The sequence below is a fragment of the Pezoporus wallicus genome, unplaced genomic scaffold (genome assembly GCF_028554395.1).
Source record: "Pezoporus wallicus isolate ANWC-B61680 ecotype Strahan unplaced genomic scaffold, APGP_CSIRO_Pwel_v1 contig_7071, whole genome shotgun sequence".
NCBI lineage: Eukaryota > Metazoa > Chordata > Aves > Psittaciformes > Psittacidae > Pezoporus > Pezoporus wallicus.
In genome coordinates this window covers 76,921-149,009 of record NW_026640445.1, presented here as the reverse complement: position 1 = coordinate 149,009, position 72,089 = coordinate 76,921, and the positions used below count along the sequence as shown (strand labels likewise).

The 72,089-nt window shown below is 40.4% G+C and overlaps 2 protein-coding genes across 2 annotated transcripts; one reads left to right on the top strand and one right to left on the bottom strand.

Moving 5' to 3' along the window:
* Window positions 1-24,400: 24,400 nt before the first annotated feature.
* On the top strand, window positions 24,401-33,394 carry ATF7IP2 (activating transcription factor 7 interacting protein 2). Its single transcript, XM_057418949.1, has 6 exons — window positions 24,401-24,445; window positions 24,570-24,653; window positions 28,925-28,986; window positions 30,116-30,168; window positions 31,559-31,663; window positions 33,020-33,394. The coding sequence occupies exons 4-6, from the start codon at window positions 30,133-30,135 to the stop codon at window positions 33,392-33,394; spliced, it is 516 nt and encodes a 171-aa protein (XP_057274932.1). The 5' UTR covers window positions 24,401-24,445; window positions 24,570-24,653; window positions 28,925-28,986; window positions 30,116-30,132.
* Window positions 33,395-34,587: 1,193 nt separating this feature from the next.
* On the bottom strand, window positions 34,588-58,258 carry EMP2 (epithelial membrane protein 2). The gene is made up of 5 exons (XM_057418956.1): window positions 58,211-58,258; window positions 42,125-42,236; window positions 39,451-39,544; window positions 37,878-38,024; window positions 34,588-37,303 (listed from the first exon to the last, which is right to left on the bottom strand). Exons 2-5 carry the CDS (start codon window positions 42,200-42,202, stop codon window positions 37,119-37,121), a joined length of 504 nt encoding a protein of 167 aa, XP_057274939.1. The 5' UTR covers window positions 42,203-42,236; window positions 58,211-58,258; the 3' UTR covers window positions 34,588-37,118.
* Window positions 58,259-72,089: the final 13,831 nt, after the last annotated feature.

The window sequence follows — 72,089 nt, the reverse complement described above, 5'->3', positions numbered from 1 at the left end:
TCAGGAGAGGGAGCCAAGCACAGCCACAGGGCAAGGGCCTTGCCAGCCAAAGCCAGCACCGAAGCAAGGGAGCAGGGCAGGTTCTGCCAAGAGCACACATCAGCAGGCAAATTCAGGATGACAACACAGGTCTAAGCTCAAAACAGTAAGTCAGTCTGCACATCTGGATCAGTGACAGCCAGGTCCCCAGAGTCAGGCCCCAGGTAAGGCTGGTCAAGGCCCTCAAAGCCTGGTAGTGGTCTCAGGGCCCTGACAGCAACAGTCAAAGCAGCAATTCTAAAACCTGCGTTTTCCTCTTTTCTGATTTATTTGTTTCTGTTTAAGGACTGCCTGCCTTCTAAAATAAGGCAAAGACAGGAATCTCATTTTGCCTTTGATACTGCAGCTATGGCATGTTCTGCTGTGCCAGGTGTTCTGACTCATCTACATTTAAGTTTGTCCTGGATACTGTTTGCTTGCTCCATTTTACACTTTATTTTCCTATAATTTACTAAATCGTCATCTATCAAAATCTGTTAGCCTTTTCTTATCTTCCACTTATAATTTCCTCTACTTAGGTATTTTTGTCTATTGCTGTTGTTGCCTATATCTATACTCAAGAATTTTCTGTCTTAAACATTTCCAGCCATGATCTATCTCTTCTTACCCTATCCTCTCTAATAATACACATGCTGAATAGGAATATGAAGTTCTTAATACAAAGGTGAAATACACTTGGTTTTGCCTCTTAAAAACAGCCTTTTTCAGGGACACTCTTAATTATACCCCAGAGCTCAACCTGCACCACTGGTTCTTAGTTGTGAATACCAACTCATGCTAACTGATGCAGCAGGTGGAATATTTTTCTCACCATTTAAAATAACCAATTGCTAACTCACTTAGTTTCTCTCACTTCCAAGTCTGAGGTATATTATACTTTATTTCAAGAAATTAAAGATGTTGCTAAATAGTAACTGAGAGAACTCACATTTCACCTTTCCTTAAACTTAATTCTTCTAGCAGTTTTGAAAGCTCCAATGCTATTCCAGTCTGTATAATTCAACAGACATAATTTGGCAACTATCTTATGTAATAGCATCCTAGTTTGAATGGGTTGAAATGATACCTGAGGAGGCTCTACAGCTTTGCATGTTTTCCCAGGAACATGAATCTTCTTTACAAACATGACAGTCATATATACTAGCCTTTGTATTTTCTTTCTCTTCTGAGTGCTCAAATGTCAATCACTGAACACAGAAACCACTAACATGAAAACGTACTGTGCTGTGGTAATTTATCTGAGGCAATCAAAAAGGCTTTTCTCCCCGAGTCATTAGAAACAGCTCAGTGATCAGAAGTTAAGATCTCTGTTCCCAGACTCCTGCTTGGCCCATCAGCCAGTGTGCTTCCATGTCTTTGACAACTCAGAAGAGTGGCTTGAAACTGAAGACAGACAAATATGATCTCAGCCACATATCCATTCTCTTGATTGTTCCATAGTATCTCCTAAGAAAGCTTGATGTGAGACACCATATACAAGTGCTTGCCTTAGCCCACAGCAGTAACATCCCCCAGTGGCTTTGACGGCCACTTGACTGGGAGACGCTGAGTCTCTTGTAGGAAGGATTACAGCATAGACCCTTTGAGTTTCGCAGCTAAAGAAGGACATACACTCTCAAAAGCCAGCAGCTCTGATCCCTTCCCTGGCAAGCATACCAAACTGATTCAAGGATATCTTTCTTGTGAAACTTGCTTGGCATTCTTCTAGTAAAAAATCAAAGCTTTTTGATGTAGGTGTTAGTGGGAGATAAGAATTTTCATCAGACAGTCATGGTACTTTCTTAATCTTTAAAAAGAGGCATAAATTCTTCTGTCAAAGTTTTGAGTTGAGTACTACCTTTGATCAACAATTTAGACAAAACCATCCCATCCTTTTTTACTTCAACACACCACAACTTTTGAAGGTAGAACTTTTCAAAAAAAGCAGTTAAAATACTTGTACTGTTTAGTGTCCTTGGAAGAGATTGGGAAATATCTATAAATCAAAAAGCAATCAATCAAGAGCATTGCTCCACTGTACAAAATAATATGCAAATCAGCATAAGACCTAGAAGTCATGCCCATAATGTCTTCCCTGCTTTCCCAGAGCTGAAACACATGAACTGCACCAGTACAACAGTATCCTTATTAACATTTATCTTAAGACAAATCATAGACACACAAAGTGAATCCAATTTGCTGATGAAGCCTACACAGGGCAAGATGGACTGGCAACCCTACATCCTGCAACTTCTGGCACAAATGTCTAGTCAAGAGGAAAACATGCAGGATGAATGGGACACCCCAGATGTAATAAACAGGTAGAATACAATTCTGAACCTACCTGAACACACAGTATAATACGCCAAGTTGCCTGTTCTAGAATCCCACACAGCCTTTCCTCCATCATGCAAGTCCTGGCCTTCAGATGCCAGAAATTAATTACCTACCAAATTGCAGAAGTTCAAAGCAAATAAGGCAAAGAGGAAAAAGCAGGTGCCTAAATCACATTTGTTCTCCAAAGGCCAGAGTGAATTTTTGGAGCAGCAAGTAGTCCCATCTAATAATGATGTGTGATACTATTGCCTTGAGATTTGACTTCACAGTAACTCATGGGTTTTGCTCACGTTGCTTAACAGACCTTTTCACCTGCTTTGAGACTTGATCTGAACTGTTCTGTAACGCCACAGGCCAAAGTCATTGATCTGACCAGCGGCACTCAGCTCAGATATATTTCTTAACTGCACTTTATCTACTAGTTCACTCTCCTTCAGAGGTACAATCCTGTTACCTCCTTTTCTTCCTCCCTTTTTGTACTGCCTCTGGAGCTAATATGAATGTATGGTAAACCATGTCACCCTCCTAATACAGAGCAACCTACTCAGGTTATTTTTCTGTCTTGTTAGCAAACCACACCATCAGACCAACTCCAGAACTGACAATGAAAGCAGGGAGGGAATACAGGCAAGATTTTGTCTAGTTGGAGGTCAGGGGAGGAGAACCTCCTTCCTTCCTCCCAGCAGCAGCAAGCTATTAGATCAGCTTAGCTATTCATGCATTTCCAAAACAGCTATGATAATGTAACCACAGCCTGAATTACCAGTCTGTCCATCTCATGGATGCTGGCTCTACACTGACCCAAAAAAGCTGACCTGGGGAAAAAAAAAAAGCACAATGCACATCCTGTGAGTCTGTTCTGCATGGATGATAGAGGTGCCCTGTAAAGAGACTCTGAGACTGTGTCATGTGGAAGGAAGGTGAAAGGTGGAACTGCAGCAGTGTTGCCCTGAGTTAGTTTAAACTGTTGTATAACTACTTATTTACCAGCTTAAAGTGATTAGAAAATAAAGACTTGAATGAATTGGATTCTGTCAGACTGGATGCATACACAGAAATGGCATAGACAATCTCAATGCACACTTAGGCTTGATGTTCATTGTTGTCTAACAGTATTAAGGACAAGCTACACTGTGATTTCTAGATGAGTGTCCTGGGTTTAGCAGTAGCAGTCAGTTTTTCTCCTTCTTGGTAGCTGGTGCAGTGCTGTGTTTTGACTTTCAGCCTGGGAACAGTGCTGATAACACCGATGTTTTTAGTTGTTGTTAAGTAATGTTTACCCTGACCAAGGACTTGGTGAGTCTCATGCTCTGCCAGGGAGGAGGGGAAGCCGGGAGGAAGCAGAGACAGGACACCTGACCCAAGCTAGCCAAAGAGGTATTCCATACCACAGCACGTCATGCTGAGGGGGGTAACTGGGAGTTATGTAGAAGGACACAGGGTCTTCTGGGTCGTACTCGTTTTTCGGCGGGTGGTATCAGATTCCCTTCCCTTATCCTTTCTCTTATCATTGTTGTCATTGGTGGTAGCAGTGGTGATTTGTGCTGTACATTGGTTGCTGGAATGTTCTTGTCTCAACCCGTGGGAGTTGCATTCTTTCCATTCTCCTCCCCATCCCTCCGGAAGCAGTGAAGGGGGGGGGGGGGGGGGGGGGGGGGAAGGAAAGAAAGAGGGAGGAAAAAGGAGGGGAGTGAGTGAACGAGCTCTCTGGCTGGGTTTAAACCACAACAATGAGACACAAGGGTTTCAGTTGAAGCCTTTATTTCAAAGAAAAGTATATCATTCAATGCTATTTCACAAGCCAGAAGCCCCTAATTTTTAAATGGCTATGAGATATTATTGCCAGAGGAATCAGGTTAATGACTGAAAGATTAGATGACCCAAAGGAAACAGCTACAGCAATAAATCAAAGATCTGAAAATCTGACAAGATGATGAAAGGGTCATGAGAAGTTCTTCAGCCTTGGGTACATGGGGTAGCGCTAGGCTTCCCGGAGGAAGGTAGCCATTAAACCTAGGGCACAGACCATGAGACTTAAATTCTTATTGTGACCATGTAAGTCTAACAACCTGAAGACTTGCAAGGACCTCAAAAGCTAGTGCCCTCTCCCAGTCGGCCGACGTCTCATGACCCGACATGTTTAAGCAAGACCCTGGATTTGAGGAACAGTGCCAATTGCTCTCCATAATACAGCCACATCCCAATGGCTATTTCTCACCTCTACTGCATAAAGATAGAATACCTTGCCTCCAACTGACTGTGGCCAAACACCCCCAGACTTCATAATTTAAGACTTTCACTGATAATTCTCTAATGTAGATGGAGAAGGTACAATCATTTTCAAATTTATGCACCTGAGTAGCATGCGTCTTTATCACAGTTTACTGGTACTTGCAAAACAAAGATAAATATACTTGCATTTGCTTCTATCACAACACTAACAGATGCTGCAAGAAGACAAAACAAACAAAACATATGGAAAAGCTTGGAAGCTGGTCCCTAGAAGAATGACAGAACTGTAGAGTCATGTATATCTTGGAGCATGCCAGCAGCCACTACTGATGTAACAACAGCTCTCAGGACTTCCTCTGGGGAGAAGTAAGAAAAGTGATGTAAGTGTACGTACACAGATGAGGAAAATGACTTTTGATACCATAGGCTAGGAGTGCCCAAATACAACATGAAAGGGTCAGAATTCTACAGACAGAATATAACATTTTTTTTAAGTCGACATGATAGCATCAAGAGGTACTTGTACCAGTTTTCGTTAGTATTCTCTGTAGACATTCAGTCTTAGCACAATGCAGTTCAGGCAAAGCCACAGCATCAACAAACCAACACAATGAACTCTCAGTTATTTTTATACCAGGATTCCAAGATTGTGATCCAGCCAGTGCTGATTCCAAGGCACAGTTAATTCTGGCTATGCAATAGTGCAGCTCCAAAGTCTACCTTCTGTAACATTTTGACTCCTATTTAAAACAAACATGCATGCACTTTGACTGGAATAGGTCAGAAAAGGTATTTTTGTTTCTCTTTCCTAAGCCAAAAAGAATGAAAGTTGCCTGCAGTATGTTGTGATGCAGGAATCCAGTACAATGCCTTTCCTTCAAGAAAATGTGGCCAATTAATCTGATTGTAGAGGTCACAATGATGTTACTGACTTCACAAGAAAATTCTAATCCTTAGGGATGATGTGAATGTTCTGTGTGCTATCCTGTGTGCATTTAAGTGTAAACTAAGATGAACAGCTACAATTTGGGTTAAGTTTTGCTGAACTTCTTTCCCTCCTTGTACATATACTTGAGCTGTAACTTCTTCAAGTTTGGGATTTCCTGTATGAAGTAAGTTTGGGTATTTTTGCTTCATCAGTGAACTGGTCTTTAAATGCAAAGAGTCACTTTGCATTTAAATTTACAATGCAAATCTACTGTAATAACTACTGATGTCCATTTAGTTAGGTCTGACTGCTGTCTGCAGCTACCACAGTGGAAAAAGCAGCATATTAACACAGCACTTCCAGAGTAGATTCAAGTTTGCACATGAGATCTGATTACTTCTTGAAGTACATTTCATATAAGAAGTTCGTATTTTAGCATGGTAATATCACACTTAACATTCATGACAGGGAGGATGACAAATACTAAGTCATTAAGGACTTAAATGTGCCAAACCAGTTAACATGCACCACAGAACATCTATAGGAAATGCTGGAAAGTTCCAGGAATAACTTATATTCATTTTGAAATCATGAGAAAGCTAGGGAAGCTCCAGATTATTTCCATAAGGAAAGTGGAGGGAAACTTAATGTTCTGTTTTTATGAAAGACAATAAATGGGACCTTCTAGGAAATCACAAGTCATTTGGCCTGAAAGTGCTGTTAAAAACAAGTCATGAAATGATGGAAGGTAATAAAAAACAAAAAAATAAAACAATTCAGCTAAATTATGTTATTTGCTACAATTCTAAGGCAGGTTATTTAATAGCACCACTAACTGACTGATGCAAGAAGTTTTCCAATAAATATTGGAAATTATTGGATAATTTCCAAATTGGATATTTGAAATAAATATCCATACCCTAGAAATTTATGTATTTATTTAGCATGACTTTCACTTTTGAAAATGGCTAATCAATATAGGTGGTTTTCAACTAGTTCTCCCTTAATCTCATGCTATTCCAGACCTGTATTAAGAATTTAGACAAAAAAGTCAAGAGTTGGTAGCTAACAGTTAAATTATTTATCAGCTGCACCTTTGCCTTATTTCCCTTTCCTTTCCCATCTCTCATCTTACTGTATGACACTTAACTGCTTGTTAAAAACCAACAGCACTCATTCTGAGACAATGGATAGGTAAAAGCTTTGTGTAAAGATCTGTACTAGGCTACTGTACAATTCAAGTTCTACTCTTCTAATTAACAGTTAAAGTTGACTTTTTCCTCTTCCTCCCCTTAAAAAGTAAGGACTAAAAATCAAACACGTTTTCTTATCAAAGATTCACAATACACTGAACTGGACTTTTGCAGTTAGTACAATTTGTCACAGTTGAGGAGAATAGCTGGGTATTTTCTTTTCAGTAATACTTCATATGTCTCCTGATTTTACAACAAAACTATATTCCCAAATAAACATTTGTCTTACATCTGCCAGCTCTTTATCTGGAAACTATATTTTTACAGTTTGTGTAGATTATTATTCATATTTAAATTATTACTGATATTTAAGCATCCACTTTTGCCCTTACATATAGATGCTGGCAGCCATAAAGACTCTTCCTACAGACACTACACAGTAAAGTGCTAACAAATACACACCATACCATGTGTACGGATATGGTCCATCTGGATATGGTCAATCTGATTTGTCTTCTCCACTCTTGTGCAGCTCCTGTGGTAGTGCTCAGAATGAATGGCTGATCACCCCCCCTACTACTATACCAAAGTCATGACAGTTAAAATCAGGAGTGCATATCACACCCTTTCTTGGGGATGTGGAGTTGAGGGGAAGAAGGGCTCGCATATTTGCTGCAGGAAAGGCTTTTATTTTCCCCTCATTGTTTACTGCCCTGTGCTGTAAGGAAACAAGTTCTCTTCTAGCTATTAGAAATATTTTACTTAGCTCCATGGGTTATTAAAATCTACTGGACAATGGCAAACGTCAGCATAACGCGCCTCTGAGAATGTCTTAAGGATAATTTTGAAAAAAGTCTCACATGATGCTAGGTCTCTTTTTTAAATAAAAGCTACAGAAAATTACTACTGCTATATAAAACTATTCCATTACTGTTTTATCCTTTTCCTCCCACACAAGAATATACCTCAGTACTTTTAATTTCAGCACAAGAATTGAGAAAAGTAAGATATAAAGGTTCACCAGAATGACTGTAGTTCTGTCAGGATGCCGAATGCTGTCTTCAGTCCTGATATAGAGTACTTACTAGGACCTTCAATCTTTGGACAATTCTGCTAGCTCATTCTTGACTGCTGAGATTATCATTTGCGGTAAATACTGTTTCAGAGCTAGTGCTCCCTATATGAGAGATTAAATTTCCTTTATTCATTGCAGGGAGGCATTTCTTTTGAGCTGTTTTTCAGTAAAATAAGAGGATGACTCCTTTTACTCCCTGCTCCCAGCCTTTGAAGAAAAATCCTCTATCCAGCCCATGCAGCAATTGCACCACCTGATGGAGCTATCGGTGGAATTCCAATTATCTTGCGGATTTTTCCCAGCAGCAGGTCAGAATTTACCTCCAATTATTAGCCTGGCTAAATATGGCTTCAGAACATTTTTGAGCCAACCTCAATTTAAGAATAGAAGTGTACGTGCAGAATAGCATGTAGTTAATACTGCTTATATTCTTGGTGGCCTGCTTGTCATGACAGTTGGTAATTAATCAACATGAAGTACAGCACATTTGTTCTGCCAAATGAAATGAAGCAGTATGGAAGCTCTGTGGACTAAGGCGCGCCCAGTACAACACAATACCTCAACCTGCATTTAAAACATAAAAGTCAAGAACGCACATTCTATATCCTGATTTGTTAATATATGGTTCATGTGATTTTAAACCATTTTTTCCACATCTGTGTGCAAATATCACATCACATCACCACTCCATATATCCATACAGCATTTATTTGCTCTTCCCTGGTGCAAACCAAGTCTGGTTTAGTCTGGAAAAAGATTGAAAAGCCATATAACTGAAGCCACAGCAGACAATACTCCTGGCTAGCTGGTTACTGCTGTTCAAAAAGCATTAGCATTTTGAAGTACTATGGACCTAAGCATATCTTGCTTGCCTATTCCCACAATAAATTAAGAAATATTTAATGAGGTCCTCAGGCTGCAACTTTACCACAAACTAAGAATTAAATCAACTATACGTCAGCAGTACTGCAAGCAACCTCCTGAATCTGAAGCAACTTCCATTAAAATCATACAGTGAGGATGGAGGACGATAAAAATTCCTGTTTCTACAAGAGCAAAAACCTTAATCGAAAAAACAACAGTACCACAGCCAGAATTAGACAGCATGACAGGACATCCAAAATGGAAAGAATCAATAAAAAGAAGATTTATTTACCTCAGAAACTTTTCTTACTTGGCCCAAGTAATTTAGGAGCCTTCTGTAACTTCTCAGTAGCCATTCATATTAGCTCACTGTCAGACACTGCAGCTGTCAAAGACTGGGAGCAAGGAGGCAATTCCTTCCTTCTACCTAAATCTGTTTGTTCTGCTGGCAACCTGCAAGTGCGTGCCTTTCTGGAGGAAAAGTAATTGAATATGACCTTGAGCACTACTTCGTCTTTTTAATACTGATTTGGAAATTATTAAGAAATACCTGTGATTACTGTTGCAAAATTAGTTTTCTTTGCCTCAGGATTTATTTTTTTTTTTTGTTCTGTGTAGGTGCATTATGGTGCATTCAGGAACTGTATTTGATTTTATTTAAAATGTTCTTTCCATCAGGTTCGTGTACTAAGAATTGACCTTGTGATTGTTTATGTTTTCCCCTATAGAGCAGGGCAGACCATTGTAGATGTGTCAGAATTCTGGAATGAACTGCTTGCCTTGGGGCCTCTAAGGATCAGCTTAACTTCAAAAAAAATGCCTTTAAACCCCAACTTTAGGACCTGGGTTTGATATGTGATCAGACCAGAGATTTTCACTACAAAAACTTTGACATTTGGTCCCCGAAGCTGGAGAGAGCATTAATGCTGACTCATTCATTGATAGATTATGCTTATGGGTTTAGTTATGCTTTTTTTTATTTGTATCATTCTTCCTCTTTCACATTTTGTGACTGGTTGAACTGCCCGGAAACTGGCAAACATCTGCTTTCTTATGTTTTAAAAACCTTGCAATCACTGAAATACTTGGCTAGAAAGAACATATAAAGGAAAAAAAATCCCCCAAACCAAACACCGCTATTTTTAAAGACCTCTCTAAAAAAACAACAAGAAAACAAAAATTGTTTGGCTAATGAGGATCAAAAAAGTATATGTGGTAGGAATGAGGGCAAGGCAATGGGGTGATTGGTGAACACATTTCTCAATAGAAACCCGCTAAGAGAGGAGAAGCCAATGACACATTCTAAACCTATTAAATGTCACCTTTTCCCCAGAAGATGGAGCATCATGCTAAAATATTACAAAAAACAAGTGAACTTCAGAAAGTATAACAAACATTACTCCATTGATCTTTGCCTGTTTCACTTCTGCTGGAGTGAATATGGCCTATGAGACAAACCAAATGCCTTGAGATTCTGGGTAAAAGAAGAGGGCCAGGCAAGCCTGTTGTCACCCCTTGTCCTTCCAGCCAACCTGTGGCACAGCGCTCTGCCGAACTTCTTTTCTTATTCTTCCTATATCTGCTCCAACAAACCTGCCTAGATGCAGGGATATGATCCTTCCCAGAGGATAATGAAGCATCTCCAGTGAGAGCTCCAGCTACTTGTACTGTGGACAGACTCAAAACCTAATGGCCTCATCAGGCTTCAAAATTCATTTGGAGCTTAGCTTCTGATTCCCCTTCCTTTGAAAGGAATCTAATTACATATGCAAACACTGCTTTAAGAACTGTACCAACAGAAACTAAATTGAAATAATCAGGGCATCCCCTTCAAAACTGCACTACTGCTCTGAACTTAATTGCTAATGCAGACAGAAGCCAAAGGCAGAACTGAAGTAGCTACACTGAGGAGACACAAGTGCTTTTACCTCCATTCAGAAGACAGAGAAGCCAACACAACTTCAACTGTTTTCTACTTATAAAACTTTTGATTTTATAAAAATCTTTAAACCAGCCACCCAAATAATAACTTCAGTGTAATACAGTGAATTACACAAGCTTACTGTGCGTTGGGTGCAACACAAATATAATATAGCATATGAGGTTGCTAGTATATAAGCTTGCATACTTAAAAAGAAAAAATTGTGAAAGCAGCAACTTGAACATTCTTCCCTATTCTATTTAAATATGTAAATCAAAGTAGAAAATAAAAGGGTAATATTGCTCAATCCAGGAGAAAAAAGAAATAAGCGGCATAGACTGTGCCTTGCAAAACAAATTTTAGCAAGACAAAGTTTATCTTGCAAGGCCAGTAGAAATACTGTAAACTGGCAGGTGTTCAAAGCCCAGCCTGGTTCTTTGAGACTGATTCCCTCGTCATTCTATCATATACCTAAATTGAACAAGTCCAGATACTGGCTCATCAGCTTAGTAAGCAGAGTCACTCTTGTGTTGCTTACAAATCCTTTCTAAAGACATTTTCTTCTTAGGCAGAGCTAAAACACCTCCACCTGGTCTATTCCAGTGTTCATTCCGTTTGCTAAAAATGCCAACCGCTCTGCTTCCCTGCCTAGAGCAAAGCTGTGAATCACATTAAGAATTATTAGGCTGAATTGGTTTACGTTTCACTGATAGGACTTTTTTCTTTTTATTTGTAGGTTCCAGCAGTGTTAATCACACAGCAATGGAACTGCTGAGCAATTTTTCTATAAACAGATTTGCTCCTAATGGAAGTTATATGCTGCAAAAGCAACAAGTAAACCTTGATGGCCTTGATCCCCAAAAATACACTTTGGTATCCAAGCCTGATAAGGCTCAAGACCATATGTGACAATGCTGATGTTAATTGTCTGCTATATAATCCTAGTGAGAAACAGTTTCTGACCTATTCAATGATTTTATTTCTTTTACATTTAGCCTGAAAGTAAAAACCAGTGTCTAAACTCAAGCAACTTGATGAAGAAGGGAGGGATTACAGAAATAGAAAGGAACTGTGGGATGGGTGTTAAATGTATTTTAAGCTAAAATCCAGACAGCCTTAAAATAATTTTTTTTTATTATCTGGAGATATCAGGCATCCCAGATATATGTGGCTCTCTAGTCATTTGCTCAGCCATTCTATCAATAACCTACTTGTCTAAGGAATTTCTAGACTTCTACTGTACCTAGCAGAGCAGAAACAATGCATATTTTTGTAGTTATTTTTGTTTTGTAGTTATTTTTGTTTTGTTGTTATTTTTGTTTTGTAGTTATTTTTTACAAAGGAATACCCAAGCTGAAATCACATGGGTTTCTTTGTATGGGCGGGGGGAGGGGTGTTTAATAGCCACTGAGGAAAAATGTATGACATTTTATGCTCTAAATACACTTCCCTGGGAAATAAGAATTGCCATGTAAGATTGTAGTCTGAGCAATGATGGAGCAACTAGAGAAACTGGAAACATAATAAATCATTTTGATTAATGGAAATCATGCATGTTATAGACTTCAGAGAAAATACAAAAATAAACTTTCTCTGTATTTCTGTTTGTGACTAAACCCAGAAAAATTAAATATTATAACTTAACAAAGGTCATTCATCATTCCTCTGTGCTGCTACTTTTCATCTAATGATAAAACAACAAAAAAACTCTGAATGCAAAATATAACATTTTAAAACAGCCTTTTACCCCAGCTGTATTCTTCAGTGCTACTCACAGCAGACTGTACTGGAGAATCTCAAATCATTTTCCTTCCAAAAAACGTTTTACAAGCTGCTTGTGAGCTAATAAAATATTTTGCATAACTATGAATGGAAGACAAATATGTCCTCAGACTTACACAGTCTCTAAATTACCATTATAATGTTCATTAATATCTTTACACATATGAAAAGAAGTATAAAGTTAATGTTGTGAGTGAAAATGAATAGCATCATTTAGAAAATTAAACATGCTTAAAATTTTAAACTAGCAACAAACTGCTAAATCTTGACATTCAAAAGGCAGCACCAAGTGACATTATGTAGTTCTGAAATCTGACCCCTGCTCCTCCTCCTCCCTGCAAAAACCTGCAACAGCAAAGCTTGGCCTGTAAGTTTCTCAAAGTCCTGCTTCCCATGGAGCTCTAAGGAAAATAAGCTAGACCTCCTGAGCTTGGCTCTCCAATTCCTTTACAATACCATCAACATAACCATTCATACTAAACATGACAATGCACTACCATCAAAAGGGCTTGATGTTAGGAGTAACTCCTCTAAATTTAGTCATGCTCTTCCTCACCTTTGGAACCAGCATGATAAGGATGAACAACTTTAACAAACCAATGCTCAGGTTAGCAAGGGGAATTTCAAAGTGTTCAGTTCTTGCTTGTCTGCACTGTTAAAGATTATCACAATCAAAAAGAAATCTACTGTCAGCCATAAAAAGATTAACTATAAATTAGGGTTAAAATGCTGTTCTTCTAGATCTTTTCTATTATTGGGTAGGCCTCTCGTCTTTAAGCAGTGTTTTAGAGAGGTTAGTGCTAATGCTCTTACTCTCAGCTTCTCATGCAGTTCTGCAAAGTGATATCCTCTGAAGCCTGAACAAAATCAGGGCAGAATCTTTTCTTATACATGGACAAAAACAATAGTCCCCTTTCTTAATGCAGATTTGAAACATGCCCAACATCCTCATTTATTAAGAAAACTCAGACTACACAGAGAGTACCATCTGAAAAAATACCACAGAGATAACAAATGCACTCAAAATATTTTCAAAGCAATTACTGTACTAACATATTAGTGCATTACGAGCGTTAATGCAGTACTACACCATTAATAAAACATGTCAGTGTTCACAGTTTTAGACTACTGTGTTATATGAGTAACATATATATGAGTAAATCTACTAAATCTAGGCATCTCAAGAGCCTGTTTTCTTACAGAAATATCAAATGCTTCAACATAAGCAATAAATCATAAAATGTTCACTGGATTTAATTTAGCAGCAAAATTCTTGTAGTAAGTAGCAGCATTATTACCCTAATTCATTACATTACATGCATACTATTTATATTGCAGTGATCAGTGATAATGTTAGATCTAACTCTGAGAGCAGAAAAGCTAAAATGACTGTTCTAGAAAAAAAGTGGCAGAGGATGATATAGCTTAATCAGATTTGAAGCAGATGAGACTGATTACTTGTGGTGAAAAAGAGCCCAAAAGAAAGGCTGAAGAAGCCTTTGGTGAATCTCAAACATTTGTTGTCCTTGACACAAGAAAGCTGTTCTAAAATTTAACTTCACTGTTATAAGCAAGACAAACTGATGGGTTTTGTATTTTATGGACAACGGCTAATACAGGAAAGAGACTCCTACTTTTTCTCCAAAGCTAGCCTACAGTATTAATCATACTTCTTTCGGTCACTAAATTTACCTCAGACAAAATAGGAAAAAAACCAAAGTTCTAAATCCCTTTCACAGATGGTCTTTCTGTCCTGTACCAGGAGGTCTCTGGTTTTTCCTGTGTTCTAAATTGGAAAAGCCTGAGGCTATACTGTGAGCAGCACCTAACCAGCATACACTAGCACTGCTGATGGAAGAAACAGTTCTGTATGTCCCATCATCCATGGAAACAAATATTGACAATACTAGGAAGAAAAAAAAATGGTTTATATTTATGAACACTAACAATGCAGGTTTTATGAAGAAATGATATTTTGTCTTTTCCTATTTTAACTATACTCATAGTATTTGCTGCTTGTTGAATATATCTTCCTGTAATGATAGTAGTAATACCTTACGGAGGTGGGCTACCTTACCTTGGAATTTCACACTGAGGAATTTTCCACATCTGGAACCAGCTCAGGTCAGCTGGAGCTTTGCCACTGCTATTCAGCTTTGGAAAGAAGCATTCTGGCTCTGAGATCCCAAAGCTTGAACCCACTCAAGCAGACAGCAAGGAGCCACATTTGTGAAAACTTCCAGGACTTTGTCTTCCCTGAAGCAAACTGTCAAATCCTTTCATCCTGTACCCATAGGGACTTCCAAGTATCTTCCAAATCCTTGAGCAAATCTGCCCCCAAATTCCCCTCTCTGTACCCTTTTAAACATGGTCTGGCTTGCAATTTGTTGAGAGGTGGAAAGGCAGAATCACAGAGGCATAAAATTACTTAGGTTGGGAGGAAACCCTGCTTGAGTGGGAATGCCCACTCAAAGTGATCCAACTACATCAAGCTGCTTAGGGCTGCATCAAACCCATTTTCCTCAGCCTCTGTCCACATATCATGTGCTGCAGCCCCATAATCATGTTGGTTGCCCTTTGTAAGACTCCATTATGTCAATTTCTTTCTTTCATTGGCAAGTCCAAACTGCCCATAGAACTCCAGATGCAGTATAGAAGTGTCAAACAGAAAACAAGACTCACATTCTTGCCAACACAGCCCAACATTAGATAAACCTTCTTTTGCTTCTGACTCATGTTCAACTTAGCCACCACGATCCCAAGGTCCTTTTCTGCAAATTGTCCAAGCCTTGGAAGTTATCACATCTTTGTACGACTCGAGTCTGCCTCACAGTGCTAAACACACAAAATGCTACTTGAAGTCCAGACCTTGAAAGCTAATGCATCTGTCACTCAGAACAACAGCAAATAAATCAAAACTAACATGAAACGACTGAATATCAAGGGCAAGGCTGAAGCAATGAGAAGATCGGGCAGTCATCATTTTTCAGGTAAGGGCAGCGGGTGAGTGTCTTAAAAACAATACCCTCCTGCACACAAGGGGAGAGCTATACTTACTGTAGTGAGCTGCACAGGACAAACACTAACCCTATACTTTGCTACAGGAGCTTGTTCATGGGATAGGATACACCAATCTGCTGCACTAAAGAAAAGCCCAACTTGAACTGAAAAACAGTATATAATAATTGCATATCGTTATTTCCAAGGACAATAAACATTATTTGACAAACACAGAAAGTATATGAAGTGTAGTCTGACTTGTTATGAGCAGCAAGAAAAGCACAGTCTTTCATTTCCACTTCAGCCTACTAGTGCCAGCTCATTTCTAGTAGTACAATTAGTGAGGGGAAAAAATACCGTTCCTACCACTGGGATTTGTCATAAGGAAGTGATATTCCTCTAACTCCTCCTCAAATGCCTAAACACCTTGGAAAACTTCCTTCCAAGAGCTGTGTCCCTTCTCCCGATCACACAGCGGGGGCAGAAACCATGGGGCTGGGCTGCAGTGGGCGCTGAGCGGGGTGAAGCCCAGCCCGTGTTCCCTCTCCCTCACCGCGGACGGTGAGGCGCTGCCTGGCTCGGGGTGAGCCTCCACTGCCCTCACTGCTGACCACAAGTGACAGAGTACGAGCTAAAGCTCGAACTGGCAGCCAACCGCTCGCGAGGCTGCCGGGCCACGCCAATGCTGCTGCGGGAAGGATCGGACGCAGCTGCCAAGGCACGGGAGGCAGACGCAGCTCCAGCTGTAACGCCTCGCTGCTTCCCGCAGGACCGCCCCCCGGAACGAAAGGGAGGGCCCGGGGCAGACGGACCCCTCTGGCTGGCGAGGGGGAGTCGGGGTTCTCTCAGCTGTTCCCGTCCTCCTGTCCTGGGCGAGGTGCCCGTGAGCGCCGATTCCCCCGCGGGCGGCGGCCGGGGTGGTGCGGGGCTGCGGGAGCATCCTGGGGCAGCTCCGTTTCTCCCGCTGGTGAGTGGTCGGTGCAGCGCGGCCCGACCCGGCCTCAGCGGTTTCCTCAGGCGGCCAACGGCGGGAGGACAGCGAGCCCACGGTTTTCTGTCACGTCCCCAGAGCCTGGGGCAGCGCTTGCAGAGCACTGTCTCCTGTTTGCCCGCCGGGCAAAGGGGAAGATGAGGAGCGTGTCCCGGGCAGGCCACCTCGGCTGGGCAAAGGAAGGGGTTTGTCAGCTTTAGGGTCCTGTCAGGACAGTGGGGCAGGGAACTCTGAGGGCAGAGAGGAGAGCAGAAGCACTTTATGGTCACCTATGTGTTATCCTGTCGCAAAAGATTATAGCATGGGGTATAATTTGTATCAGTAAGCTCCTCTGAACGTCCAAGAGTTTTGTTGTAACTGATGCATAACAAAAAATAACTTCATCCCAGGCAAAACCAGGACAAACTCCAAAATTAATGTGGTAGCATTGGCATGAGCTGTTTCTGTAGGGAAAGTGAATAATGTATGTGAGGGTTATCTGTGATCTTCATAAACAACAAAACACATGTAGCTGAAATAGGTATCTTTAAATGTGGATTTCAGATACAGGTTGAGAGGACAAGAGTCTCTGACCACGGGAAAACTGTTGAAATGGTGGCAGCATGGTGGGGAAAACGTCCAAGGGAAAAAGCATGTAATCCACTTATTTTGCCTTTTTTTTTGTTGGAAGCTATGGTATTTGCATCAAAGACTGAACAAGCACTGCTTAGGTTATTTTAGCAAAATCTTCCTGGCTACAGAGCAGAAAGGAAACAAATGAAGGAGCGCAGGGAGAGCGCTGCTAGGGAGCTGGCTGAAATGCTGTCATGTTAGTTCCAGTTGCAGAAAAAGTGTGTTAACATGATCAGTTTGGTTCACTCCCATTCCCAAACCCTAATTTACTTTGTGTTGTTCACGTTGAATACATAATGGTTTCTTCACAGGCATGCTTGTAGCAGTATGGACGTAGACTGTATAGAATAGGAACAGAGAATAATGTAGACTGTATAGAATAGGAACAGAGAATAATTCAGACTAGAACGGCCACAGGAGGTCACCTAGTCCAACATCCTCATAACCTCCCAGCATGGAATACTGATGCCTTCTGATGCATTGACTCCACCTTGCCCTTTCTGTGAGGCCTGATCTGTAAGTGGATTACAGAAATGTGTAATTACAGAAATGTGACCCTTTCTGAAAGTGGACTGATCTTTCCCCAAAACACACTCCATGGGATCTAGAAAAGAGCTCAATCAACTTGTTTTGCAGTGAAGGTATGGTCTGGTTCAGAATCTGCTAGCTCTGAGGCCAAATGCCAACCCATTTTAGTTGTCTGAGGAGGCTGGGATTGCTACTTTTGTGCAACTTGCAAAATCAGTGTAGGTATAGCGTGTCATGGAACAACAGAAAACTGTAGAAAAAAATAGAGGAAAGTCTTCAATATTTTTTCAGTGTGCTGATACCTTTCACACTGTGTATGCTGCATTCCAAGAGGATGCACCCCAAGTGTCACACATCCAGAAGAGAAAAATCAGATTATTTAGAAGTGTCTGGAAAATGTGATCTATAAGAAAATACCAAATAAATTGGAAAATGCAAGACTGGATGAAACATTAATCTCCAGTCATATAAGGGGGCTTCTTTGCAGATGGAGGGAATGACCTAATGGTCCTGGAGGATAGGACGAGAAGTAACAGGCTTAAATGGCCAGTTACTTGTGAAGACTGAAATGTGTGTTAGGGTGGTTGTGGAATTTCTGCTGGTGTTGAGACTTTTGAGAAATGCTTGCCAGGTATGATGCAGGTATCGTTTATCATACTGGGGGGTGGGTAACGAGAAGGTGACTTAGTGAACTCTAAGCAGCTCTGAATGCTTATCTTTGTCTTCCTAACTTCTCAGTCATTTTGTGTTGAATCTGATGAAAAATAGGATTGAATCTAGCTGGACCACAGAGATAGGGGCTTCAGAAGATGAGAATCGGGTGCCATCTTACCTCTGAAAGTGAGATCATAGATAAACCCTGTTAAGAGTATTTTTAACTAGCTGAAGTTTAGCGGAACCAGCTGTAAGTTTCTACGAATCATGTATCTATCTTTACTATGAACAACAAAGGTTTTCCTGCACAACTAGAAAGTGTTTTATGCTAACCTGAGAATGACTAAGAAGTCTGGAAAACCAGCATTGGGCACTCATTGCATTTGGCTTAGGTCTAATGAGGGCTATGCACTTACTTTGTTAGGAATGACAACTTGATGGCAGTGCCTTACTGCTCTGAAACAGGAAGAGATATTTAAAATAGGATTTAGTAAACTGCCATAGTAAATGTTTTATAAGATACTGTGCATTTTCAAAACTGTAAAAAGTAAAGACTTCAGATATTGTTACTCCATGTATTTGGTTTTAAAATCCAGTTCTTTATTGTAGGGCTTTGAAGATGGAGTATTTGCATAAATGTTTTAGAGCAAAAAAATCCATGGCTCTAAATAATCAAAAGCAAATAGAAAAGCTGAATACAGTAAATACTTCAATGGAGGAGAAGACTTTATATGGCTTGCAAACTAGAGATCATTCTCTTCAGACAGGTACCTTAGATATAATCTGCAAAAGTAATGATAACGTTAACAGAAAAAAATGTTTTCTGAATCAAATGTGCTTCCAGTGCTAAATGAAGAATACCACCAGTGTTCTGACAAACAGAACAGAGGCTAACACAGAATGTTCTTTTGGTGTAAACGTTGATCAAAATATTACTCAACAAGAGTGTCAAAACCCTGAGCCTGAGATAATTTGCAACAAAATTTCAGATGCAATACAACTTTTAAATGCCAGATGTTTAAAATTTATACTTCATAAAAGATGTAATGACATAAACACACCACCAGCAGCACCAGCTAGTGAAGTTTTGCTCAAGTGTGAGGAAAACTTTGCTGGCTTAGTTGCTCCCAGAAATACTACAAGATACAGAAAGGGGGAGGGGGGATGTTAAAAGTGTTGGGTGGAAGTGAGAGGTCAGATATTTTGGAAAATGATGAAATTATGCTGCTGGATAAAATGTGCGAGTCTAAGAATAAGTCAAGAAAAATACAGTTATAAACTCTTTCCAGAATTATTATCTCATGTTGGTTTCCCCCCCAACCCCCAGAGAAATATGAGATTACAAAGTCTGCTTTTCCAAAAACATGCCCTTTAAGGAGAGACTTTCTCTACTGAACAAATTATTGTAATTTATTATTTGAAATTGTTTGCCCTTTAACTAACCTTTGCTATGGGAATATTTGCAACATTTTGTTAATAATAATTTTACCTAGCATTATGAAATATCTTGACCTATTCTGAATTCATAGGTCAGCATAAATTGTGTTCAAGCATCAGCAACTAACTTACCAAGTCAGGTTAGGGTTTCCTGGGCAGAAGGAGTTGTTGGATTTGGGACTTGAAGTTATAAGAACTGTATTGAATTGGTACATTTATTCTTCTCTGTGATAGGGCATTAACCCTAAGAGGGCTTAACAGGTACTTCATATCTTCAATTGTTAAAACCTTTAGGTAAAATACTTCAAATCTGAAACAAGAGACTACTGAATAAGGTGATTACATCTTAGTTTGGAGGTTTGAGGTAAAACCAAAGCATTTTTCTCAACTTTGCTTTTGTTTTATATTGCAACTGGATGTAAGCTTTGTTTCCAATTTTTGTTTCAATAATACTGTGTTTATGCATAAGGGAATAAGTAAAACACCTCTTTTCAAACATGCCAGTGATGACTTTGGTCTCGTTCAAAAAGCTTAATAGCTTTAAAAAAAGCCTTGATAGTAACTTTAAATTTCGAATTAATACTAGTTCCTTGAAAACATTGTTGTGAATGATGGCATTAAAATGCGTATTATTAGGAAGTTTTAAGTGGAGAGTTATTTCATTCACCTTTAGGATAAAAGACAGCTATGGGGGGAAGGAGGGAGGAAGGGCAGGTGTTGAAGACCAAATGCCTAAATACTCCTCCATTCATTTCCCTACCCCTGGGGGGAAAAAAAAAGAAAAAAAAATTCCTGTTCTGGCTTATGCACGTCTCTAGCTCCTAACTAGGGTAAATGCTTAAAAATTAACCATGATTTATGCTTAGCTATGAACCAAGTAGCTTAGCAGGAGAATTGTTGTTCCAGGATCAAGAAAATTACTAGCTGAAATAATGGTGTACTTGTAGAATGTGTGGAACCATCCTTAATTCTGAAGTTGCTGGATGCTTACAGTTAGGAAGAAGAGTGTTCCTTTTTCTTGTTCAGGGTTACAAGTAGAGAGACTTTCTCCTGTCTTGTCTAGACAAGAAAGTTTTTCTGTACACTGCCTAAAATAAGTGACAATGAAAAGTAAGTATCAGTGTAAAAGGCAGCCATGCAAGCCTAGCTCTTAGAGGTGGAACAGGCAAGGTTTTCTTGGTCTTTTTGGAGTGGGGAAAAGGGAAGTGGTTTCAAACCACTGATGGCCTAGAGCATGAAAATAATAATTGCTTTGTTTAAATTTCACATGGTATTGGTAGCCCAGTTTCATTTTTAAATGAGTCAAAATACAGCCTTTCTTGGAGGCCAGTGTCCTTACCAGCCTATTCTTCCTCAGCATATTGGATTTTACATTGTCCAGGAGTGGGGAGCTGGTCCCAGCCCTACCAGTTATTTCAATAACTGCATCTACTGCTGGTGCTGCTGCTTGAGTGATTATCAGTGGAGGGAACCAGAAATACCCTTTTCTCCTTGGTTGTAGTGCAAAACACCTGTTGTACAGTCATGAAATACCTGTTATATTTGCATAGTCATGAAATTCCTGTTATATTTGCATAGCATCACAAACAAGTAGTAAGTTGAATACTGTTCTTTTTGCAAGGTAAGTACAATCTTTAGGTTGCAGGTGCAAGACTCTTCCTTCTTACTACCTCATCACATCCCCTAGAGAATCATTTCCTCTATAATTTTTCATTTTAATAAAAAGAGGGCTAGGAGAAGAGGCATTTCATTTGCTTGTAGTAAGAGTGTATGTAAAATGATGATGGTCCTGACATGCCTCTCAGGCCATCTTCTCAGCTCATAAAGCAGAAAGAATCCCCAATCTCAGGAAGGGGCTTTCAAAATGCAGGGTATGTCAAAAACCTCTGTAAAAGAGAGATGAGAGGCACTGGCCCACAATAGGATAGGGAAAGCCTTTAGACATCTCAGTGGTTATTTCAGCAGAAAAAGATTTCTTGTATTTGCTTGTCTCAAGGTAGAGAGCATATTATCACTGGAAAAAAAAAAAGGAGGAGGGTAAAGTAGGTCTCAATAAGTAACTCTAACAAAATTTAATAGTAAGAAAATTCATAGCAGCACCTTGATCCTGTTTCTGTCCCCCTCTTCCCTCTCTCCCTGCTTGATGCCTGAGTATTTGGTTTCTGGTTGTTTGTTTGGGTTTGTTTGTTTGGTTTTTTTTTTTTGTTGGTTTTTTTTTCCCCACAAAATACTGCATCTCAACTCTCAAGATCAAACTGCTGCAGTATACTTAAGGAAGCACATCACTAATTTGAATGATACAATTCCTCCCTCCATTGCCCTCAGCTGTAATTAATTATATTGTAATGTAGACAGAAGGTTAAGGGTGGCCTTTTTGCTCCTCAGGGAGCACTGAAAGAAAGAGGGTAAGCTCAGTAATTGAAGAAAATACCCCATGCAAATGTATTAAGATTGCTGATGAAATCAAGCAAAAGCCTATTTGCACAGTCTCAAAAAATGAAGAAAGTCTTTTGGGAAAGGTGACGTGCAGTGATTTGAATGTTTGAATTGTCAATTTATGTGTGTTTTAAGATAGATGGTATCATCCTGTTTATGACTTAAGGTATATTTGTGGGGAGTACCAATGATTTAGATTAACAATATTGACAACTGCATCTTTTTAGGGAGACTATAAATGGGTGTTTGTAGAGGAGAAAATACTGAAGTTAGTTTGAATTCTCTGCTTACCCAAATTTTAAATATTTTGATTGCTACATAAAACAAAATTTACATATGAATGCACCCACTTATTGCATAGTTTAGGTAAAGTAACATTTACTTTGTGAGTTGGATCTGACTACCACTTTTTGAAAGTGCATCAGACTGCTCCTTCCAGAAGATAGAGACAGGAGGAATTACTCAGAGAGATAATGATTTCCATTTGTGGGGAATATCTGAAAATTCTCCTTTAGTACCTTTCCATTTTAAGGGAATATTTCTTTATCAGCTGCTACTGTTTGAGACCTAGAATAAGGACCATAGTGTCCAAGATGGATTGAAGAACTCTGAACTCTTTATGCAGCTTCAGTGAAGGGAGGAAGTCAAAGGACGAACACCTTAACACTGATCAGCTGTCTAGAAACTGCTGTAATACTCCCACTGTCTTCTGTGGGAAGCATGATTTTATCATTTTCTGGGGATTTTCTGAAATGTATTGTGACCAGGAAAAGGATTATAACATGTGACTTGAACTCCATTAGGTCAACCATGTTATCACTGCTGTATGCCACTGAAACACTGGATGCCAGAAGTCCTTGTGAAAAGGGGAATTTAAATTATACTTAGTTCTTCATTTGACAGCAATTTCTGCTAGTACAAACGTCCCTCCTGTCTGCATTGGAATTGGAGAGGAAAGACTGACAAATAGAGAAGGATATGTGAAGGAGTGGAAAGGGTGAGAAGGAACAGCTAAATTAGAAAGCAGTAATTAGTTCTCAACTTATGGCTGTAGTGAATGACCAGAAAAATTTGGTCCTGTGAGTGTCTCCAGTATAAGTGCCTGTGATATCTATCTGTGTTGTAGCATATCAATATCTATTCATCAATGTCTGTCTTGGAGACAGATTTATTTCTCTTTCAAACTGGGACCAAGACAATGCTTTGTTCAAGGCATTAAGAGTATTTTAAAAGCCTCAACATTTTAGCAATTATTAGGTATAATAGGAAATAAATATTTTAATTAAGAGAATTAAAGAAGCTAAATACTTTCATTGTTCTTTTGCTTTTTGTAAAGGAGAGACAGCTATTGAATTGTTGCAACATAGCAAAAGCAATTCAGTAAAGTCATTGAAAGAAAGGAATCAGTTCAGCAATTTATCACAGAGGCAGAAAACAAGTACTTCATGTAGAGAAGAATGATCAGGAATTTATATTTTTTTTTTTTAATGGGAAGTTTCCCCCCCCCCCCCCCCCCCCCCCCCCCCAGGAAATCCACTACTTGATTACAAAAGTCTTTATTTTCTTGATATTAAGATACTCTCAGTCCTGTTTATATGGATATTTTTTCATTGCAGTTGGTATCAAGGACACCTATCCTGATGTGTGTTTGATCAACAAATAATTTTAATATAAACAATATTATTTATAATGTATTGAAATGTAAATATTTGTTTTTATATAGTCATTAAGAATATTTTATTTCTCAGAATATCAAGCTGCACTTGCTCATAAGTACTATCTGCTTGGGAGCAGATATCTTGCCTCTCAACAATTTTTGATCATCAGTCCTGTAGAAATTCAAATCCTAAATTCTGTACATAGAGAAATTATGCACATTTTTAAAACTGTTTAAAGCTATTCCAGTGTAGTGATGATGATGAATATACCATCCTGATTTTACCTCTCAAGTTTAGAAGTCAAGTATGTTTTCACACTTCCTTTATGTAAAGTGAGTTAAGTCCAATGAAGAGTGACAATGTACGTCTTTACCTGCCAGAAATGCCCTATGAACAATAGAAAGCAATGACCTTACTTTCCTAAACCTTAGTTAGATTTTAAATTCAGTACTGGTTTTGTGTAGTTGTTTCAATATTTTTAGACTTTTAGATTTGAAATATGGCTTTTCTTTATTATAGATTAATCTTGTGATTGGTGAGCAGATGGATATTTTAAATTACTTCTTTAATCAAAAACTAGAAAATTTAAACAGAAGAGTTGAAGAAGTCCAATGCAAAGAAACCTATGAAGAAAGAGCATATGGCATTCCTAGTAAGTGTCTTTGCATAGCTGTATGAATATTTTGCATGTGTACCACATAAGACTATTATAGTACCTGGTATACTCCCTGAGAAGGACCGCAAAAGTATGCAATCTTTTCATCTTGTGTGACAGAAAGGTAAGTTAATAACAGTTCTATTTTAAGCCTGTGTTCATGGCAGTTGTTTCACTGTCTACTCTTCATATGATAATGACATCTAGCTTCCTTATTTAAGTCATGCTGTGTTTCTTTTCTGTTGCAGAAGAAACTATCCAAACTTGAGAGACAGATTCAAGCTGCGAAAGCATTTCAGGAGGAAGCGTTCTCAAAAATGGCTGTTCACCAGGTATGATGCAGATGCTCATACAGGTATTAATGCCCCCCTGTAAACTAACAGATGACTGTGGATGTTACACTGAAACTGATGACTTTGACAGCTACATTGCTGTTGCTTACCATCAGAACAGAAAAAAAAAAAAAATAATCCATGCGGAGCTCTTAAATTGGTTGATCTTTTGAGAATTTGTTTTCCGTTTTGGACTACAACATAGTTCTTTTCAGTCATCATAACTGAATAAACTCAACACTGGGTGTAGACACTACATGTGTTGACAATTTTTGCTTTGAGGGTGTCCTACTGGAGAGCCATTGGATTTTTGTAGTGAATGGTCAGCCCTCTTTATTACAAGTTAAAAGTTCTTACAGCATGCTTGCCTCTTTGAGTTACCTTTTCTCAGCCATTCAGCTATAGACCACCAGTTGTATAGGGCCCATGAACTGCCAGTTGAGAACCACTTTCTCAGGCAGTGAATTTGAAAATATAATAGAGTAAATGAAAATGTTAATAACATAGCTATTAATATATGAGCATTTTTCATGGGAGGTACTAGTACATTAGTACTGAAAATATAAGATTGAAAAGCATCTTTTTTTTTTTTTGTGGAACATTTGATTCTCGTGAAGAACAGGAATTTCTCATGTCCTTAGCATAATTGTATTTTATTGTGCTGAAGTTCTTGTAGCTAATATTATGGGAGAAGTAGCTCTGTGAACTGTCAGCCTCCAGTTTCATGCTGACTGTATATTTAATGAAAGAATCTCTTTCTACAGAAATATGCTTGTTTAGTCTTCGAAGTCTAAATCTTTTTGTTCTTTCATATTTTCTTGGCCTTTTCCCAGAAACTTTAAACAAAGCATGAAACAGGATAAGGACAAGGAAGATGCTTACAAGCCTCAAAATTTAAATAGGTGTTTGGGGTTTTTAAAAAAAAGTTCAGCTTCAAGGGGAAAATAAAAGTTGCTTTGGTGTTGCTGTGTTTTTCTTTTGTTGTTGTGTTTGAGTACACCTGTTACTTTAGCACTTCTTGCAAATATGACCAGATTTATCCTGTAAGTTTTATGACAACAAAGTGTATGTTTCCTTCTTTGTCAGACAATGCTTCCAAGTGTATACTATCCAAATACAGTAGTAAACCAGCTTGGACCCTCTGCTTTCTGTCCTAATATTATACCAACAAATACATTTTTGTTATCACCTTACACTGGTTTCCCTTCAACACGTTTCAGAATATACAAGGTATGTATCTAGAGCTGAATAGTAAAATGTAGTTAATGTCCTTATATTGCTTTAAAGCATTTATGAGAAAATTTTCTCTCAACTTCTTTATTAGCAGTTAAATTCTAATAGTTAGATTTCAACACAGTTGTTGTTAGGTGTCCAGTGCTGTTGCTGGTATCTCCAGCCTATCCATTACAGCTGAAGCTAGATGATCAGTTCTTCCAGTGTTTCAGGGTCCAATATTGTGCCAGTTTCTTACTGAATGACAACTTACTTTGGCTTCTGTATAGACAAACCCAAAATACTTTGTTTATAACAGAAATGTTATTTACTGTGCATAGACTACTTTTATTTACTTAAACAGGTATTATATGTACTGCCTTGTTTTTTTTTTCTATTTTCCACTTATCCTGTAGTACCGAGAGATTTGCTCAGACCCTCAGCTACTGCTGTTCTGATCCTGCACGTATATAGCTGCAAGATGATGTAAAACAAAGATATTATTAATACTGTAAAAAATTAGAAAGTTATCACAGAACTTGTTTCCTGAGGAAATTTTGTAAGAAAACAGAAATCATTTCTACTCAGATTTTTCTGTGTCTGGATTTTCCTACAATTTATCAAATACTTTTCGTTCCAAATCAGAAATGTAACTCTTTTTTTTTTTTTTTTTTTTATTATTGAACACAAGCAGGGTGAGTACTAAAAAAAATACTTTGCAAGTTGCAGGAATCCTTGTTTAGCTGGAATCTGGCTTTCAAGCCTGGGAAGAAACCACTTGTCAGCATCATGATGTTTAGTTCCTTTATTTAATGTTGATGAATCCATTCTGTGCAACCGCAATAGTGTGGAATCTGATTTAGGATTGCAGTCCATCTGCAATTCTTAATTTAACTGTCCCTTCTCATGGTAGTTTCAAGTTTTATTGCATGTTTGCAGTCACTATGGCCTGTGCACAGGTCTCGCTCATGACTGATAAGCATGTAAGAGGTTTAGTAGAATTCATGAATAGAAGGGATTGTGTGTGTTATTGCATGTAACCTGCCAATTATTTGCTGTTTGCAAAAAGCAATGGTATATGAATGTGCAACTGAGTAGTATGGGGATGGAAAAACATGACAGTATGGCCGGTATGTCCAGAGGCTGGATGAGATTCTTTTTAGCACAGGACCACACATGGCTGGCATTTGCATGGCTGACACCAAGTTTGTATCTTTGGCCTTTGGGTTTTATTGTAAAGTCAAATTTATGCTGCTCAAAGCACGCACGAGGTTTCTTAGCCTGTTCTGGGAGGTGGCAGTCAGCAGTGTTGTTCAGTAAAATGTATTAATTTGGTTTTTACTTTCTGAATATGTAAATCTTTGCTTATAGCAAAAATGAAATCAGCAAAGAAAGTTTGTTGGCTTATAATTGAATAAGTTCCAATTTGACCCAGCTCAATTAGTTTGATTATAAGTTTCTTACTCATAAACAGTAATCAACAACAGGTGATCAGAGGAAAGAAGTTAAGAGCTGGCATTTGTGTGGTTGCAACTATCACAGAATGTGGCCAGGATTCCCTTGTTTCTTTTGGGGGAATCTTCTACACTGAGGCTATTGTGTTAAATTGCTGTTCTTTTTGATCAAAACAGGTGCAGTAGATCTCATGCATCCTGGGGACTTAATATTTTCTCTCCTACATATCCTGATGGCAGCATCAGGAAAGCCTTGACAAGCATATGGGCAGTGCCAGTGTCACAGATATCCCCTTAGCTGTTATCTTTTTCTCTGAGCATTATTATGCTTCATATGTTCCTAGTCTTTGTAATCTTAGACAGGCATTTTACACATCAGGTCAACTGGAATAGCTTAGTTGTTAATGTATGTATGAAGTCTGTAGGAATTTACCATGTACGCTACAAAATTGACCTATCAGCAAGTAGGCATTTCAGTATGCCTAGTGGTATCTATTGGTATTTTTGAGCATTAAGTGACCCTGGATCTGAGATAATGAACCTCAGTAGATCTCAAAAAGTACCTCAGTAATAGCATACACTATGCAGTCCAAAAGCATGACATTTCTGGGGTTTGGGTAATGTGAGTAATTGATGGTTACATTTTAGAGAGCACAGAAATGTAGTACAATTACTGTGTGCTCGTTTTTACCAAGCAAACAGAGTAACTTTGTTGTTTTACTAAAATGGAAGCAAACAGGGTTTATTTCTATGAAAGATGTTTAGAATATGAATGTTCCTCCTGCATGGCATAGTCCATTCTTAACCAGTAAATTGTACTGGTAGTACCAGGTAGTACAAATGCACCAGGTAGTAAATTGAATGGATTTACTTTTTTTTTCTCAGTGCCATAACTTAGTACGTGTGTCCTGGGTTCAGCAGTAGCAGTCATTTTTCTCCTTCTTGGTAGCTGGTGCAGTGCTGGTTTTGACTTTCGGCCTGGGAACAGAGCTGATAACAGTGATGTTTTGGTTTGGCCAAGGACTTTGTGAGCCTCATGCTCTGCCAGGGAGTAGGCGAAGCCGGGAGGAAGCAGACAGGACACCTGACCCAAACTGACCAAAGAGGTATTCCATACCACAGCACGTCATGCCCAGGATGTAACTGGGAGTGACACAGAAGGGCTGGTAGTCGGCAGGGTTGGAGGAGGTATCGGTCAGTGCTTGGTCGGGCTGGCGGGGGGGGAGTTACAGGTCAGCTGGTGCTGAGGTGTTGTATTCTTTTCCTTTGTTATTTCCTTTATCATTATTATTATTGGTGGTAGCAGTAGTGATTTGTGTTATACCTTAGTTACTAAACTGTTCTTATCTCAACCCGTGGGAGTTGCATTCTTTTTGATTCTCCTCTCCATCCCTCCAGGAGTAGGGGGAGGGCAAGAAGGGGGGGAGTGAGTGAACGAGCTGCCTGACTGGTTTTAAACCACGACAATGTGGTTTATTAAGGTTTGTTTACTGTGCCGTTTTGTTATTTTAATTAAGTCTCGATCAATGAATTAAGTCTTTAATGACTGATATATTTGCGTAGCTATTTTGAATGGTTTTAGTTTTGAATTTCTTGGTTCATCAGTTCTGATGGACCCCTACTATTCCCTGTGGAAACCCGAAATTCAGCAATTGCAGATAATTTAGGTATTGAAATTGAATGTTGAATCCATGCACGCTGATGTAGTATGGAACATACAAAACAAAGCTGCAATAGTGCCAATTACTCCTGGCTTTTCTTTTTTACAATGTCACTAAAATTCAGTTGTGCTCTGAAATGCTTACAGATGTGCCAGATGTTTGTGTGTTTTAACTGAAGTATTAGCAAGCTTTCACTTTATCCAGATGTCTATCTGTAGCCTTCCATTAGTTTAGAAATGTTGAAATTAAAATTCTAGTATGTCAAAGGCTAGTATGAGGTGCACTAACAAAACTTTCATACATCCAACCTGTTTTATTATTACAACAGTCTTCTCAGGAAATAGCATAGAAAGAGGAGATGATTAATTTCATTTTTTTAAAATCCAAGTACTGTAACTTAATAGATACCTTAAAACACTAACAGCACTACATGCTTTTACCAAACATGGCTCTGCCATATAAATAATTTAGTGACAAAGTGAGCAATCCTTCCTTAAAGGAAGTAAGTATCAGTATCAGTGGTGAGGCACTGGAATGGGTTGCCCAGGGAAGTTGTGAATGCTCCATCCCTGGCTACGTTCACGGCCAGGTTGGACAGAGCCTTGGGTGGCATAGTTTAGTGTGTGGTGTCCCTGTCCATGGCAGGGGGGGTTGGAACTAGATGATCTTAAGGTCCTTTCCAACTGTAACTATTCCATGATTCTATGATTCTTCAATTCTTTAATCAAGAGTAATACACAGTTTGTCCTCTCTGCACACATGGGGTTTTTTTCATTGCAATTGAACTGATTTACTGGGGAAGAACCTCTAGAGAAACGTCAGCTCACATCCTGAACAGCACCTCAGAATGCATGCTTTCTCCCCCTGCTTCCTTACAAAGATGTCATTGGTATTTAGAATCCCTCAAACTATACCAGGCAGGCTGAGGTGACCTGCTGGATAGTTGCGTCTTAGAGGTAATACTGAGAGCCTGTAATTTCTCGAAGACTATTGTCCCATGTGTTTTGGGAGGGGGGATTGGTAATATTCTGCTGCTCTGATAAGGATTAAAAGGTATTCCTGTCACAGTGTAAATTAAGCCTTTTAGATAAAATATGTTTATATATTTTAAACTTCTGTGAAAATTGTGTTACAGCTATTCTAACAAATCAAATGTACACACAAGCAGAAATGTCAGCAGCAGTTCAGGTAAAAAATAAACTCTGGATGATTTTAATACTTTTTTTCAAACAAAACCATTGTTGTGGATGGTCCATAGACTGCTTCAATATCCTGGGTTTTGAGTTCCTATTAGAGGGGCTTAGATTTCTGACAAACATAGGAACAGTATGTGGACTGTCATACATTTTGCTTTTATTATTGTTTTATTGCCTTCTTAAAGGTGAACTTAGAGGGAAAAGAGTGATATGAAAAGTGATGAGATGTCATGCTGCTTTTCCCCTTCAAAGTGGAAACATGTCTCCTCGATGACTGTACTGCATGGAAAGCTACAGAAGCAATTAGGTTGCAGGTCACAGCAAGTTGAGCAAATGAGAGGGGAAGAAATGTTGATCAATCTTGAACTATGTTAGTTTTGTAAGCACTTACTCAGCTTGATTTATTCTTCATTTTGGATAGAAGGTGAACGTTTAAAGAATAAAAATAAGTCTGTTTCTCCCAGCATTGACAGCCTAGCCAAGCTTACTTGTGGATCCCTTAAACAAAACGAAGTTACTGGTTTCCCATTTGAAAAGACACAGGTATTTGTCTGTGTTCAGAATGCTTTTTGAGCTGTTTTGGTTCTGTGTAGTCCATCTCTGAAATGTTTGATTGTTTGGGAAAATAATAATAAATAATTGCAAAACTCCAAGTCCTGAGGAGCACATGTTTTTCACCATGGGAATCTGTATGTCCTCAGAGAAATCTAGAGATCACGATGGGACTGAAGTGTTTTTCATAACCTTTCTTCTCAGTGCATGAAGTCAGTGCAGTTGTATTTGTGACAGCAGCTCAGTCAGTGGGAAAAAGTAAACTATGGGGATTTTTTTTTTTTTTTGATGGGAGGAGGTGGTAGATAAAACTTTGTTGGTCTAAATTTGTGTGAAAACTGCTACAAACCTGTTGTGTTTCATGCTTAAGTCATCAGTTGAGTAACTATTTTCTGTAAGAATATCAAAGAAAAAATACTGTTGGTGTATCTGGTACTAGGTCTGACTGATTGTACTAGAAAGTGACCTTAATTAGATGGTGTTCTAAATAGCTTGTGGTGAGCCATGAATGTGACGAAATCCTATTTCCTCAAAGTATAATTGAAAGATGAAAATCAGTGGTTATGAGGAGTCAAGATGGACTCATTCTATTCAAGTTTCACCTAATGTAGCTGGCCTAAACTGAAGCAATCTTTCAGTTGCAAGAAATTTTCTCTTGGTGGGTTTTTTTTTGCAAAGATAAGTGTTAAGTTTGAAATTAACACATCTCACAATAAGGGGAAAACCACAGCATACAGCGAAAACTCCTCCATCTGTGAAGTAAGGATTCTAACAAAGCTGTCTTTTGATAGGTAGAAAAATAATAGTTAAAGTTTGCATCTTGTTTGCAGGCAGAACAAATAGGAGCTTACAAATACCTATCAAACCAACAGAATTCAAAACCAGTCTGCATCAGCCAAGGCTTCCTAAAGCTGAGAGAAGAAACATCAAATGAGGCATTCTTTTATTCAACTTTCATATTATATAGATTTTTAAATTGTGGATTTGCCTGTTGCAATATAGTTTAGAATTTGGTGAGAAGTTAGACTTTTTCAAGACCTTTCCAAATGGAAAACGGAGGAGTGTTTAAAGCTGGGCTTTGAGGGAGTAGGCTTCTCTCACCACAGGGAGGCTCTGTTGTAACAGTATTGGAAGAGTGAAACATCATAGAAGTGATGACAGAGGTGTCGTCACTAGAAATAAACACCCAGAACCCCTAACCCCAAAACCTGTTCCAGTCATCCTTCCCTCTTTATCTTCTTTTTCCTTTTTAAACTTCCTTTCTTTCCCTCCTCTTCCAAATTTGCCATGCCTGAAAACGTGTGAAAACATGATTTTCTAGCAAGACTTAAAACTTTCACCCTCTGAGCTTTTAGGATACAAACCAGTTTTAATTCTTCAATACAGATACTTTGAGAATTTTTTCTACTGAACATATTTTACTATAAATGAAAATATTTGAAGTAGTATTAAAAAAAAAACCCCAAGCCTCTCAAATAAAAATGGTACCTTTTTTACTTCTCAATAACATACTGAGAAGGTTGAGTCTGTGAAGCAGTGCGCATGTGTTACACTCTACCACCTCCTTTGTAGCAATGTGTACATAGTTGGGTTTTGCCTAAACTGAAGTTTCTGAACTTTAGCATTTATGACAGCAACACAACTGGGTTTTTTTTAGAAATAGTTTCACTTTTTTTGTTTTTGTTTGTTTTGTGAAGAGAACACAGGCTTTCTTCAAGCAGCAGCAGTAAAATAGGCCAAAATCTGCACCATGTGGTGCAGTTCAGTCATCATGAGGACTGGCTCATATCTGTTGAAATTTATTGTAGCAGTTGAGTTTCATGATGGCACCTGCCATTTTACTCAGCTGTGCAATGTACACCTGGTTTCAAACTAAGTACATGCACAGGGTTGTGGCTTTTTGGTTAATTTATTGATAGGAAAAAAAAAAACACAACCACCACTCTGTTTCCCCTATAAATTCAGTGCAGTCATGATCAAAAGTAAATACCCCTCTAGACATAATGGGAAACTTTACAGCATTCCTACTGATAACATACAAGTTGTTGTGCTAAGTGGTTATTACTATGGACTAAGAAGTATTTTCTATGTCAGCAACATGCCAAATACTAAGACATGAACACCATGTAATCTGTGGCACTTCTGATGGTTTGGGAACTATACAGACAGTAACAATTCAGAAGTGAACAGATTTACATGAAGCTAAGCTACTTATTAGTAAGAAGTAGTGTAACTGGCTTATTTGTTGTTGCCGTTGTTCAAATAACAACTGGTTTTGTCTTGGTGCCTAGACTTTCAAGCAGTTCCCACGTCCTTCTCCACTGCCAAGGATTTCTCTTTGTCCAGAGCTTACTGAAGAATTCCAAGACCCTCAGAATCTTGAAACTAGAAGCGGCTTATTTGCCAACCCAACGGCTACAGTGCTTACAGGAATTGAACTGCAGTGTGCTTCCTTCCCCACAGTTACCACTTGGATTTGTTCCATGAAAACCTTGGTAACAGTTCTGCATCACATGGGAGCAGGCAAAATAAGGGCTTTGCCACTGTCAGTGGCTTGCTGTTTATCACAGCTTATCACCCCCCAGGAGCACTACTTTGTCATTCAATGCAAATATAGACCATATACATATAAGCTTGTCATATACAAGCTTACTTCAACTGCTTAAAAATCTCTTTAGGAGACACAGACTACCCTAACAAGTGGTCTGCTATTCCACTATTACGTACTATATTGTTACTTGCAGTGAGTTCCAAGTCAAAGCATTATTGCAGATACTACTAATTTCCTTATGTTTCCTACTTATGGTCTGTTACGAACTTTATTCCATTAATTCTGTAAGCTTGTCTTTAAAACTAATTTACTTCCACTTTTCACTTTCATCGTACTACGTTAGAGGGGATTATTGCACATACAAAAGAAATAAAAAAAGTAAGATTTCCAGCTTAATTTTTTTTTTTTTTCTGTGCCATTGATGAACCAAGATTTTGGGGATCTTAGCTCTATTTAGTATTTGTAAAGGTAGTGGCTCCTCTTACTCCTATTTGTAGAAACTGTAGGAAGGATTCTTCTGTCTCCTTAGGTAAATGGCACCAGCTTCCACAATGCTGAAGATAAGCCAACAGTGCCGTAGACCCTCCATTATTTTCAAGCCATTAAGAACCATAAAAAATTAACTGTTGATGTAGCTGGGCTAATAAAATAGTTCAAGCTAAAGCAGCACAGTTCTAGCACCTACAGTGCTTTTTTTGTTTTTAAAGGTATCTCATGGAAAGGTAGTACAAAACTTCATTCAGAACTTCTTTTCCTGAATGATACACATTTAAAAAAATACTTTTTTTTTTAAAGTGATACATATATTGACATAAATTTTTCAGATATGTTTTCCAAGATTGTTTCCTGTGCTTCCTTTCAGATGCTGGGTAAAAGAGGACAGGGTAGTCACAGCTGCTAGTGAATCTTTTCATAGTTTGGATTTTTCCCTTTTGCTCACTATGATTAGAAGGGGTGTGGGAAATAATTTCTGGGGATTGAGGGGGGGTGTTTTGAATCAATCTGTACAAGCCCATCTGTGGTGTTACCATCTCAATGCAAACCTGACCCTTGGATATAGAAGTGACGGGCCTGTTTCTAGCATTACTTTCTCACAGGGTCCAGGCACTCAACCTGATGTTAAATACACAGCTGTTTCTGCAGATTATCAAAAATAACTCTCACAAGTAAACTCAGAGCACCTGTGGGTCTTGCATTACTTAGTAGGTATTCTTTTGACATGATGCACTTAAATGTACAATCTACTAGTATTTTCTCTGCTTGCCCTGGAAGATCTTCGACAAAGGACAAAAATAATTAGCTTGTGGGTCTAGTACAGGCAGGAAGAATTTAATTTTACCTGTTCACACGAATACTCAACTGTTTCTCATCCAACATTGTGTAAATATATCCCAAGCTTAAAGACAAAGTCAGATTGCTAAATGTATTGAGCTTGCTATTACAGTACAAGAATTTATTTTCACGTACAGTTTCAGAATATATAGAGCATAGAAAATGGTAACCATTTTAAAGGCATTATCAGGTAGAGAGAATATCCAAAAGTATGTTTGTCCTGCTAAAACTCTAGTTCACACTGGTTTGGCATTTTTCTTGGTGTGCATAACATTTCCCATTTTCTCTATGTGGCATCATGAGCATGCTGCTGCTTGTATACCGTGGTGTGCGTGCTTTTCACTTTAGTTAAGGGTTAGTGCTCTCACTGAGGAATTAAGCTGTGTGTTCATGTATATATATATCCTTATTTTAAATATCTGCTCTATAAATGACCTGAACATTATTGAGGCGAGAAATTGAAGAAGCATCTCTTCAAGCCAGTGGTGTAACAGCTTAACTCAGAATTTTACAGGACTCCTCTAGATATAAGGTAGTTTGAATCTATAGTTGCTTAGGAATTTCCCTTACTGTTTCATGTCTGAATACAACTAGCAAAACACCTGATAATAGTCTGTCTACTTTCAACCTTAAACCTGCATCTGCTTGTTTTAAGACAAATTCTTCTTGCCAGCAGAATTCAGGTTTTGAATCTGAAATGTATTCAGCAAACTGTAGAAACACTTTTTTAAAAAGTAGGGTAGTAATTCTGGAAATTCAGAGTGTTCCCACTGTGAGAAAAAAGCCCTGACAAAACACTAGCATCATGCTAGACTGGGGAGTCTTGCTCAGATGATGTGGGCATTTTTACTATTATCTTCTAATCTGTTGTCCTCCATCTAATTTTTTAACAATCCTGTTGGGCTTTCTTTGCTCCCAAAAGACAACTAGTACAAGCCAAAGTATTTTAGGATGTTCAAGGAATGGAGATGGAATTGTATGACTGTTACTCATGTTGGTGACAGTTCCTACAGAGTTATGCACCTGAACTGTAATTTTCTGAGAAATCAAGGATCAGTTACCTGAAGGCATGGGTCAGACCATCAGCTGATGTATACTGCAGTAAGTATAGACTTCAGTAGAGCTATACTACTTTGTAGTAACCATTTTTTTCTACATTAAATGTAAGACCTCATTCAAAACCTACTTACTTTTTTATTGCCTGTATATTGGGCCAGCTCTAGTGAACGTACTGAAGTAACTGGTTAGTGCTTTTACAAAGTCAAATCTATATTTAAGCATCAAAGCTGTGACTAACCAGAAAAAGCCACTTCACTCTCCACACTGATCTCCCAACTCCAAAGTCACCAACAGCCAAAGCCAGTATTACACTGCTGAGCAGTTGAGCCTGCTATTACAGTATAGATTTATCTTGCAAAATGCCTGAAAAATAAAAACCACCAAGTCATTTTATCTTGCAAAACTGGCCTGGAATTCATAAGCAAAGTAATCACACTCTGATTTATTTAGTAGGAGTGTTTGGTTCAAGCAAAATCCACAGTGGAATCTAGAATGAATTTTTAAAGGCCAATTTCCTAATTGGCAGACTCAGGGAATGCTTTTGTAAATGACACAATAGCCATGAAATTGCTGTATAATCAAAGCCTGGTGTAATAACCATGTTGAGTTTGGCTATAGAAACATGCATTTGGCTTTAACTGATCACCAATTTGCTTGGAAATTTGCAGATGTAGGCAAGGTAATGTTGGGTTTTTTTTTTTCTTTCCTTCCAGAGAGACTACACACAATGCAAAACTAAAGAGGTATGGGACTTGAGTGGGGTGTTTCTTACTGCCCAGACTATTCTGGTCCCAAGTTGTTCAGTGGATTTGCTGGTAAATTCTCCTGCCAAAGGCTCTGTGTGTTTCAATTAAATGTGAAAGAGAATCAAGAGAATAATTTGCTGGAGTACAAAAAAGGGTTGTTTACTTTTGCAAAGCAAGTGGTTTTAATAAAAGCTTGATGACACTTACTGTACATTGTAAAAAGTAGAACATGAGTCCTCTGCCAGGCGCAGCGAGTGCAGCTTTGGCCTTCTGTAATTGTTTGCTTCCAGTGTGATCTGGGCCTCATTTTTTTCACTCCCCCTATATTTAACCTATTCCAAAGGGAAATATCTGGTCCAGGAATACAGGTAGCACACTGCTTACAAATTAATTTACATGGGCTTTATTTGCAATCTTCTAGAGGCCAGGAATAAACTGTTAACATCTAGTTAAGGCAAAACGGTTTGTGATGATGAAATAGGTAAAAGAACCAGGGTGGCTCTGTCCTGCTCAGCCCCTGACCTAGAGGTGCCAGGCACCCATTAAACCTGCCATTTTGTTTAATTCTGTTTCATATCAAGAACACAGTACATTTGTAGAGAAACAATACCTTTACTACAAAACCATGTAAATGATTATATACAAAATGGTTACTGAAATTTGGTTTTGTACTGCAGTGACAAATGACTAGCTGCTTGACATTTATTTACGCTTCCTTAATACTAGGTACATAACACCACTGATCAGAGTAAATGCAAATGCAATCCAAGCTAAGACAAAGGAATAGCCATACTGGCCTTTAGAAACTCCAATCCTATACTCATTGCTCTTGTGTAGCTCTTCATGCCTATCTGTATAAATGGAAGCTGCAATCATAACACACAGACCTGGGGGAAGAAGAAAATAATAAAGTTTATCATCTTAAAATACTATCAATATGCACAACAACTATTTACTCGCTGTTACTCTTCTGTCAGACTCTTCCAGCAATGCCCTTTTTTGCAGACACTCATTTTCCATCTGCAGACTAAACCCAGAGTGTTTCAGGACACATTTTCAGTTTCTTTGGCATGGGTTAAATCTGAAGTGCTGTTCTGTGTTTATGTTCTTTGGAGTGCACACAAAATGATTCTAAACATCTGCATAGTTTTAAATCCTAGCAAAAAATGGAGTACCTGCCTGTAACAGCTATGTAGTTATTTAATTTGTCCATGAAGATCGGAATCTCAGATTCTTTCCCTTCAATGTTTAAATGACTTTATTCTGAGCAGTCATGTCATCCATGTTTTAACTGCCTAAAAAGTACAGAATAGGGCAGTTCACTGTTTAAACAAGTACAAAGTATAAGCTATGGCCTCAAGAGTCCTCATGCAGCTCATTCTTTTTGAAACCTTTTTCCCCTTTCCTTTCCTACTCTTGTGTAAACATTATTAAAGTCGTAAGTGTTGAAAAATTACTCACATGACAGGAGCTGGATAACAGAGGTTAACACAAATCTTTCTCCTTGCTTCAGACGGAAGAGTTGAAGAATGAAAACCAGAAATGCCACACAACAGAAAATAGTAGATAGGATCATGGTGGCCTGAACAGCTTGAACTGATTGATATTCTGAAAAGACAAAAGCAGTCACGGTTAAAAATACAGTTTCTCTCTTCACCTGCTCTTGCAATTAGCAGAAAGGCAGAGCTATGCTCTGGAACCAGTTCAGCAGCTACAGCAAACCAGTTGTGCACGCATTGCTCAGAGTGGTTCTTCTCTGCTTCCATGGTATTAAAACAGCCAGGGGGTTATGGACTTCTAAAAGCTCTTCATAAAACTGCATAAAAATACTGAAGACACTGTTTCTCCCCACCACTTCCTTTACTACCATCAGTGTACTAAAGGCACAGCAAAACTGCCAGGGATCCCAAATGGCTTACAAACACAGACCTGGGCCTCTCACCAGCCTGAAGACAGCTTTTTCCAATGAGATATTAACCAGACAGGATATCCACACTCTGCACAAAAGAGTCCTTTGATTCAGGTTTTTGACCCTGTCTATTACTTCCCTATAACTAAGAGCTAAAGTAACCAAAAATGTGTAACTACCCATAGCTTCTCTGTGTACCTTTGCCTGAGCGATGCAGACAAGATCAGCTACACAGATGAGCTCCTCACAGCACTTTTCCTTTAGCAAAGCTACACCAACAGTAGCTCTGGAACAGCAGATGCACCTCAGCTACTTACAACCTACCTAGTTTGGGTACCCAATAGCAACGAATGCATAGTAATATAGACATCAAATGCAAATATGTTACATTTGCGCTAGCTCAAGAACGCCTGTGTGGAACAGACCACCTGCAGCATGGTATCATAGGATCATGGAATAGTTTGGGCTGGAAGGGACCTTCAAGTTCATCAAGTCCCACCACCCTGCCTTGGGCAGGGATACATATGCTGTAAGCCAAATTGATACTTGGAAGGTTATGGGTACATGGCTTTTCAAATCGTCTACCTCTTCAATAGAGACAAAGATCAAAAGTGCAGAAATAAAGTAATGTAACATCTGAGAATTTTTCTATGTTTGGTAAAGCAGGGTATTAGGCTGTGCTGTACATTAAGTTCTCTCTGTTACAAATGCACCCTGTGCTCTGATTTTCTTTCACTTTTTCCCTAATTCCTCTACGCTGCCAGTATTTTTAATTTCCACTGTGAAAGTTAAAGTTCAAATTCTGAGGCAAATTCTGTCACTTAAGCCACACTTTCAGATGGCTTCACTGATCCCTTTATTTACAGAACCCTTTAGCGCTCATTGGTATCTGCTCACCTCTCCTGCCCTGGGCTCTCAAGAGCACCTGACAGTTCCCTCAGTTTTCCTCTCACAAAAACAACTGGCTTTTCCAAAATGAAAAGCCAGTACTAAAGCTTTTAGAAAACCCAAGTAGTTAGAGCATACAGATTTTTGAACAAATAGATTATTGCTCCTACATACTTTGTATTGATTTCACCAGATCTCCTGCTAAAGGAACTGAGACAGGCACAGTGAGACACTCACCTGTGAACTGATCAGTAATTGCCATACAGGTGCTAGTATTTGTGTCACACATACTCCAGACATCTGTAGAAAAATTATCTCCTACCCACCAGGCCTGCAAAATAAAAGTAAAGGGCTCTTACAGGGGGAAAACCCCCACAAAAACAAGCAAACAAAACCACCCACAACCAAAATCCACAAAGCTCAACAACCACCTACCCACCCCAAACTCCTTAGCTCTCTTGAGCAAAGAGAATCATAGAATAGAATCACAGACTGGTTTGCATTGGAAGGGACCTTAAAGCTCATCCAGTTCCATCCTGCCACAGGCAGGGACACCTTCCACTAGACCAGGTTGCTCCAAGCCCTGTCCAACCTGGCCTTGAACACTGTCAGGGATAGGGCGGCCACAGCTTCTCTGGGCAACCTGTGCCAGTGCCTCACCATCCTCACTGGGAAGAACTTCTGCCTAAGAGCTCACATAAATCTCCCCTGTGTCAGGTTAAAGCCATTCCCCTTTGGCCAAAGTCCCTCTCCAGCTTTCCTGTCAGCCCCTTTAGGCACTGGAAGCTGCTTTAAGGTCTCCCTGGAGCCTTCTCCAGGCTGAACAAGCCCAGCTCCCTCAGTCTATAATCAACTGCAACAAATTTCTCTTCAGTTTTGATACTTAACTGCTCAAACTAAATTTGACATGTAATAGCATTTTGGAAGAAAGGGTGTATCGTTAATCAGGTCATTTTCACTGAGACCTGAACAAATGGCAATCTTTAACATCCCAAAGCACAAGGGATTTTCCACTGTTCAAGAAGAAATTTTGGATAGTCAGTGGCTGCTCATTCAAAAAGGTACCTAGATAAGATCTGCTTTGTTCCTCCAGATCCTATTTAGGATGCACAACTCTTTAAAGGCCCAGCACATTCTAATTCACAGGCAATAGCATGGAATGAAACAGAATATATAGCACCTATGAAACAGAAGCCCTTTATTCATTTTCTGGTTCCTGACACTGGATTGAATTAATCTCAGCTCAGCATAGCTGTGCTGTTGGTATGAGAGCGCAGGATGTACGCTGTGGCATTTGACTGGAAGTGACTGGTGACAAATTAAGATCCTATTGTGGTATTTATACTTTGTTGTTTTAACAACACAAAGTGGTGCTGCAGTGACTGAAGGGATTTGTACGGAAGCCTGGGAAATACCAAGCACTCCACATGAGTGGCATTTCCCCAGGAAACCCATTCCCCTTCCGATAGCTGCCCCAGCCTTTGCTTTCAATACAGCTGAAAAAATACAACTATGACTCCTTGTGGCATCTGCTGCTTAAACAGACACTCCAGAAACCTCACAGTTTACTGGGCAGTATTCTTTGAAAAGAATACTGCAGTAAAAACTACAATGTATTATGGTCATAGGCAGATGTGCAGAAATAACACTTTGTTTTAAGAAAGAACATTGCTTTCTCAGGATGCCATTCATTTGGATTTTGCAGTCCAAGCTCAATTTATTTTCAGCTCTGAGCACTATATAATCCTTTCAGAGTTATTCTCATGACTATAAAAAGCCTCTGGAAGATGATAAAATCTAATAGGAGTTGCTTACACAGTTTAAGTTTGCAATTGTTTGCAAGTAGCTAATGGCACAAGCAAAGTGCATGTGGTTCTATTACTATAATAATTTGATTTGGATATAGCAGATCTGAACTAAAAGCAAGCTGCTTTGTCCACTATCCCAGCTTTGTATATGCTTAAAGGAGCAGGGTTAGACAACCTTCTTTGGTTCTCAATTCATGACCCACTTCACTAGACAAATCAACCAGCTGGCTAAAGATAACGTGAGTTTGTACCATTCTGCCATAAAAAGTTGTAGGCAATTCATCATTTCTCTTGGAGCACAGTCTTGGAGAAGTCTCCGGGATGCAAACCAGCATCACTGAGCACAGTGTTTTCAGCAGACAATATTTTTAATCCCATAAACCTGTACATATATCAAACCTCTTAGAGAAAGCCAGATTCCAGTACACAGCTATAAGTACCAATCACGTTGGAGGGCTTCTTTGGAAAGAGGAAAATTCAATTAAGAGCTGGATGTAAACACTGGAAAGTAAATTCTTTCTGGGTGCAAAAATAAAAAGAAAATTTGCAAAGAATGTAACATAAATGATTCTGAAACTTTGTGCTGAAAATGTTCAACTGAATGGAAACAGAAAAAATCACGCTGTCTCTTTCATGAATTAACTGAGCTTCTGAGGGAAAGCACAGCCTGACTGAGATTATCTCCATGCACTGACCATGAGCTATTTGACTGCATGTACTTGATCAAAAGGATGACAGACCACCCCCATACCTAGCTGAAGCAAGTCCCATAGCAGCTTCACCCTGCAAGCATGGTAGTATTTCTAAAGATAGTCCCTGGCCAAGTATCTTAAAGGGGAGAAGATGAGCTGCATGACATGGGCTTAGAACATGACACCACACAAATGCACAGCAGCTACATGTATAGTCCTATCCCTGTACAGCAGAAACATGCATACTCCAGGCATTTCTTCTACAAAAAGATGCAAGGAGACCAGTGTGCCCAACAAAGTTACATGCTTCCAATAGGCAAGTTGCAGACAACTAGAGAAAAATAACTTAATTTTTATGAAGCAAAGAAACACCAGCATGTTTGAGAGGAAAAAAGAAGAAACGATACTTACATTGTCAATAGTTGAGATGAACAGCAGTGCTGCTGAGGTTATATGAAACACAATAATGAACGCCAGAAGAATCAACATCCTTGATCTGTGGAAGCTTTAGTCCGAGATAAATCTGTTAAAAATAAGAGCATATATGAACACCAGATTGACCAGTCACTATGCTGCTTCCCCATGGCTGTGAGTAGTCAAGGCCAGTGTGAGGGGATTTCAGAGCGAGGTGCTGCTCACCAGGAGCATCGTATGCAGGCTGAGCCCACAGCACACATCCTGTCTCTAGAGAGAAAAGATTTCACTTAATCAGACTTTCCATCAGTGTAACAGTGTTCTGTTTGTTGTGCATGATATGTAACTAGCATCCCTGGTGTCAAAGTGACAACTTGAAATGAAGCCAAGAGGTGCATTTTGCAACCTGCCAGGGGGATGGCTGCAGTGAGTAAACACATGGAGAAGTTTCTACATGCTTCTCCAGCAAGAATAGAACTCCTTCATGTTGACTTTCAGAGAAGTATTCTTCAAATTATAGCCTTGTTTGCTGGTAGAATTTCCACTGGGTATAGTAAGGTCTCGTTTCAACCATGCTTTCAAAGTAAGAAGAAACGTGGATTTCCAAAGGATGCTTTTGGAACAAAATTCAGTGCATCAAGAATTAACCTCCTAGATTTAGTAGCAGCTATGCCCTACCTTAGGTCTCATACAGGTTGTCCTTTGTTGATCTAGTTAAAAGTTTTATCCACTGATGAATGACTGAGGGCTACCATTTTCTCCAATATACCCCTCTGACTGTTAGGGCTGAATAAATTCATTAGTCATGTAATCATCCAGTTAGTGATTTTATGTTCAGTCATTTGATACTCTCTCCAGTCTATTATTTTCATACCTTATCTAACTTATTTATTGCCATTTCACATCTCAAATGAAAAAATTAAATAAGAATTCTTATGTATAAAAGGAACCACAGCTTTATTTGGACTGGAATTCCCCGGAAATGTGCGGGCACATAACAAATACAGTAGGAAAAACTACTGTTACTCATACACAGAAATGTAAATTGCTTGGTGTATCTATTCTCTTTTCCTTGTTGTATAAAAATGCTCATTAATGTATGCTATGTTCTGTAAGGAATCGACAAGTCTTGCAGATATTTTTTCTGCATTTAATGTGCACTCTTCTGTACACTCTGCATGTTATCACTCATCCACACATTTCTCCACTTCCTTTGGACACATTCTCTTATCTCAAAGAATCCCATTCATACAGCAAATACCCAGAAGAAAAGGCAGTTATGATGTTTTTAGGACTTCCATGATTTTTCTCATGTCTAACCCTCTCTCCCCTACTGCCATTTACTGGAATCATGAACCACGTGGAGAAACGAACCAAATAAAAGGACTACATTGACAGCACTTTCAAAGCAGCTCCACTGGCATTCTCACCAGGCCAAAATACAACTACTCTGCAAAACTTAAACAAAAAGATGACAGCACATAAGCACATGCTGAATAGGGACTAGAAGTTTGAGACTAATCGTTTACATGGCCTTTCACTGCAGCACAGCATCACAAAAAGCACAGAGCCAAACAGCATTAAAGTGCTTCTGGGCAAATGAGAATTGATCAGATAGATAACCTTCTATCCATACCTGATTGGAATGACTGTATGGGACAGCTAAGTCAGATCTGAAAATAAGGAAAGGAGCTACTCAAGTTTTTATTCCTTCCTATTTTCTCACTGTTAAACTTTGCCTTCTCCAACACAACTTCCTCCAATGAGCAAGTTCCATGGGATGACTCAAGATGCTCTGAATCTAGTTCTGCTTCTAGAAATGTCATTCATGATTCTTTATCAAGCCTTTCTTGAATGAAAGGAAGGAAGAAGGAAAAGAAGATATTTTGTGGTTTTGTATAACACCACATCAAACTGTTTTCATTGTGAAATGTACCCATTTTCACCCAGCATGCTATGGTTTTGCAGTTGGGGTTTTTCTGAGCTCCATTTGTTGCACTGATGGTATCTAAGCAGACAATACTGCAACAAGCATCTGCCATGTAAGGAGACAGAATCAAACTGTATTCAGTGTTATTTTAAGAATAACAATACAATTTCATCTTATAACATCAAGCATCATAAAGTAGAGAGACAGAAAATTGTAACCTAATGAAAACAAATCATGGAAATCAAGACTTGTCAGCACAGAAATATTCACTTTGTCTTCAATCAAGTGGATGCTTTTGTTTTACTGCTTTCAGCCATAAACAGAAGTGTTTCTGACAGGATAGATAAATATGTATGAATGATGAGGAGAGGACATTTATGTTTTACCCAAATAAAGCCAAGATTGAATTAAAGAGCTTTCTGTTTTGTCTTTTCAAGATCAAGAACAATAAGAATAGTTTGATGTTTCTGCTCTGAAGGACCTCCGTAACAGCTGTTGTTAGGTACTTCCTCCTGACCCACTGTCAATGGCTCCCTTCATGAGCTGCTAAAACTTCTGTGCACGCAGTGCTACAACAGGTATGCACAGTTATGAGAATTAAGGACACTGGGGGAAAGGAAGGAGACAGATCAATTCCAAGTAATTAATACCAGGAAAAGACAACAAGAACTTGTCACCCAATCTGTCAGGCCTGAGTAGGGATCCCAGAGGTGCACAGAAAGATCTTTGGGCTACAATCACTACTAGCAGTTTCCTCTTCCCATGGAGACCAAGAGACAGACTGGCTTTTCACACCCTGCGAATGGAGTAATGAGGGAAGCAGTATCTTCCAGCCAAACTCTGTGTAGTCTGTGCCCAGGATGCAAAAAACAGCACCCTACTTCCGAGATGCAGCCAGCAATGGCGCAGAAGCTACTGCCACAGTATCTGCTTCCCTCTCGAGGCAGAAATTCTGGACTTAACCTCTGAGGGGGGACTGTTAGCAACCAGTCCTCCTCCACTGCAGACAATGCTGGAATTTAAAAGCTTGTTCTGGAGACTCAAGATCCTTCTACTCCTCCAGGAAGAAGCAATTCCTTCCCAGATCCTCTGAGGACAGCCTGCCTGGGTACCAATCCAGGAGCAGGCAGCTCCTTCCTTCTCTCCATGAACAAGGAAGGATACAGTTATATCTTCACATTGAGAATATCTGAGAACGCTCTTTACATTAACGTTCAGAATTTTTACTTTCATAATTTATTATATTTATAATATATTCTGCATACTCGCTGTGGTCCTCTATTTCTTATTCACCATGAGCTGCTTCTCAAGGCCTCTCTTCAGGTTCATGACTGTTCCTAGGTCTTTTCCAGCACCTAAACCCCAGCAGAAGCAGGGGCTGGCACACCAACAGCACAGCACCAGGCAGTGGCTTTGGCTCATGCTTTCAAAACAAGAGTACCTGTAAGAACAAAGCCAGCATAGCCGTCTAACCTGGCTGAACTAATCCTGCTCAGTGGAGCAACCAGCAATTTGTGTTTGATTAAAATCCTATCATCTCTTACATTTAATTTGTGCAGCCACAAGAAAATATTGCTTAAAAGGGGTTGTTCATAAGAAAAGAAGATGCATTTTAAAGTCACATCACGGAATCTAGTACTTTGTACTGCTGCACTGAACAAGAATCTGCAAACAACCATATGAAGAAGATGCACAGACGTGGTCAGACTCTTCAAGCAAAACTTTGGTATCGACATGCGATATGATCAGGGATGCTGTAGTACTTTCCCATTGCTGTTTTGCAGCCCTTGGAAGCACTGTCCTGTTATCAGTGCTAATACACGCTGCTATGAAAAGGCTTCTTGCTCTTACAGGACTCTTGTTCTTAAATGAACCATTGTTCAATTCTTCTCTTTTAGCCTTTTTATCTGGTAAGAGTATTTGTATGGATCAAAACAAGCTTCTTGGGCAAAGTTTCTACTTTCTATCATTCACAGTAATATTCACTGATAGGCACCATGCTCTCAAGACAAAGGATTTACGATTTTTAAGTTCACTGCCTAAAGGGTTGTGGGATCTCCATTCTTGGACATCTTCGTAACTTGACTGAAGCAAGGCCCAGAGCATTCTGAAGGAACACTTGGGGCAGGAACCCAGATGAGGGACCTCCTGAGGCTCCTTCCACCTCTGCTCTCCTATCAATCTGTAATTGTTTCAGGAACATCCCTGTAGTAATATCCAGCAAAACTCTGACAAAAGAGAACAAAAAATTTGACTCAGCTCATCACATGTGACATCAAAAACAGCTCTGGCGTTAAAGTAAGAATGACATTGGATGTCAACATGATGCTTCATTTGCAAGCCTCAGCATTTAATACCACTTCACAAAGTATGTTGTGAGGCAGAAATGTACAGGTACAGCTGAGTTAGAAGGGCAGACTGCCACTGAAACCAGGAAGAGTAAGTTATGAGAATCCTACTGAACATATCCAGATTTGCTGTGATAATAAGATTTCCCACAAATGCCATTACAGTGGAGAATACTTAAACAAAACACACTGAAAACAGAAGGACCAATTATATTAACAACAAAGATTTTTTCAGTTAGTGCAGAAGAATTGTTTCTGGGTAATACTCCAGTGCTACCTTATTTTGCATAGAGAGCATAAATGCAGCAGTCACACTTATCTTTAATAGTTTCAGTAATGCAAACTATTGGAAGCAGTAATTTACACGTTGATTATGAGAGCCTGATGTGCTGTACAAGGGGTGGCTATGAAGGGCCTCTGCTATGATCTTCTGGACATGCAAAGGCAACTGCCTCTTGGCAAGATAAATCAGTATGACAATGGCAGAACTGCCCAGTACAAACAGTATCCAGTCCAGGGTCCCAACATTCCTGAACTGTAGTAAGCAAAACATGTCACAAATCTGGACTGCCTCCGTATGCCAAACTCCACACCCCTCTGCAAAGAAAGCCTGAACTTACTCTAAGATAAAGTTTATCTTTAATGTCCACCAGTATGAAGAGACATGCCAAACTGATTTTTTTCTGCTGTTTAGTACAGCAAGCAAGCAAAGAGGAAAACTCTGTCTTTGACAGTTCTTAGCAGAAGGTTCATCACTACTTTCCAGTCCAGCTCCACAGCCCAGGGTTTCATTTCTTCCCATGCAGTTACGTTCTGCTGCCAGGCTATTTCTCATGTTTAGTGTTTGCAACCAGAGAAACTTGTACGTAGTGCAGTGTGTTTATCCTGTGCTCATTTGCATTGAGAAGGCTAAAGCCTATCCTACATCATCTGCTGCCCTCACCTCCTATGATCAAGTCAGGTTTTTGCATCATCTTCAGCCGAGCTCATGTGTGAAAAACCTCAGTGTAAACAATCATGGTTCATACTCCAGAAACAGGGTGCAAACGCACAGAGCAGCTCCTGCTCTGTGCAGACCAGGGCTGGAGCTGTGCAGGCTGCTCTCACCCACACCTTGTGTGCTGAAGACACACCCAACAGAAGGGGTAGATGATCCTGCTGAACAAGTTACCATACCTGCAGCTCTCTGCACTGAGACTCTTCCTTGCAACTAGACCAGCAGGTCTTTGGGCCATCAGTAATATTTCCATTCAGCTGAGCTTTCTTGAATTCACTGGTGTAAAACTGAATCAAAGCACAGTCTTCTTAATCAATTCTTCTGCCCCTCAGTGCCGCAATTAAGGCTCTATACATGAAGTTAGAAGAAAAAGCTTGTATACTGGTGGCATGAGAAGTTTGTGATCTTGTGATGCATCATAAGATGTTTGGATTTACATGATTACCACTTTGTTTTGCACAGCTTTCTTGTGCCACATCTCACAGTGTCTCATGACAGAGAACTCAGGAGTTGGCCCATGTTTTTCCTGTACCATCATCTGTAAACTTGCATAAAATTCCAAATTCCCTGGCTTATAAGGAACAGAGTCATACTGTTAACTTCTTCTTTTTTTCCCTTTACCAGATATGAAGGGCTCTGTTTTTTATTTGTGATTCTCAGAACTGGAACCAAAAGTGAGCTAAGTTCAGCCAGTGGAGTTTCTCCCAAACTAACAAAAGCTTTGAGGATTCCAACAATCCTCTAATGCCTAAATATCAAACAACATAAAGGACAAGAAAATCAGAAAATTTAACACCAAGGAAATAATTATACCAGTTGAAACAACTTACTCCAATTTCATTATTCCTTCTGCATGAGTTAATCGAACAGTTGGGAACACCATCATCACAAGGTACATTTTACTGAGTGCTGTTCCTTAGAATGAGGCAGGTAATACCCAAACTCTTACACTTTCTTTCTACATTTGGCCCTGCCAGTGTTCTCCAAGGTGACTATTGCTCTGACCCTGTCCACAGTGTGGCAGCTACACTGAACCATCATCTAAGATTTCCACTCATTTTCAGCTAACCCATCTGTCATTTTTTGTGCTGCAGGGTTAACCTTGGCATGTGCCCGAGCTGCAGGGCCAGCCTAACATGGGTGCCCAGCAGCCCGTCCTCACTGTCCTCTGTGTTTCTGCACACCCCTGTGTGATGCTGTGCATGCACCCCAGCTGTGACACATATCTGGATCCTTTCCTTGTCAGCTACAGAAGAATCCTATCACACAAGGAGAAGTCTGGAAAGGATATGCACATCTTTGTACCTTATTTTCTTATTTTTTTCCCCGTGTCATCAATCCATATTGGAAAAGAAAAAACACAACTAAAGCAGTCTAGTTCTATTGTAGGTGATGACTTGGGAACCTTACTTTAAGGAACCTGCCTTTAAACATTTCATAGGACAGGAGTGCTTATCTTGAAGCTAACATGTAGATTGATAACCAGCATGCGAAGGGTTTGCTGGCAGTAATCCCTGAAATTGATAGTTCCCTGGTGCATGAAGTGAGCTCCTACTGTTGGAATTCTCAGGTGTACACACTACACAGAAAATGAGTTTTCTCTTTTATTAAAGTCTTATTTCTAAGTGTAATTTGTTAATTAATAACACAGGTCTACCAACAGTTGTGGAAGTTTGTGTATTTATGCTCACATATTCTCTGTTCTCAGGGGATCTAATGTATTGTAGAACTGGACCCTCAATAACCTATTCTCTGTATTCAGGTGTAGATTCAGATTTTGGCTTGGCTTCAAGTATTCCAGAGCTAACAGTCAATACAGAAACAGTGCGTCCTCTCAACAAGGGATCTCTTTAGCCAGCTAGCAAACCTCCAAGAAGGACTGGTTGGCTCTGACTAGATTTCTCTAATATCTAATGGGAACCCGGGAGGGAAGTGCAACAGTCCATGCAGCAGGCAGGCTCCCACCCCATGAGCATGAAGAACAATATATCCTCTTCAAGAAATAAAATTTCAAGCCCCTGCTTGATGCTGGACTTGGAATCAAGAGGGCTAAGTGTCCTGTCAGCCCCTAGATGGCACAGACACCATCAGCTCTTTCTGATTACAAGCAGTCAGTTAACTGAGAGCACACTCAAGCCCACAGCCCCTTGTGCCACCTATTTTATGTGGAAGGAAACGAGCTTGTCACTTACACTTCCAGCTGCTTTTCGAAGTCCTTCACCACAAAGCAAGGAAATAAGGAAATGAAACAATGTTCCCTGCACACAATCACTTATGTAGGCAAAGAAGAAAATAATCAACACAGCAAAAATTAATTCACAGTATTTTCTGGTACTCTATTTGAATTACACTGTTTACACATATGAAACTCAATGGCAGAAAATGAAAGTGGGGTCATTCTGCCAGATCTACATTTGCTGGTGCCCTTGCAGCAGGCTGTGTGAAGACTCAGCAGCACAATTAAACCACTTGGCTTATTGCATTTTGATAATGAAAGACAGGGGCTTGGAGACAAACTGGCAAGATTCTCTTGAACAAAACCAGGTATGACCTAGTTTTTATCCAGATTCTTTAAGAGAATCTTGCCTTGCAACCAAAGCTCCGATGTCTGCTTTTTGTGTGCATCAAGCTAAATGTACACCTATAGGTTAACAAAGCCTTTTGCTGTGACGGTAGTTGGGTGTTTTTCCATCCTACAGGTCCTGTGTGGGACTGCCTGCACCACAGTAGACTCTGATGGATGTTCTTGGCCTATCATCAATGCATGAAAGGATTCTGAAGCACCCTTCCATCTCCTTCTGAATCTGTTTCATAAACACTAACTCTTAGCTCCTCCTCAGAAACCCTACCCAGTTAGCAAAAGTAGAACAGACCATGCTTACAGTTAGGCCTGGCAGATCCTCCCTGGACTGCTGTTCCTTCTCACCCTCTCCTCATTAGATCTACGCTATTACGCCAGAACTTGAGAGTTTGGGAAATTAGAACCCTGCTATTCCCCATACATTTCCAAACAAAACCAAGAAAAAAACTGCAGCAAAAATGCCTTGAGTACTGAGACCCAAGGAGGCCGATGGTTCTAATTTCTTAGGAATGCTTTTAATAAGGTTTTGACCTAGGGATGCCAGCATTGCTGCCACTTCTGTAACTCCTGACAGAATTTGCAAACAAGTTCAGACTGGGTTTAGACTTGCCCTACCACTCCTTTCACTGTGGCCCTTCCGTGTGCACTGCACAGAAAAGTCACTGTGCCATGAAGCCTTTGTGGGCAGACTGAAAAGCAGAGAACAGGCAGGACCTATGGGAAAACACAAACACAATACCCTGTCGAGAATAAGCCTTGTGACATTTTACCTGAAAATCAAGCTTAAAAGACTCAAGAGAGATGTATTCAAATACTCCAGCAAAACCTGGGAGAGAAATCTAGCAGCCACTATATGCTGAGAAGGCAATTTAACAGGTACAGAAGCCACCTACCTATGCTCACAGATCCTTGACTACAGGCACATTGAATAATAAAGCCTTCTGTTTTCAAAACTCTTCTTTAGAGGGGTTTGTGTGTTCAGCAGAAAGTTTGTCCTCCTCTAACAGCACAAACAGCATCTTCCTCAGACGTAAATCTTCTCTATATCCTTCTTTTTCCCTAAAGCACTTTTTCTTGTAACTGCGCTTTTACATTAGATCATCATTATCTCAGCTTTAACCTATTCTATGTCTGCTTCTAAACCCCAACACAACTCACAGTGGTGTAAGGAGGGCTACCTTATCACTAAATAACACCTGAAATGGTTACACTTCATCTCAAATTCCCATCACAGTCATTGCTTGTGCCCTCCATCACCTGCTCATCCACCTTCACTTTATGCTGAATTCACATGTCTGTGGGAAAACTCTGCCAAAACCTGGTCTTTAATGAAAGCTACCCCATGGAAGCAATCTGTTCAAGAGGTCAGTTCTCAAAGGGCATACATTGACTGAGAAAACCCAGCAGTCATTTGAAAGAAGGAATTGCTTGTATACTGTCGTTTCTCATTTCTTACAAAACATAAATGCTTTCACAGAGGCATCTGCAAAACATGCTACAAATTGTAACTTGAAGTACATATGGGTAGAGCTTAAGTGTATACTTAGAAATGAAAAAAAAGCACACATCAGGTGTTCAGTGCATCCTTTTCTCAACAAGTCTGCTTTAAGTTGCGCACCAGACACCACTTCAGCATGAACAAAGTTGTGGTATATATTTAAACCTTCTTAACAATGAAGCTGGTCTAAAAGCACTAAAAGCTTGTTTTTCTAAGCTAAATAGGACAAGAACTTCTTGTTCTGACTTGTTCATTTTTGAAGATCAAGACAGACTGGGGATATATTTCCTTGCAGGTCAAGGCAAACACATGGAAGGAAAATAAGCTGTTTAACGTAAAGATGAAAATAAATGGCTATAAATCAGGTGTGAGCATATTTAGGATGGAAATAACAACTCACAAAGCTTGCCAGGTTCTCAAACAACCTTACAACCACCACAGCATGGGAAAAAAAAAAGACCTGCCTCCACAAAGAGATTATGTGATCCTATGCTGGCAGGGCAGCTGGTGACCTGAATGGTCCCTCCAGCTCTGCACTCCTGGGAAGGCTATCCCACAGTCTCTCTGAGGTCTCCATGCCTTTGCAACTTGCTTTTGCATAATGCCCCAAGCCCTTCGCACTCTGCTGAATCCTCTCCTGTCTTTGAAAGACTTCAGGTAATGCTGGGAGCAATGCTGACTGTTGATCTGTACAGTGGAGTAATGCAAGCAGTGATGATGGGACTGATGACACACAACCAGCTTCAAGGGAGGATTCGTTACTCAAGTGGGCAACAGAGCTACAAAGAGTGAGCAAGAACTGTCCCACTTTCCTGAGGGTGACTGAGGGGCCACCGTTGCCTCCAAGCGCTCAAGAGCTCTTAGCAGCCTGCGGGCACAGCCCTCCTGCTCTTCAGGCAATCAGCCAGCTGCACCATGGTGCTGGGACAGGGACATGGGCTGTACCAATGAGCTATTCAAGCTATGAGAAGCCTCCTGGGAACCTGCTTCGGAAGCAAATAACTGAACTGAGGTGTGGCCTGGACTCACCCCTGCTCAGTCACTGTGTGGCCATATTTTGGTGTCAATGCTGTCCCTGCTGAACACCTCAGCAGAGCAGGGAGGGACAGACCAAGTGTAATATCAGAATACCAGACCTTTCCATCAGGTTGACAGATTAAATGTGTCCTGGGTCTGATCCAATGAAAAGCAAAATAAACCAACCCAGAACAAAAAGCACACCTGCAGCATTAACACTAGGCATTAATTTAGTTTTGAGAGCAAATCTCGGGCCCTGAGCTCTACTGACTACAGACAGCTGCTTATCCAGAGATTACTCCAGATACAACAGAACAGCTTGAATGATTTATGTTGTTCCACCTAATTAACCAACAAACAAAGGCAGAAAAGGTCTGTGTCTCCAGACTGAAAGCAACATGTTTAATTCAGTAGAAATGAAAGCTGATATTGTTTTAACTTTGGCAGATGCTCTATGGAAATTGCCAGCAATTAAATGTGTTACATTCACTGTTGTGAGATTTTCAAACTGCTTGTTTTGCTTTGGTTTTGAGTAGCTCTGAACTGAGAAAATTTTGCCTTTAGTTATTTAAGAGTTTACACATCACCTATCAGGAGTGTGAAAATACATCTCTATTGACAGTACAATAGTTGGCTTTAAAATAAAAAGATCAAAACTCTTTCACAACTACAACTATTTTGTTTCACAGCAATACTGTAGCATGTGATCAGATTTAATACTCAGCCTACCTTCAGAATGTCATTTGAATCTGCAATTGGTGCAATCAAATTAAAACTTAAAGGTGACGACGTGAACGTTACCAACTCAGGTGGAAGGATTCCTAACCCTTGTTTCATTGCACACTTGAGCACACCAGTTGCACTGCTCTTGTACACTCTGGCTGCTATACAGATACAGAACCCAGAGACCACCTGCTACTCCCTGCACCAACTCTGCTTCACCTCCACTCCTCCTTGACCAGTCTGGCTGCCTGTACAGTCACACTATAGCTTGGGTCAACCAGCTAAGCCACAGTGCCAGGCAAAGGGCCTGTGATATATGGGCAGGCTCAGCCAGCTCGCTTCAACTCAACATTAGACTCCTTTGGCCATCTCTAGACGTTGATTTGTTTCTGTGACTGAGTTATGTGGCTGGTTTGTTGTTTCTGTGGATTCAGAATGTCAGCCTGAGAATAAACGAGTCTGCAGACTGACTGCACCTCAGCATGGGTATCGGGGGACTCTGGAAGGTCACTTTCTGCCTGGAAGAAGGCCATCATTTTGATGTATTTCAGGACACTTAACACCTGCATTAAATACCTGAGGGAGTGTTCATACTGCCCACCTTGGCTGTCTGTGGCCTGTGCAATTCCAACCACAGCGTCGTATTTAAGGATCCGTGAGGTAAGCCATAAAGCCATCAGTGAGGTATGCCATCCAGAGGGACCTCGACACACTTGTAAGGTGAGCTGATTCCAACCTTATGAAGTTTAGCCATGACAAGTGCAAGGTCCTACACCTGGGTCAGAGCAATCCCAGGCACAGCTACAGGTTGGGCAGAGAAGAAATTCAGAGCAGCCCTGCAGAGAAGGACTTGGGGGTGTTGGCTGATGAGAAAATGAACATGAGCCGGCTTCAGTGTGTGCTTGCAGCCCAGAAAGCCAACCATATCCTGGGCTGCATCAAAAGGAGCGTGACCAGCAGGTCGAAGGAGGTGATTCTGCCCCTCTACTCTGCTCTCGTGAGACCTCACTTGGAGTATTGTGTGCAGTTCTGGTGTCCTAAACATAAAAAGGACAGGGAACTGTTGGAACAAGTCCAGAGGAGGCCATGAGGATGATCAGGTGACTGGAGCACCTCCCATATGAAGACAGGCTGAGAAAGTTGGGGCTGTTCAGCCTGGAGAAGAGAAGGCTGCGTGGAGACCTCATAGCAGCCTGCCAGTATCTGAAGGGGGGCTGTAGGGATGCTGGGGATGGACTATTCATTAGGGACTGTAGTGACAGGACAAGGGGTAACGGGTTAAAACTCAAATAGGGGAAGTTTAGATTGGATATAAGGAAGAAGTTCTTTACTATTAGTGTGGTGAGGCACTGGAATGGGTTGCCCAGGGAAGTCGTGAATGCTCCATCCCTGGCGGTGATCACGGCGAGGTTGGACGAAGCCTTGGGTGGAATCGTTTAGTGTGAGGTGTCCCTGCCCATGGCAGGGGGTTTGGAACTAGATGATCTTAAGGTCCTTTCCAACCCTAACTATTCTATGATTCTATGATATATATATATCCTATAGCCATCTTTAAGGGGTGCTTGAGTCAGTCCACTTTCTGCCCCACCTACAGACTTCTGTGAACATCTCTACACAGCCAGAGGGTTGTATTTTAAGGTCACACCCAAATTGTGAGGCTTCACCTGGCATGCACATACCATCATCAAACCTGCCCATGAAACTTCATAGGCAAAATAAAAAGGCATAATTAAGTTTTCCCCATTTAGTGAAGAAATAATAATTCCTTTGATGGATGAATTCAGGCCATGAGGCTTTTCTTGAATCCCACCCAGCAAGATCTGTTTTCTAGAAGTGAAGATGCTTATCTTCATAATGAAGTCATGTGCATCACCTGACATACTGAGATCTTCCTTACAAAAATATCTTCTTTCTAAAACAATAAAGCTTTCAAAAAAACAGCAAAGACTGAGATCCCACCACAGAGATCACTGGTTTGCTTTAATGATCTGAAAAACAAACAAATCCTAACAAACATTCAACAGCTCCATGAATGGAATTCCTTAGTGCTGTGCTTATGCTTCCCTGCTTTCCCTCTGAGACCAAGCTGATTTCAATAAAAGCTGTGCACTCCTTTCTACTTTCAAATTTGGCTGTGCTGGAGGATCTCATGGTTTTTATATAAAGTGTTTGTTATACTTTGGAGTAAATACCTTCCTTATTAGTTCCTGTTTAATATAGTGCCTCATTCTATCGGGTCTTCTTCCAACAGGAAAATGGCAGCAAGACCTGGAAAGTACGTCTTCTGCCAGCTAGCAATAGAAAAGATCTGGTCTCCAGAGTCCTACTTATCTCTGTAATTAAACACATTCTTGTACTGATTTATGTGGTGATGTCATGTCTTACATGATGCTCAAGACACAAATGGAACATGAAGAGTAAGTGGAATACCAAAATACACAAAGAACACTGAGGTGAAAAGGGAAGGGTCTCCTTGTGCTGCCATCCAACTCATTTTCAAATGGACAGGGAAACAGCATTACGAAAGGAGACAGACCACAAATAATATACTTAGTAAAGTGGAGGAAGGTCTTGCTTCTCTAAATATCCGTAGCAGTACAACATTCTTCTAATTACTCTATAAATGTCAAAATCAAGATGGAAAACAACCTTGAGACGACAACAAAATAAAAGCCATCACAATGGAAACAAGAGAAAGGTATGAGACAACTGTGAAGCAAGAGATACTAACAAATCAAGGGGTGAAGAGTGCAGTAACTGAAGCTGGTACAAGATGAAGGAGAAGATGTTAATTTCTTGTAATCAGTTTTGGCCAGAAACAGTAACTACAGCAACCAAGAGTTGAGACACAACCTGTGTCTAAGAGAATGAATGACACTGTAGCAGCCTTCAGTCTTGACTGCTCAGTCTGTTGAACAACCTTCTTTACTAGCAAATTTTTAAATCTGTGCAAGCACATGGAATACACTGGTTTTCCTTGCTGGCAGATCCACAGCATAATCAACCCTAGTTGGGCACTTATGATAGAAGTGTTTCCAGAGACCACAAACAAAGAACACACCACCAGTAGTGTCTTGTCTACTGACAGTATGTTGTTTTTATTTCAAATTATATTAACAGACTGTTTTCCTTCCCAAATGAGCACACTAACAAGAAACTTATGACCTCTAAAGAGTTGTGGTATTACTGCATTTCACCTGGAGTTAATATTGATGGCTACCAGCAGAGAAATTCCTGCTTTCCTTGCTGGGCAGACAATCTGGTAACATCCATGTCAGCCATGCAGCTGACATGATAAAATCTGTACACATCTTTATTCAGCATGGAAGATGACTCTTCCCCCAGGTATTCCAATGGTCTATTCTCCAGCTTCATTCTATAAGCTCACAAGGGGATGCATAGCAGGATTTCTTTCTTCCAATGTCTTTGAAGCAAAGGTCAAGTCCTCGCATCTTACGCTGCACAAATTCACATCAGCTTCTGATGAACACATTTTCCATGTACCTTTATTTCCACTCCCACTTTGATTTCACTCACTGTGCTAAGTACCTAAACCCCAGCTGCATGGTATCTAATTTGTCACACACTTACAAAAACCATAGCTGGGCTCCACAGTAAACTGCAATTCACTTTCCTCCCCTCACTGCACCTCAGCCCAGCACTGCCCCACCATTTCTGGGTTCCTGCCTGCCCATGTCTGCAGCAGCTGCTATCTCAGCTCCAGCAGCCCAGCCCCACAGTTCTTCTCCTGAACCACCCTACCTGCCTAGATGGCAAAGCCTTCAAAAGCAGCACAGAGAGCAGGTCTGGATGGAAAAGCCATTACAGACTATTTTATCTGACAGGAAAAAAAACATCTGTTCAGGCAGGCAAGAGGGCTTGTTTTACATAGTTAATATACCAGCATTGTATGTACGGAGTCTGAAAGGAAGTGAAAAGAAAGTGCTACTTTTTCTTTCCCGATGGAGATCAGCCAACCTGGTTGGCTGTTTACTTCCAAAGCTCCTAAAGCAAACTACTTAAATCTAGCATGTATTTTACAGCTATTCAGTGGAATTCTTCACAGCTCTGTATCAAGCCAGAAAATTCTTCTAACATGCTCAACTGCAATAACTACTGATCATTTACATACTACTCCCAGACGTTTGGAAAAGAAAAACACCACCTTTCTGCACCATGTGAACAAAGTATTTCTGCCAAGAAATTAATGGAGAGGCCAAACTGCAGGCTTCTTGGAGGCAGCATTTGCAGTCGGAGCAAGCCATGGGCACGTCTGCCAAGGCAAGGGCAGTGTTGCACTGCTGCTCCTAGAGATGTCCAAACAAGGAGCTACCCTCTAAAATCCAACACTCACTATTGCAGGAGAATTACTGAAGGCAGCCCGCCTCGTACCTGGCATGTAACCTCTCGAGTGGGAATTGGACATTACACACAGAAAAGCCTCACTAGTGAGGCAGCGCCTGGCTTATTAGAAGCTTATTAGAACTGCAGTTTGACTCAAGTGGAAAAACGTTTAACGCTGGCAAAAACTTCATAAAGCGAGATCTGCACTGAATTATGTCCAAGTTATTTTCCTTCCACTAGAGGGGGGTGAGCGGCCAAAAACACGCAATCGCAGCGGTGGCGTCAGAGCCCCGCACGGCACCATCCCGCGCACATGGCGAACTTCCCGCCGCCTCCCGCACCCCCGGGCCACCTGCTCTCGGCGCAGCCTTGTCCCGCCTTGTCCCGCTCCCCGGTGCCACGCAGGCTGCCCGCGGCGGGCGCAGCGCTCCCAGCCGCCGTCCGAGCGCCCGCCGGCCCCACGGGACGGCTCGGCCGGGCGCCCGCCGCTGTGCCGAATTTAAGTTTGTTTCGCAGCAAACAAACTCCTCGGGTTTCATTTTTACCCCGTTTGTTTGTTTTTTTTGCGGGTTCCTCCTCCTCCGTCTAGCACCGGCCACCCCAGCCCCGGCCCGCTCAGCCCCCTGCTCGGCCGCGGCTACTCACGGGGCCCGCGGGCAGCACTCCACACGGGCTGCGATCGTCTGGCAGCAGCGGCTCCCGTGCGGCCTGCTGCAGAAGTGATGTCAGACGGGTTGGGTGTGGAGAAAGTAATTCCCAAAAGTGCTCCTCGCCGCCCGCGGAGGCAGAGGTGCGAGCGTGTGTGAGGCGAGGGAGGGACGCGGGGAGCAAGCGAGCAGCTTTTCCCCGCCCGTTTCCACCCCGTGGCTGGCGGGCACCCCGGCGCGCCGCCGCCCGACCCTTCCCGGGGGCGCTGGGCCCGCCGCTCCCTGCGGCCAGGGCTGGTCCTGTCAGGGCTGCCCCGACGAGCAGGGTTGGGCCGCACGGGCTGCCACTAGGCAGGACCTTGTCCCGCTCCGCTGGCTGCTCCCGCCCTTAGTCTCGGTGGCTTTAGCTGTGGCGGGAGAGGGCCGGGAGCCGGCCATGGCCTTGTCAGAAGAACGAGCGCTCCGTACCCGGAATGTGTGAGGCGGCGGGGGGCTCGTCCCGCCTCAGCACGCCGGTCCTGCAGAGCCACGCACAGCGAGGAACGGTGCTGCCCTGCCGGCTGCCTGTCACCCTCCCGTCAGCGAGGGACGGGGCAGTCGGGACGGTGCCCGCTGGACGGCACGGCGAGGGGTCTCCTGGAAGAGGACAGGGACAAGACCCAGGGCTCTGGAACTGTCGGTAGGGAAGGGAACCCAAGTTCCTAACGGGGCCGAGTCCCGGGGAGGCCAGGCGAGAGGGTAACGGAGGAAAGGCGTCGTTTCACGCTGGCGGGGCCGACCCTGTAAGGGTTGCGTAACCCTCCCGCCGCGGACGTCAGCGCGGCTCTCCGCGGCGCCCCCTTCTGCCCCTCAGCGCAGGGAGCGCTGCGGGAACGGCTTCTGGCCTCAGCCGCGACGCTGAGGGGCAAGCCCGAGCCAGCTGCGAGCGGCTGCGAGCGCCGTGTTCGAGCCTCCGTGGCGGGAAGCGGAGAGCCGCCGGGGCTCCCCTCACAGGAGTCCCGCCTTCTCTGTCAAAGAGATACACCGTGTATGTGGATTGCTGAGGTATAAAGTCATGTCCCGGCAGCCCAGGTGAGCGCCGGGGGTAACTGCTTGCAGCTCACGAACCTCCTGAAGCGTTTTGCTAACCACCATTGCCACTAGCAAGCGTCAGTAATAACTGTGTCCATTTTCAGCTTAGTTTTCACAAATTACGTGACAAAGCAGACAAAATAATGACCATCGCCAACTGTGTGATGTGATTTACTCCTACTCTCAAGAAGAACGAAGACTCTAATTCAGCGTTTTGGCTTCCTTGTAGGTTATAGCGTTGGCGCAGCCTCTTGGCTTGCTCAGAGGGCCAAAAGGTCTCACCTGCCGTTCAGGATTAACTCTTAGCACTGTGTAAAGCTGGCGATGAAAGGTGGCTGTTCCCATGTGGCTGTCAGACCGTCTGGTTTATGTTTGTTTTCTTTTGGGTCTTACCTCCTTTTACAGTTCTGCACAAGTTGCTGTTAACATTTGTTTTCGATGTTACCTAAAACTCAACAAGACTGTGGATCTCTGGATTGAGACCATACATGCAAATTTATGGGCAGTGTTTCCCAATCCTAGAGATTACCTGTTCTGTAAGAACTGCAGTGAATTCCAGTAACACCATCCCTATTCCTAAAGTCTTCGCACAAATAGTAACTAACTACTATGTTGTGTTAGTTACTAGTGAAAAGCCAGTAGCATGACCTTACTTCATTGCACCTTTACCCCTTCTGAAGTGCAGCAGTGGTGGCCATATGCAGCTGTTAGGAATCTCATCTGTTGCTAAAAAGCAAAAATACAGAATCACTGTGAACTACTTTGGCAGCCAAAGTGACACCAACTCCACCAAACTCTACAAGCAGTTCAACCAGAGTAAATGACATTTGGTGCCATGGTAATCCCCTTTACAGTACCATTTCCACTCTGATATTAGCTTTAGCTCTTACAGCTACCAAATGCCAAAAAAAAATATCTTGTGTTCACAGATCACTTCAGAATCATACACAAAAATATCCAATGCCATAAACAGTCCCCACAGTTCACAGAAACTTTTGGTTTCTATATCACAGAATCATAGAATAATTAGGGTTGGAAAAGACCTTAAGATCATCTAGTTCCAAGACTCATAAATTCTAAGTTTCTGGGTAGGAGGGACTGGCACAGACCTCATAGCTGCTTCCTTTGTACTTCACCTATTTTCTGGTAATTGCTTGTGGTTAGACTGGAATAGGAATTCAAAGCAGCTCTCAGGGGAGATGCTCATAACTTTGAGGCTGAAGGAGCAAAATGAGAAACTTCAGAGTATCAGCGGAGGAGGCAGCCCCGCCTGTTGATTCTCAGGGATTTCAGAAAAGAAACTGGAACCTTGGCCTGAGCCACCCCCTATAAGTATAAACAGCCTGATTTCCACTGGGCTGAAGCATTAGAGCTGAAGTCACTCGAAACAGTCCCCTCATACAGAGCTGAGCTTGCCAGTGGAATTGTGGTATGAAACAGAACACTTGGTTTTTAAACAAAAGAAGTTTTGCTTACAACTTAAGTGACAACAAAGAGAAAATTGACTATTGTACTTCATCATGTACTGCATCAAAGGCACTGCTTGCTAATAAGTGTAAAATACTGTCACATAAGAAAGCATTTACTGGTAAAAATAACCTTTCTTCACCCTCAGTTTCTCTTACTTGTGTTTTTAATTGTTGTATAGTTGTCATTCATTTATCTTAGCTAGAAGCTAAGAATAAATATTTTTAAGGCAAGATCAACACACTGCCAGATGACTTCAGGCTTTTCCTTGAAACAAATGATGCAGGTTCTGCTTTTCAGCCTTGTGTTGGACTGATGTGCTTTGAGTGATTTTGGGTTTTTTCAATGCAATGCTAAGTATCTGAAACTGGTGCTGACCCTTTTTCTTGCCTACTCCTTCCCTCATTTGCACGAAGGATGACAGTATGAAGGAAAAGGTGGCATATCCAGGTACCTCCTTCTGCCATTGTCATCTTATCTTGAGAGAGAAGCTATTTAAAAGCAAAGTTACTGACAATAGAATTCATAGCGGACACACACAAGACAACCATTCCATGCTAATTCTTCCTGAATTTCTTGCTGTATCATAGACGCTATCTCTGAAACCAGACAGAATTCAAAAATGAGCAGATATATCTCTCCCACTTCCCACTACCAGCTGTTACACAGTGGACACAATTTGACTGTGTATTTGAGATAAGCCTTTTTTTGGTAGTTGCAATTCCCTTTTATACATGAGAAGCTTTCAGACCCTCTAAAGATTTTAGTGGCCCTCTGGCTGACCCTCTCCAATTTTTCAATGTTTCTCTTGAACTTGGGGGATCAAAACTGGACAGAGTTTTCCTAAACTGGGCTAAAAAGTGCAAAGTAGAGTGGAATAACTATCATTTAGTCTGCTGGCAACTGGTACTAACACAGGCCATCATGTGATAAATCTTTGCTGCAAGGGCATGCTACTGGCTCATGACCAACTTGCCCATCACAACCCCCATGTCCTTTTCTGCAATGCTGCTCCCTGGTCAGTTCATGCCCAGCCTGTATTGTTTCTTGGGATTATTCTGTCCACATTGCAGGATTTTGCACTCTTTTAACTTTGTTGAACTTTATGCAATTGCTGCAAGTCCATTTCTGCATTCTGCCAAGGTCCTTCTGGTTAGCAACCCTGCCACCTCACTGTCATCTATGCCTCCCAGACTGCTGTAGTCTGTGAGTTTCTTGAGTGTATACTTAATCCTATAATCCAGGTTACTAATGAAGTCATTAAACAGCATTGGTTTTAGTATTGTCCCCTGAAAGATGCCACAGGTCACCAGCTGCCAGCTGGGCACTGCAGCGTCATGAACTTTTGAGCCTGACTATTCAGCCAGTCTTCCAAACACTGTATTGTCCACTTCTCCAGTCTGTATTTCACCACTGTGGTGATATCATTAACAATATCATTAAACTATTTGGACAAGGCATTTGGGGACTCTAGTGATGGAGGAGCATTTATCTTCCAATAGTTGTTTCTTTCATTCCTGATCAGTTTTATTTTACTTCCTATTTACTCTACTTCTGGTGTTAGAATATAGGATGATTAATAGTCTAATCGAATAATCTAATAGTGATGACCCACTATTAGACCTGACATTATACATGTAAACAGTATCATGTGGGTTTGTCTAATGGGTTTGTGTTAAGGAGTTTATATGAGATGACCTAACAAACTCAATCTCTTTTCAGGTTGATTTTATATTACTAAGTTTTTAGTAAGTCAATTCCAGTCTTGTGTCTGAATTAGAAGAATAAAATTCTGAATATAATGGCTTTATTTAGTAAACTTGCCTTTTTTCAGAGCCAGCAGATGGTTTATATATTCCTCAAGATAAGAGGTGATTTAAAGTCCAATTAGACAGTGAACTCTCAGTAATCTATTCTTCTCCAATGAAAACAATTAGACCTGTTTGAAATTTACGATATTTTCCTTTGGATATTTGTCCTGGCAATTGTCATGAATAGCCGAGTAAGAGAATAACCCTTTGATTGCAGTTTGCCCATTATATGTTTTAAAGGTACTTATCTAAAATGTAGATTGTATGTTGGTAGATTTCTCTTAGTTTCTGTCTTCCAGCAGGATGGATGTTGAACTATCCCAGTCATTGCTTCCTCTGACTGAAAAAAAACTCAGTCTTTGAGAGTGAACATACTCCTGTCTGAGCTATGTTTTTTCCATATTAGTTTTTCACATGAAGAGGCAGTAGTTGCTAGATACTGAGGGAGGAGTAGAATGGGTTTCAAAACATTCTTAAAAGAGCACTGATGGAAGAAACATCATTCCTTTCTTCCAACAGTACCTATCAGGTTGAGTAGCATGGAGAAAATTAGCAAAGCGGCTTTTGGTAACTGAACGATCAACTTTTCAATGTGTCTGTTTACACAAAAGCAGTAGTTTTTAATACTTTGTCCAACAATTCCTGTGAACAGTAGAATGTCACCCACAATTCATAGAGGTTCCCATGCTGCTGCGTTTATCCTTCCATTGTTTGTCCCCTTAACATAAGGTCTTACAAGCAAACAAGCTTTGCAGAGATACTAAAGTGAGACTGATATTTTGTTTATTTAGAGCTAAAAATCTGTACAGGACATTCTATAAAATAGGATCTGGAGAGTTAAAAGGTACCATGAAAGATAGCACTAAATGCTCAGCATTGGAAATTTTGGAAATCTGGAGCTGAGATTTCTAAACTGCTTGCTTGGGGAAGCATCCCCATCCATAAGGCTTGGGAAGCCTTATGTAAGACACATAGTGTTGGGGATAGAGAGACAGGAATACCATTCAGTTTACCATAAATACGTATTATGTCTTTTGGACCAAAATCACACTCTGCTGATGCTCAAAATCCAGATGAATCTGATTTTTTCCCTCCTGTGGACCTTAGGAAGTATGCTGTAGAATGAGTCCACCATTGGCCAGCTCTGTGAGGGGAGGAATGGAGAAAGCAATGAGAAAAGTAAGGAGTGAAATGGACTTTTCCTTTTTTTTAATTTTAAAGTCCATACAAAGGGAGCTGCCATGCCCAATGTAGAACATAATTTCATTAGTTTCATTTCATTTTCATTTAATTTCATTTTCATCATCATTTAATTTTCGTTTCACCTTAAAAACCACTGAGGCACATAGGAGTCTCACTGCCTTGTCCCCCTTCTCCTTCCCCTCTGCAGGATCAGAAGGTTCTTTGCTTTCGTCCCTGAGAGCCCTGGTGTACTCATAAAAAGTGTCTCAGATCTTTATAAGCCTTAGCGTGTCCTTTGTAAACAGTCTTACTCTCATGCCCCTTCCCACCCGAGCCCTGGGAACATTTCCTCCTCCCTTCAAAGGAACATGGTGAGATTAAATAAGAGCAGCAGCTTCCCAACAATCCTTAACTCCTTGAAAACCAAAGTCCTTATTTTTGCTTGCTGAGCCTAGGATAAAGAGGTTGAAAGTAGTTCTGACAAACTCAGGAAATCTTCAGGGATCTGAAGATACTTCCTTTTTCTTACTTCCTACTTCCACATCAGTTAGTGTTCTTCTCCACAGCCTCTTATTCTGCTGTCATCCTCCAAGCCAAAAGATAGGGCATAAGCAGCACATGTCAGGGAGCTATATGTTCCATGGTTTATACTACAAACGTATGTAAGATATATTAACTCAGTTTCTTGTTTACCATGCTGATCTGCAGGACCTGCAAAGCTGTGAAGATGACACCAAATGCAAAGGAAGAGCTTACCCTTCCTTTCTTTCCCACTCTTTTGTGTTGTCTTGGAAAATGCTCTGTCTGTATTCATGTTGTAATTAAAAAAATAAAAATAAAAATTTCTGGCAAAAACTAGCCAAGAAAAACTGTAGTGCTGCCCTGGAAATGTTATTACTGGATCAGAAAAAACTGTTTGCCAGTGGAGTGATCTCATTATAAGAACTTCTTTATAGCAGTATTTCAGAAAATGCTCATGGATGATGGTAGCAAAAGCATTGAGTCCGGGAGCCTTTAAGTCAGGAGGGTATTTTGATGGTGTTGGCTAGTGGGTCATGTCTCTGTAGCCTGTTTGCAGTTTATTTAGTCAAAAGTTGTGCAGACAGTTCAAAATCAGCTCTGTAACTGGACCTAGCTATTAAAATTCTTTAATGTTAGGCTTTGACAACGCTAGCTTTGTTTGGAAAAAGAAAGAAAATAAATTGGCAAGGACTAAAGGCAAGCTGCAACAAAAAAATAAATTGTGGAGCCTCTGAAGTACAGAACAGTATGTGAAGGACTTAATACATTACAAATAAACCTGTGCATTGCTTACCATCCTGCCAAAACAATTGCAATAACAACCCAGCCCTCTAAAACATATAGCTTTACAAATCAAATTCCTAAGAAAACAACTTCTAACCAGTCACTCTGCTAGAGAGATGAATACAGGAGACTAAATCTTGTTACCAAAGAAGTGTAGTAAGGATTTGGCCACAGAAAACATGCTATTGTTTGAAATCTGCAAGAGTGTGTGGTTAAAATGGCAGGACTAGGATTTCATTGTACAAAAAAAATCCAAAACAAGGTCAAAGTGCCCTATGAGAAGACACTCTTTTGAAAAGTAACCACTTGTACTGCTTAGAGGGAGAATGTATTTTGTCACTGATTACTGACCTTGTCACCCAAAAAAGCACAGTTCTTTAATCACTCACAAATCATCAAGTGTTAATTAGAAAATATATGTTTGTTCCCCTGAGAGAACTGCTCACTCTCAGCACATTCTAAACAACAGGAAATATTTAAAATGTAAGAAACTAATAAATCACATTTTCATCTTATCTGTAAAGTAAAATAATCTCCTTACCATTTCTGTTTCTTCCTAGTGTCAAAGTACACCAGGAGACTTAGTCATTTGCAGCAGAAAGCGAGTGACAAGCAGCTCCGCCAGCGAGGACTATCTTTCTGTATGAATCTGTTCTGCAAAACGCACATGTAAATCAACAACTCTAGACTCAGCCCCATCTCTAAGATGGTACTGCTGCCCTCCCCATGGAGCAAACCACAGCATTCCTGCAGCCTTCTCACTTCAGCAGCAAGCCTGCTGTGCGGATACGCTTATCTCCATATAAATTAGTGCACACATATACTCTTCCAAGTATGTACGCATAAAAATTCAAATCTGGGAACTGGATCATGTGAAAAAAAAATTTGGATTAGCATATTTTCTGAGGAGTAACACACACTACAAAGGCTCTTAGTCTGTACACTGTTTGGAAATTCACCATCTTTGTTCATCATTATGATATGTCTCCATGCACATAAGAGCAGGCTCCTTCTAAGGCTGTCTATTAGAAGAACCCAATACTGTTATTCCTAGTGAATTGTTACATAAGTTTAAGTATTTTAATGACACTTAACTAAGTCTTACAGGAAAAGCAGTATAGAAAAGGGAGAAAACTCAGCTTCTGCAAATGTTTACACTTGCTAAAGTCAGTGGAATACACATTTAACTCTTCGTGGGAGCATTGAGGTGCTGCATGAGACACAGACACAGCAATAAACAGATTCAGCCTGCAAATAGACATCTTTCAATCTCATTGACTTAAGTGGATCTTGCCACAGGCAGGATTTGTACCTGAGTACTCTTAAAACGGGAAGTAGTTTCACAGTGATCGCAGGTATTAATACTAAATGTACACAGCATTAATAGGCGAAGTGAGTTTGGCTCAGGCTGAGAGAATTGGTCTTGTTCAGCTTGGAGAAGAGAAGGCTCTGGGAAGACCTTAGAGCAGCTGCCAGTTTTTAAAGGGGCTACAAGAAATTTGGAGAGGGGCTTTAGACAAGGGCCTGTAGTGACAGGACAAGGGGGAATGGCTTTAACCTGTCAGAGGGAAGATCGAGATGAGATCTTAGGAAGAATCATAGAATACTTAGGGTTGGAAAGGACCTTAAGATCATCTAGTTCCAACCCCCCTGCCATGGGCAGGGGCATCTTCCACTAGACCAGGTTTCTCCAAGCCCTGTCCAACCTGGCCTTGAACACTGCCAGGAATGGGGCAGCCACAACTTCTTTGGGCAATCTGTGCCAGCACCTCACCACCCTCACAGGGAAGAACTTCTGTGATTCTATGAGTAAAAGCTGTTAGTAGATTACAGGCAATTTTAGTGAAACCCATAAATTTGACATTTTAGCGATTCTGCATATTTTACATTTTAAATCGTACTATGTAAAGAGTGCATAAGGGTATCAGTAGTGTGTTGTAATTCTTGCAACATTATTAGCCGTCTCAAGGCATTTAGTGTTTTCTCAAAGACAGAGAAATATGAAAAGCCTTTTACCCTCATATTTAAAAATAAGGAAGAAAATGTATTTGTCATCTAAAAGAAGCCCCAAATTCATTTGTTTGAAATATATTATTTTTTTAAGCCAGTCATAAAATGCATTATGACCTGATTCATGGTTTTTGAATGTAAGTACTTGACAATAATAAGGTGTTATCATATGGGTCTTTATCCAAATAAAAAGCATATTAATATTTCCACAAAATAGTTGAAGCTGTATTGTAATAGCTGGGACCTTCATATGTGTGCTGATTTTAAGTAAATTCTGGGATGGAAATAAAAGTTACAGCATTGCAGCAGACTAAAATCACATTGATATGAAGGGAATGAAAAAGAGATACTGATTGGTTCAAACAAAAAGACTGTTAAGGATTCTAAGAAGATTTAAAGCTGAGAAGAAATATACCAACAACAGCATTAGGTTTGTCTGTGCAGGGCTTGCAGACCTGGGTGCGTACAGCCCTCCTCCCTCTTCCCTCTGACCCACTTCCTCTTTCCACAGGGAAAAAATACATATGCATAAACAAAAGGAAATCTAAGTGTGCTCCCCCGGGCTGGCCAGTTGTCCAGGACTGAAGTTTGCCCTTCATTATAGGTAACTAATTAGTTGGGTAATCTGAACAGCATCACTAGGAGTAAACTGGACTGGTAGGGCTTAGACCAACGAGCAGGACTTTGTTGAACATAGGAGTAGCATTATAAATTGTAAGTAGAAATTATTAAAGTTGCATTTTTGTTTAGAAGAGAGGGTATCCTTAGGATGTTCAGGAAGTGAGAGGAGGCAGAGTATGGGATCTGTGCAAATAAGTTTCATGTAACTGCAGGGGCATCAGGTACGTGCTACAAAACATGCGGAGATCAACAGTTAATGGCATAATCTCATGTTTTGAGTAGAAGCAAGATTTGAATGAGATTGATTTTCATGACTTGTTCAGTAGCGGTGTTCAGGACTTGGCTTTTCAACCTGAGCTGCACATACTTGTGTTAAGAAAGAGGGAGATGTATTTGTCTAACAAAGAGGAGAGCAAACTTAGCTAAACTCAGTTTCTTCACTATGGGAGGTGAACTCTCTGGAACCAAGCGCACTTCTGGGAAAATTGTTTCTTTCTTCCTCCCACCTTGTTCCAGGACTTGAACGCTTGTAACTGTTTCCTTGCCAGGCAAATGTCATCCACCACACAGCTGGATCTGCTTCTTTGCTTCTTGCATTTATCCTGCCATCAGTCTAGACTTGTCTAGCATTGCTTTGCATTCCTGGCAGATTCAGGGAAACATACATCTTCCTGGCTGCATGTGGGCTGCTCAGCTTGAACAAGCTGTGGCTGGGGTGCTCAGGCTGACCTGGGTTTGGAAAAGCACAGCAGCTTCATCTCTCTTCCTTTTAAGAATTCCACCTAAACAGCCTTGTGTTCTTTTCTCCATGGTTAAAGAACTGTTTTGTAGGTGTGTATTCATAAAGATTCAATGGCAGATAAAATCCAGAATATTTCAGAAGGAAAGGAGTAACAGGAGTTCACATGAGGTTTTGCAATTTCTTTCCACATGAATTATGTGAAACACTTAGTGTGTTTAGACTATAGAGTGACCAAAGGGGCCAAGTGCTGGCCTGAAGGTAAAAAGCTTGGTAAAAGGGCATCTGCAGCAGTCATTAGAAGCCTCAAAATCAGATTATGATGATGATGATCACGACGATAGTGTTTCTATTTGAGACTGGGCAGGCAACCAGCCGTGCCTCTTCAGGAGCTCATTGAACACTGCAGAGGGCTTTGGAAATTATTTCTCTCCTGTGGTAAATTACTGTGTTGGCTAGAACACAAGTTCCAAGACTACAGAGCCTTTGCTTGCTTTGCTCTTGTAATGCTTAGCTGGTGACTTCTTACCTGTGAAATGGACTTTACACTTCCCTGCCCTCCAGACTTCTCACAAATTGGCCTGGGAATGAAGATTTCCATGAACCTTTCAAGGCTATAGTTATGATTATTTCCATAGATGATATGTTTTTTACTGTGGTACCTTTGCATTACTTTCATGGTGATCTGAGATCCTTTTCCATCTGAAGAATGATAGAGAGAGTAGTTTTCCTATCGAAGCATTTAAATCCTCCAAGGACAGAAATCTCACCATGTCTGACAGCCTGTCTCAGTGCTGCCCTACCCTCTTTGTAAGAAAGATTTTCCTACTGTTCAGTCTGCACCCTCAAAGCTGCAATTTGTGGTCATTGCCCTTGCTATATTCTTTAGCATTATGTAGGAGAGTTTGGCTCTTATGTCTTCACAAATCCCTTTCGCGTAGGTGCAGGCAGTTGGTAGAATTCCTGTTCATCTCTTTTTCACCAGCCTGAGCAAATTCTCTCTTTGTAGGGCATGTGCAAATTTTCCTGCACAGTACAGGATGAAAATAGCAGGAAAAGAATGAGCAGGAGAGACAGAGGAGAGCCTGGTGCCACAGAGCTGCACTGGTGAGTAGCACTGCACCACCTGCAAGGGAGAGGTGCAGAACACTTTGCTATGCATAGTTCACCAGTAGGCACCAGGTATTGAGCCAGCTGAGAAGTTTCTTAGCAATGACTTTTTTTGAATAATCTAATTATTAGATTAGTTTCAAGTTTCGTCAGGTTTTAGATATGGGAAAGTGACTCATATCAGGAAGCTGAGAATTCTAAAAATGACAGCTATTGGTGAAATGTGAATAGTATGTGTCTAACCATTCCCTACTATTTCTACTTGAATGTGTTCATGTGTGCACAGATTACTCTGGGAATAAAGATCTGTGAACCGTCAGGGCCCATGTTCTGGATGTGAAGAGAAGACTATCCAATATAAAATCTATCAGACAGGACACATAATAATTCATATTTTTGTACAACCAACAGTTTACCTTAGGAATGAAGGAACTATGGCCTTCATTAGCACAACAGCAACAAGATTATCTTGCTCCCAGTTATGTATAAGTTCATCTTTTAAAGCTCTGTGTTTCTTTATATGAGTAATAGTATGCATTTGGATATTGTTCCCTGTGGCACAGGGCCATATGCCAGCATGAGCACACTAGAAGAAAGTTCCATGTGAGCTGTTGGGCTTGGTCTGTTTTTTATCTGAAGCTATGACTGCATCAGATAATATTTCCTTTTTCGTGAAGTTTACAGGTTTTAATTGCTCTTATTTTTTCCCTATGCTAGTATGGTTGGCAGTACCTGTAAGTCAGTAAATGAAAGTGTCTACCTTAATCTAAGAGGATAAATGCATGAAGCAAAATTATTTGTTTAAACATAACACAAAGCAAGGGGAAGTGAAGAATACACGTAAGATAGTATACTGGGACTGACCTGCTATCTAGGGGTGTATAAACTATATATGATAGATTATACTATATAAACTAATATAAACTGTATAAAAATATAAAATAAACTAATAAAAACTGTATATTTTTCCAGTATATTCTAGTGATAAATTTACAGAAATAGAATTACATTTAATGATGATTTGACATGGAACTTTCTTCTAGTGTCTTTTAGTGCGCTCATGCTAGCATATGGCCCTGTGCCACAGGGAATAATATCCAAATGCATACTATTACTCCTTGTCTCTTGCAACATTCAGTGTGAAAAAGTGCAATGGGATAAGTAGAGCTCATAAGCACCAGCTGGTTTTTGTTGGAAAACACTGGCAAATCTTTTCCTCTATGCTCTAATAAGCTTTCATTTACAGAGAGCATAGTCTTAAACACCATTCAGGAGTTTTGCTTCCTATACCTCCATCATTTTTGGCTGAGAACTACCCATCTGCCATTTTATTTAAAGAGCAAACAGTGAAGTGGTCTGCAGTGTAGTTTGTGTGTGGTTTAAATTTGCAGGAAGGGTGATGAGCTTCTTTAGGATCTCATATTCAACCTTTGGCTGATAACAGTAATCTCTTGTTGAGGAGAGAGATTGCTTAACAAACACATTTCAGGATACTGATGAAGTCCCTAAATGCATATGCAAGATCTCTAGCCGCCCAAAAGCAGGGCTTCTAAGAATAGGACTTTTAGATCAGTATTAAAGTAAGAATGCCTTACGTAAAGTAAAATGTACAAATTATGTTACATTTTTAATTGCTTGCAGTACACTTCCATGGTAACCTTTGTCCACCATCAGCTCTGTTCAAGAAGCTCTTTAATTATTTATCTGGTTCATCTACTATATTCATAGATTTTTTCCCTCTTCATGCTGACGGGGTGCAAGGAAAGAAGTGCACCAAGATCATATCACAGAGCAGAATTTCTCTGTACAGAGCAAGACTGCATAATGCTTAGTCTGCTGTTGTGCCTGCCAGGTGCTGTCAGACATACTGCATTGTTGAGCAGAACTTGGAAGAGATTAGACAACACAGGGAATAAATAATAAAGTGGGACATGGAATAGTTTCTCCTTTTTTCCTGCAGTAATTTCCACTTTCTGCCCTTCTGAACACAGAGAATGTTTTAGACATCTCACATTATCCATCTCCTTTTATTCCCCTCAAGGAGATAAGGCTGGTCTGCATACACAGAAATGAAAGTTACTGCTGGAAAATTAGACTGTATTGACATTCAGTCTTGTCATTAATAGTGCAATAAATGAAAAAAGAATATTTAGGTACTGTATGGTAAAATGTCTGATTTTAGCAATGCTATTAATGTACTACCAGTCATGCTACAGTCACTACTATGACACTTCATTTAACCTTCAAAAGGCCTTTAAAAGTCAAAAGTTCTTCCCATTCCAAAGCTGAAGAAGTTCTATCATTTCCAAAGGTCTGGCTATTTTGTAATACTTATTTTGGAACTGTGAATATCGCTATTAATAGAATCATCTCACCCATTTCTGAGTGCAGTGAAGCAATGAACATCAGTGATGTCTGGGACAGTGAATCAGCTATGCACTGCTGAAAGATGTTACTTTTCCCAGCTCTGAATGTGTTGCCTCTTCTAAAGTGAATATTCAACGCTTGTAATGCAATAAAGGTTTCTGAAGTACATTAACTATGTACTTCAGTAGTTCATT

Excerpts from the sequence above, each read along its gene's own strand:
- ATF7IP2 (XM_057418949.1), top strand. The coding sequence starts at position 30,133 with ATGTACACACAAGCAGAAATGTCAGCAGCAGTTCAG. Across the intron at positions 30,169-31,558 it reads AAATGTCAGCAGCAGTTCAG|GCAGAACAAATAGGAGCTTA; the intron begins GTAAAAAATAAA and ends TCTTGTTTGCAG. Across the intron at positions 31,664-33,019 it reads GAGAAGAAACATCAAATGAG|ACTTTCAAGCAGTTCCCACG; the intron begins GCATTCTTTTAT and ends CTTGGTGCCTAG.
- EMP2 (XM_057418956.1), bottom strand. The coding sequence starts at position 42,202 with ATGTTGATTCTTCTGGCGTTCATTATTGTGTTTCATATAACCTCAGCA. Across the intron at positions 39,545-42,124 it reads TCATCTCAACTATTGACAAT|GCCTGGTGGGTAGGAGATAA; the intron begins GTAAGTATCGTT and ends TTTATTTTGCAG. Across the intron at positions 37,304-37,877 it reads TGTTATCCAGCTCCTGTCAT|GTCTGTGTGTTATGATTGCA; the intron begins GTGAGTAATTTT and ends TTCTTCCCCCAG.